Below are 60948 nucleotides of genomic sequence, written 5' to 3' on the forward strand. Positions count from 1 at the left end.
CACCGAGTCCATTGAAACTCAGTACTTCCTTTTGATGTCAACAGATGTGCTATCAGAAAATGTGATGTGTAACAGGTGTGCTAAGGAAAAGCTAGAGAAGTAAGTATCTGTGAGAAGCTAAAATGAGAGCCCCAAACTAACTGAAGTTTTAAGTAATAAGATTTTCTTTTGATCACTGAGTTTAGACCATACTTGAAGTGGTGTTTTGGAGGGACAGTGTTGCATCTCACTTCACCACCCTGAGTTATGCATGCTTTCAGTTTTGTAATGTCACCAGCAGATGAGCAGGTAGGCTGCTCATGATATGTATGTCCGCTTTGCTATCCGCTAATCATCTATGTTTTCTGAGATCTACTGCAGATGTAATGGAAATCAAAGTGATCAGTTTTTTCTTTTTCCCAATTTCATATATATATTTTAATACAAAGAAGGTGAGATAAGGCTTTGGGCTAGAACTGCTGATGAAGATCTGATCTTTCAGCAGCCATTTGTTAATTGTTTTGTTTTTCTGTAGAGTACAGTGTGACAGAAAAGTACAGCTGATGAACATTTTTTGCAGTGTTTTTACTTAGGTATTTCTTTTTAAGATGGCTAACTGCTCTATTACCCAAACCTATTCATGTCAGATAGTAAACAGAAGAGTTAAAAATACAACTGAGTGAATTGTATATTAGAAAACAGTTCTAGCTAAAAGTGCCTTTCCATTTTGTTCAGAGGATTTCTTTCCTGGATTCCTAAATTATATCTCAACTGATGAAATAAGGTTTCTTTAAATATTTATTCCTAAAACAATTGATAAAAATTGTATGCGATTTCTAGGAAGGAAAAATGTGTCTATCATGAGTATACCTGTAGCAAATGATGACTCTGGTAATGGTTCAATAATAGAATTTAAATCATGAATCACAGCCCCACTGAAAACAGTGAACAATGCCATGAACAAATCCAAGTACAGGAATGCGTCCTATTTTGCCAAAATAAGAAAAATGGGGAAAAAATGGGAAACTGGGTAGGTGTTCGTGTTTTGCCAACCATATAATCTTAAAGACAGAACAATGGTTTAGATAGAGCAGGAGTCCAACACAAAGCTTTGAGAGGTTTTAAGAGCTCTAGGAATCCTGTAATACTGTGAGAGCAACCTATAATTGAAAATAATAACCATATTTACAAAACTGGAACAGATAAAAGCTAAAGAAACTAATAAGCTGGAACAACAGATTCCCTTTGTTTCAGTTCTGTGTAGCTGAATTCTTTCACCTAACTACCTTAGATAAAGTCACTTAAGTATGTTTCTGCAAACAAAACCTTGAAACTCCTTACACCAATATTGTTTTCTTATTTATTCACATGGACAAGGTCAAACTTTACTAAATTATATTTACAGATTAGTTCTTGGCTATTTTTTCTGTTTTATAAGAATCCTATCAATATCCATATAGTATGTATAGTTCTTTGAAGAAGTAGCATGGCTTTTTAAATTCAAATTTGTTTTTAATAGGAATAATTTATTAGGCTAGTTGGATTATATCTGTGGTGCTTACAAGTTCTGTCCTTTTCTAGACGAAAATCCCATGTGTGGCTTAAAGTCCTTACTAAGGCAAAACCTCCACTGCCTGTAGCAAAGAATCTGTTCCTGTTAGATATGGATACCTGTTATGGATAGCTTTTCTTTAAACTACTGTGCAATTAAATGCAGAAATACTGAGTAAAAGCTCAGATTCTTACAAGGTGTATTGAAGAAAATAATTTCAATATATGTGTTTTACTTATTGATAGCAAATTTATAGTCCTTCTAATGGTATATAGGTTGAAGTTCAAAAAACAAATTTAATTATCTAATTACACTATTCCTTTTAGAAGATAAACTGAGTGTTGTGCAAGAAAACAATGAATAAGTGAGAACTTAAGAAAGGTTCTCCTATCACATGTATTCTTCGTATATGGTGTGAAGTTTATCAACAGAAGAGTTTGGCAGATACTTCCCCTGTAGTGTCATACTGAGAAAACAGGAAAATAGGAAAAGCAAAAAGAATGGAATGTAGGCTATAGATAAATAATTATGTATTTTATCATTAACTGCTAAAATGTTCAGGCCATTTTAAGATTAGGGTAGAAGATAATTTGGGTACAAGCTAGACTTGTTCTAACCTATACAGAATACTGTTTTTAAGCAGTTGTGAACTTGTTAGGTAATTTATGGCATTTTTATATGCGCTTTGAAATACGTGGAAAAATCAGAGATAAGCCTTAAACTAATAGACTTCCCATATAGATAGCCTGATTCAGTACAGTGTTATGACAGTTTTAGAAGTTATCAAGTTTACATTAGTGTAACTAGTATATTGATGAACCCTAAAAGCACACAAGACTTAAGTTTTTCAAAGGATTTAATTATTACAGCTTTTTCTTACAGTTAGTTTGGATTGTAGGTGCTGAAGTAATGCAGAATTTGGCTTAAAACTGTGCACTCTATAATTAGAAGAAAAATAGCATGATTTTTTATTTGCCACATGACCTGCTATGTAGATATACTGTGTTATATAATCTACCTGTTGATGTCATGTTTCCACCTAAGGGGCTGTTAATGCTAAATTATCAGGAGAAAATGAATATATTCTCCTACATATCCTATCATCTGTTTTACAGGCCAGTGAGATTCGAGAGAAGAGTGAGACCAGGTTTCTGGTTATTCTTAATTATCTTGCATTGACTTTTGATTAAATTCATTGTAAAAGATGGAACAGTTTTTTTTGCTGCAGAAAGCATGGCCTTCATTTGCATCTGAAATCCATATGAGCCATGTCATAGTGAATAGAAATTGTTTTTTCCCAGCCTTAGAACATGTCTCACAGAAGGAGCAACCACATCATAATCCTTAGTGACTAAAGTGATTTTTTTAATTTAGTTGGATTCAGTATTTTAAAGTTAACAGCTGGTGGGAGCCTCTGAGCTCAGCTTTCTTAGTAATGAAATAGAGGTTTCTTTGTTTTCTTCCTTTGAGTGAAATGATTACCTCAGCCTACACTTTCATGTTAGTGATTCAAATAAGAAACAAAGGAAATCTTCATGTACTCTCTTTGCAAAAGCTATTCATAGGAAATATCTTTGATTTAAATGTAGTAACTAAATAAATATGTATGCTTGAAAAGGTTAAGGTCTATCAGTGTTGTTAAACTAAAGACTCCTGTTTACCTACAGAACAGGTATTGTGCAAAGAGCTGAAATAAGAGCTTCTCTTCCCTGACTCATTATTGACCTTAACCTAAATCACTCATGTTCAGTGTTTGTAGAGCTGAGATGTTTTCTGTGATCTTTTCACAGAGCACCTTTGGTTCAGAAATTATTAATCTGTTAAAGAACTGATAGTGATCAGGAGCTGGACTGAGACTGTTCCAAAATGAAAAACATAATTAACAAAGCATCCAACCAATGGGACTGTTATGGATAATTAATTCTTGCAAGTAGAAATTTCAGGATTCATTTAAGAGTGTTAGAAAGTCTTTTAAAATGTGGTACTTTATCTGATAAATTTAGTTTACACTCTGTGAAGGGAATTTGGGGATCTGTGAAGATTCTATGAAGGGAATGTACAAAGGGTAGAGTTTGCAACAGTTGCTAGCTATATGTAAGCCTGGTCTTTTACCTAATTTGAATTCTTCAGACGTTTTCAGAAACTGACTTTGACATCTGCAGGCTTTTTTAAATAAAAATAATGCTCTGTAGGTTTTAAAATATTCTGGTTTTGCAGTTGAAAATAAAAACTGAATTTTGCAAAATAGTTGGCTATTTTTTAATCCACTGTCCTTTTGCTGTCTGGATATTTACCATATACTGATTAGTTGGTTTTTATGTTGATTTAGAAGTAACTCTTAATGAGGCACACAAGTCATAGTTTTTTGTGTTCCCCGACTAGATACATACAATTGTAAGAATTAGATTTCTGGGATAAATTCCCATGTTTAGAAAGTCAAATTAATTTTCGAGCTTTCTAGCAGATATTCAGAACTTTTTCCCATTACAGTAGTCAAAATAGCTAAACTGGCCCAAATGTTGTCTGTTCACATAATACCTGGTTAGAAATTTCTTCATCTCTTACGTAAGTAGGGCTGGTTTCTTTCTTCCTGTGTTCATTTGTAACTCAGAGAGGTTGGCTACAATGTAAAAAGGAAAGGTGTTTTTGAGAAATGATGGTTCAATACACTCTGTGCTTTCTGTTCATGAACTAACAAATAATACAGTCAGTAGATATCTGCTCCTTATCATCTGCCATCAGGAGTGACAGGATGAGATGTGTAAAGATTCTCAATCCTTTATGAACATTGCTCTTGGAGTAAAGCATTGCATGTCTTCTGTTACACTGGGTAAAAGCTAAATGCATTGTCTAACTCATACAGGTAAGAAAGCAGCCTTCAAATGGTATCACAGTTTTCTTGCTTTCATCTAGCTTTTCTTTAATTATTTTAAATTCAGTACAAAGGAAGAAAATCACCAAAGTCCTGAAAGCACTTGGTGTTAATAGCTTAATGCAGATCTGAAAAACAGCCAAAGGTTAAAACTCAATCTTACCTGAATGTTATACATATAGAAACTGTTGAACTCAAGTTAAATTCTCGTGTGAGTATTAAATTACAGTGCAGCCCTGAATTGACCCTTTAAGAAGGAAACAATACATATAATAGTGTGTTTGATGCAAAGAATGTGCTACCTGTAAGCATGCAAGCATTTGAACTTCATGAAGGAAAAGAAAGCATGAAAAATAAAGGTAGTTGAAAAGGGCATCTAAGCAAACTGAAAAAGAAGGATCCATATTGTATAAAATATGATCTGATTTTATCTAGCTGTTCTTTACTTTGAAAGCTGTCAATGCAAATTATAAAAAAGTAGCTGGTACAAACTTTAGTCTGAAATCTCTGTTTGATGGAAGACCATTTCAACACCTTCAGTTATCCTGAATGAAAATCTTAGCTAACCCTCAAGGTTTGATTCTTACCTTTTACTGTAATCAGCATTAAGAATATAAAATGAGATGGCTTTGCTAATTTTAGCTCTGATCATCAAACATGTAAAACACATTAAATGAATCTGAATAAACCACTTTCCTAACAGTTAACTAAATTTTTCTACCACCTCTCTCATAAATCATTTCTTGAATTTAATTTCAGTTAACTGCACTCACTTTCTTAGGGAGTACAGTGGGTCTCAAAATGCTTTCCTAAGACCACAGTTTATTGATACAAAGTGTTTGGCAGCAATACTCCAGCTACTATTGTTCTTGACTACTCAATCCTCAGCAGTGGTATATAATCCCTCTCAGTTCAAGGATTTGATCTGGCTTTAAAAGCCTGCAAAAATGCTGGATTTAGGCTGAACTTATTCTTTACATCATTTCACTGCAGAGTCCCACAAACAGTTGTGCCAGAAAAAAGGGATGGGATGACAGAGATGCAAAAGCAAATAACTAGATGTGGGAGGGTGAGAATGGGAATGGCTGGGAATTACTGAAACTGATTTCCTCACTGAGGAAAATGTCTGTGCAACCATGCATCTGTAACACTATGATGAGAATTTCATACTTACTCCACTGCATTTAGGAACATTCTGAAGTACAGAGATTTTTTTGGAGTCATGAAGTCTACAGATCTAATTCACTCAGGGAAGACCATCTACCAATTATAGGAATAGGCATTCAAGTTTATTATTCGTTGAACTCTGCTCTACAAGAGTACTGCTCTATTTAGACTTGACCCTTTGTTTCTGTGTTGACAGAGATTAGCATTTTTTTAGGCTGTGTGAGCATCTTAACTATTTTTTTCCAAGATGGCCTAATGTCCCTGGTGCCAGTGATTTGACAGCTGCAGTAAGGTGAGGGCCTACCTTCTTTGGCATGGGGACCTCACTGTTCCAAGACTGGAAAAGTACAGATAATTTTCATTATTTATACAGCATAGGAACATCCCACTGATGGAATTCAGCTCATACTGTTTGCCTGGAGAATGTTTTCCATAGAGCCCTGAAAAAAAAAACCCTGAAACAAAGGTCTGTGATAGTAATATCATTCAGGTTTGTAAGCAGTTTTTTTTTTTACCATCATCCTTCACTACTATTACCATTTATGCATCCTGTAGGGTCAGTTTTTCATACATTTTGATCTTGTATAATAATTGGATAACAGAGGTAGAGGGAACATTTGACAGAGTGCTAAAGTCAAAGAGAGAAAGCAGGAGAAAAAAAGGAGTTTGATATGAAAACTGTAAATTCAGCAGTACCTGAATTAGAATTTTTAGTTAGTGGACTTTTGTGCAGTTTCTTTTGCTGTTTTGGACAATCAACTAAACATAAACAGGTCTTTAAGTACCTAGGTAGAGCTAAGATTGAATTCATATTTTTTTGTCCTCTCAGAAAACTTACCCAGTGCTAACCTCTGAGATCACTTGCTGTTCACCAAAAAGCTGGATTGTTAAAGGTAAAATAGGTAAAGTAGAATTGTAGCAACAGGAAAGGAAGAGGAAACATATTTCATGATGCAAGACAAGGAAATTGTAAGAACAAACAGCCCATAAAATGTCTTAAAATAAATGGGAGAATGGATAGATGGGGAAAAAAATCAATAAAAACTGTCAAGTACAAGAGATGTCTGCAAAACTCAGTAAAAGCTTTTATATTAGCCGTTGATTTAAGAGTCTAAGGCAGAAAAAGGCTGGTACAAGGTATTGGCTTCAGTTAGTAAAGCACTTGCTATACTGCTAAGAAAGAAAAGTCTAGGAGAAAACTCTGGGCCTGTCTCACCTGCCAAAAACATCAGCCTTTGTCATACATGGATACTATACCGTGTCAGCAGCTGTTTACACCTTCTTGAATTCTTCATCATCATCAAGAGACAAAGGCTATCAAAAGAGCTGAAAATCAAACATATAAAAGTGCACTTCATGATCTGTATTTATACACTAATATTTTGAGAGATCATTACATGGCCACTGCAAAAAAACAGAACATGGAGAAAAATCACATTTTGAGCACCATGTACAATGCAGGCAGAATTCATGTGTTAGTCTTCATTCGTTTTGTCATTTCATTTCACAGTGATTTGAATGCTTTCAAATGGATTTCTCTTGAGTGCTGCATGCATTTTAGAGGAAAGAGGAGATTGTTTGTCATTAGAAATAGGCAAAAAAAAGGAGTTGTGATATACAAATATGAGAAACAGATATTAAAACATAAAATAAAGGAGGAAATGTTGTTCTTTCTCTGCTCTTCCAAAAGAGGGAAAGCAATAGTGAAAGATGGGCCAATCAAATGTTCATTTAGAGAGTTAAATAATGGCATCTCAAGTTCTCAATAAAACTTGTATTTTTTGTTTGGTTTTGACTGTTAAAAGAATACATGAGGTGTCAGCTTCCCTTTATTTCTTGCTAGTAGTGTTAGTCTGCACAGCCTATCAGATACCAATAAACTTGCATTCTTTTCAGTCTGTATTCATGCTGTCTTAGAGGAAGAAGATCTCAGGGTATGTTTAAAAGTACCTTTTTTCTAATAAATACATGTGAGAGTTGGGTCTGAGTGTGTAATGGGAAACACTTTACTAAAATCCTGAGCATAAACATACAAAATGAAGCTAGCTAGGATTTTATGGCTAGTAGAGGTGAGCTGGTCTTTTACAAGTACAGATTATTGCCTGGACAAAGGAATTCTATCCCAGCATTACAGAGATTGATTTTGGTCACATACATGGCATTAAATTGCCACTGAGGAAAAAAGGTGGTAATAATTAGAGCTAGAAAGCTACAATTTTGCATTAGCACATGCATGCATATGAACAACTAATTTATCAGCTGATGATTTATGTTGTATGTTTCCACAGTTTCAAGACAGAATGAGTGATAATTACTTGAGGGTAGAACCTCAGAAATATTTAGGAGATACAACAGCTAACCTGTCTAGAAAGGTCTAGAAAAATCCAGATAGCCAGATTTAGATAACCAGATACTGATGAGGAGGTGCAGAACTTGGAGGTAAAATTAGATGGAATAGGCAGAGCCTAATTCACAGCTTCATGTGTTGAAATAAAGGGAAGCTGACACCTTCTCATGTATTTTTTCAAACAATCAAAACCTAACAAAAATATGATTTTGGGAGGTACTTGAGATGCCCTTCTAAATTACTTTCCTGGCTATGAGGACCTACCTCCTTCTGTGCTGACTCTAGCATTTGTCAAACTTTTTTTTAAGACAATTCAGTTCAATACATTGAGGGAAAATCTTCATTTATTTTTTCTAGGTGAGTTTTCTGCTAGCTTGGTGATAGACTAAGGAGCAAAAATGCTTCTCCTGAATCCAGATCCCATCCCTGATTCTCCTGATCTCACTGTGGATCAAGTGTTTTTGTTAACATAAATGGGAGGAATATGCACTGCAATGAGAGTTATGTATCAGTTTGCAGCACCACGGTCAAACACACTCTCATTCCAGAATTTTAGAATTCTACTAACAAAAATTACTCTTCTGAAGACAATGAGTCAAGAAAGTTTGTAGGAAAGTACAGTAGGACAAAAGCTATAAGATGATGGAGGATCAGGCTGGGTGATTTTATATTTTGGAAGAAAGTATTTTGTTATTATATTAGTTGCCATTCATGTTGCATTGGAAAGCAAATTAAATAAGCACAACTGTCTAGCTAGTATCTAAGTTTTTCTTCTCACAACTGTGGGAAAGAAATTTGGACAGCCAGTAAGCTCGCTTGTGCATGTAGGTACAGAAGCACTTTCACAGATCTGGACAGTGTTGATGTTTAGGGTGAGAATGTTAGTCATGTCCTTATGAAGGGGCAACAGCCTCTTCCAGATTGAGATGGTGTGTACTTTAAGGCATGATTTCTACTCTTTCATGTCTTTGCTAAAACAATTCAACAAAAATATGGAAGGTAAGTTTTTATCTAAAACTTGCCATTATTACATTTTCAAGTTCTTGCCTTTTTTGCTGTCTCATATGTCAAGGTTGTCTGAATCTAGACTTCATCTGCAAGATTTCCTTATTCAATCAGGCCTCAATGAGGATTTGGACATTATTTTAGTAGTGATGCATTCCACCTTAAAGTTTGAGAGTTGTAGTTTAATGGGCAGGCATGCAAAGATAAGATTTTTGTTATCATCCTGTAGATCTCTTAAAGTTTATAAAGAAGCAGAGCTGTAACTTTAAAGATGACAATTTCAAAAAACTCCAAGTCATTTCAGGAACTATAAAAGGACTTCTGGAGGAAGTCAGTTACATTACTTCTGCTGTAACTCAAAGGTATTATGGAGTTTTGTAGTAAAAGTAGTTTCTATACAAATGATCTAATGAGAAGGTCAAAACATACAGTCTGTACCTGAAGACCAGACATTTGTAAGTCTGCTAGAATAAATTAGAAAAGGTGGGATAAATTAAAAAAAAAAAAAAGGATATGATTGAGAAAGGATTACGCTCTGTGGATCTGCAGTTTTGCAAGGAAAAAAAAAATCCAATCTAAGCGAAAAGCTTTAAGACATTTCAACACTTAACTCTGTGAGAATGTAAGAGCAGTAGGATACAGGTGCAAAAGCAATTGTATCCCAGTAAGTGCAAAGAAAAGTTACTACTAAAATTTCCTCTAGTCCAGGTGAAATTTAGAATTCAATATAAAATAACACTTTCTGTAAAAGTACTGATGGGAAACATAATATGCTTTTCTTGGCTGACAGAGCAGAAAAGAAACTTAGAGGACTTATTCCTGCTTTTTCTTGAAAGCTAGATTGTGAGAAGAAAGGGATGAATGTTGAATATATTGATTGAGATATCTGGTAACCTGTGAATACAGCTCGATGTATAGAACAATATGCCTTTTTTGCTTATCTTACACTAAAAGTTTAATATTTGCTCTCTTATTTCCTTAATAAGGGCGAGAGTTACAGCTTAAAAAGATTCCGAATGAAATAATGTATTGGGTCTCTGTGTCTTTTGGTCATCAGCTATAATCCACTACTCATGTTGGGGTCTGACTACATTGTACTGATGCAATTGGATTACAGCACCAGGTGGGAGGATCATTTTTCACTGAGAGAAGAAAGAATGAACTACTCTAATGCACCAGTACAGTGGAGTGCTGAGCACAACAAATAAGTAGTCATCCTTTGAAGCCTTTTTCTTATAATGATTACACTCCCTGTTTAAATGCATGTGCTATACTTATTAAGAAAGCCACTATTTTTAAACAATTTTCTAATTTACAATACTTATTCCTTCCCCCCATCAGACAGTCAATTTCCAATATACTGTTTTAGAAAGGAAAATTTTAGCAATAAGGAGTATTTTATAATGGAGATATCTTATGCTGTGTATTAAATCACAGCACAAACATATTCTGGAGCATTTTGTAATGCTGTGTTATTACAATCTGATGGTTTCTCATCAGTTTATTACTATCACAGAATCACAGAATCACTGAGGTTGGAAGGGACCTCTGGAGATCATCTAGTCTAACCCCCCTGCTCAAGCAGGGTCACCTAGAGCACGTTGCACAGGATTGCATCCAGGCAGGTTTTGAATATCTCCAGAGAAGGAGACTCCACAACCTCTCGGGGCAACCTGTTCCAGTGGTCTGTCACCCTCACAGTGAAAAAGTTTTTCCTCATGTTCAGATGGAAGTGTCTGTGTTTCAGTTTGTGCCCGTTGCCTCGCGTCCTGTTGCTGGGCACCACTGAAAAGAGTCTGGTCCCATCCTCTTGACACCCTCCCTTCAGATACTTGTACACGTTGATAAGATCCCACCTCAGCCTTCTCTTCTCTAGGCTAAACAGGCCCAGCTCTCTCAGTCTTTCCTCATAAGAGAGATGCTCCAGTCCCCTAATCATCTTTGTAGCCCTTCGCTGGACTTGCTCCAGTAGTGCCACATCCCTCTTGTACTGGGGAGCCCAGACCTGGACACAGTACTCCAGATGTGGCCTCAGCAGGGCTGAGTAGAGGGGGAGGATCACCTCCCTTGACCTGCTGGCAACACTCTTCCTGATGCACCCCAGGAGACCATTGGCCTTCTTGGCCACAAGGGCACATTGCTGCCTCATGCTTAACTTGGTGTCCACCAGCACTCCCAGGTCCTTCTCAGCAGAGCTGCTTTCCAGCAGGTCAACCCCCAACCTGTACTGGTGCATGGGGTTATTCCTCCCCAGGTGTAGGACCCTGCACTTGCCTTTGTTGAACTTCATGAGGTTCCTCTCCGCCCACCTCTCCAGCCTGTCCAGGTCTCTCTGAATGGCAGCACAACCCTCTGGGGTATCAGCCACTCCTCCCAGTTTTGTATTGTCAGCAAACTTGCTGGGGGTGCACTCTGTCCCTTCATCCAGGTCATTGATGAATAATGACACTGCTAGCTACAGGCCGCCAACTAGACTCTGTGCCATTGATCACAACTCTCTGAGCTCTGCCATTCAGCCAGTTCTCAATCCACCTCACTGTCCACTCATCTAGCCCACACTTCTTGAGCTTGTCTATGAGGATGTTATGGGAGACAGTGTCAAAAGCCTTTCCTGAAGTCAAGGTAGACAACATCCACTGCTCTCCCCTCATCTACCCAGCCAGTCATTCCATCATAGAAGGCTATCAGATTGGTTAGGCATGATTTCCCCTTGGTGAAGCCATGCTGACTACTCCTGATCACCTTCTTTTCCTCCACATGCTTGGAGATGGCCTCCAGGATGAGCTGCTCCATCACCTTTCCAGGGATGCAGGTGAGGCTGACTGGCCTGTAGTTCCCTGGGTCCTCCTTCTTGCCCTTTTTGAAGACTGCGGTGACATTGGCTTTCTTCCAGTCCTCAGGCACCTCTCCTGTTCTCCATGACCTTTCAAAGATGATGGAGAGTGGCTTAGCAATGACATCTGCCAGCTCCCTCAGCACTCGTGGGTGCATCCCATCAGGGCCCATGGATTTGTGGGTGTCAAGTTTGCTTAAATGATCTCTAACCCGATCCTCCTTGACCAAGGGAAAGTCTTCCTTTCTCCAGACTTTCTCTCTTGCCTCCAGGGTCTGGGGTTCCTGAGGGCTGGCCTGAGCAGTAAAGACTGAAGCAAAGGCAGCATTCAGTAACTCCGCCTTCTCTGCATCCTTTGTCACCAGGGCACCCACCCCATTCAGCAAAGGGCCCATGTTTTCCCTAGTCTTCCTCTTGCTACTGATATATTTGAAGAAGCCCTTCTTGCTGTCCTTGACATCTCTAGCCAGATTTAATTCCAAACGGGCCTTAGCCTTCCTCGTCACATCCCTGCATACTCTAACAGTGTTCCTATATTCCTCCCAAGTGGCCTGTCCCCCTTTCCACTTTCTGTATACTTCCTTCTTCTGGTTGAGTTTTGCCAGGAGCTCCTTGCTCATCCATGCAGGTCTCCTACCTCCTTTGCTTGACTTCCTATTCATAGGGATGCACCGCTCTTGAGCCTGGAGGAAGTGATGTTTGAATATTAACCAGCTCTCTTGAACGCCTCTTCCTTCTAGGGCCCTAACCCATGGGATTCCTCCAAACAGGTCCCTGAAGAGGCCAAAGTTTGCTCTCCTGAAGTCCAGGGTTGTGATCCTACTTAGTGCCACAGGATCCTGAACTCCACCATCTCATGGTCACTGCAGCCAAGGCTGCCCCTGACCTTCACATCTTCAACCAGTCCTTCTTTGTTTGTTAGTACGAGGTCCAGCAGCACACCTCTCCTTGTTGGCTCCTCCACCACCTGTGTCAAGAAGTTGTCACCAATGCTCTGCAGGAACCTCCAGGACTGTTTGTGCCTAGCTGTGTTGTCCTTCCAGCAGATATCGGGGTGGTTGAAGTCCCCCATGAGAACCAGGGCCTGGGATCGTGAGGCTACTTCCAGCTGTCTGTAGAAGGCCTCATCGACTTCCTCATCCTGATCAGGTGGCCTGTAGTAAACACCCACAACAGTGTCACCCATGCTAGCCTGCCCTTTAATCCTTACCCATAAGCTCTCGACTCGCTCTTCAGCCACCCCTAGGCACAGCTCAATACATTCCAGTTGCTCTCTCACATAAAGAGCAACTCCACCACCTCCCTTTCCTGGCCTGTCTTTCCTAAAAAGCACGTAGCCATCCATGACAGCACTCCAGTCATGCGAGCTATCCCACCATGTCTCTGTAATGGCAATGAGATCATGGCCCTGCGACCGCACACACATCTCTAGTTCTTCCTGTTTGTTCCCCATGCTGCGTGCATTGGTGTACAGGCATTTCAGGGAGGTGATCGAGCATGCAGGTTTCCCAGGAGGGGTAAAAGAGGATCCTCCATAGCCACATCCCATGAGCACTTCCCTGGCTGCATTCACCTGCTGGAGGCATCCTGACTTGAGCTGTCTTTTGCCAACTACCCTGGCACTATAACTCTCCCCTTCCCCCGTCCTTCCTAGTTTAAAGCCCTCCTTACCAGGCTGGCCAACCTGTTGGCAAAGACACGCATGCCCCGCTTAGTGAGGCGAATCCCATCTCTCCCAAGCAGTTGTCGATCTTCAAACAGAGTCCCATGGTTGTAGAAACCAAAACCCTGTTGCCAACACCAGCGGTGCAGCCAGTCGTTAACTTGGAAAGTTCATCTCCTCCTCCTCTCATCCATCCTCCTCACTGGCAGGATTGAGGAGAAGATGACCTGGGCTCCCAGACCCTTGACCACCATCCCCAGAGCTCTGAAATCCTGCTTGATGGTCTCCAGTTTGCCCTTGGTGTCATTGGCACCCACATGGAAGAGCAGCAGTGGGTAATAGTCCGAAGAATGGACGAGTCTAGGCAGTCTTTCCATGACGTCTCTCACACGAGCCCCTGGCAGGCCACAAACCTCTCTAGACATGAGGTCAGGTCGGCAGAGAGATGCCTCCATCCCCTGCAGCAGGGAGTCCCACACAACAATCACCCGCCGCTTCTTCCGGGCATTCCGGCAAGGCACAGGGTCTGTTGTCCCAGTTACTCCCCTTGCAGTCATGCCCATCTCCTCCTCATCCTGGAGGGCATTAAACCTGTTCTGCAGCTGCAAGTCTTCGGGAGGAGTAGGAGCCTTTCTCCTCCCACGAGCAGTGACCAGTTTCCAGCCTTCTTCTATGATGTTATGATGTACCGTTTCACATGGCACAGAGCCCTCTGGCAACTCCACTGCTGTGGGGGGTTGGGACTCCCAAAGCTGCACAGTCTCCAAGAATACCCTGTCTATCTCTTGCTCATCTTCTCGGATGCTGCGCAGCCTACTGACCTCCTCCCGTAACTCCCTTACTTGACGACACAGCTCGTCAACAGCAGCACACCTCCTGCAGGAGAGCTGGCTGCCAGCCCAGGCCTCCCGGAGAGGCCCCAAGCACTCCCTGCAGCCTGAGACCTGTGGAGCTGCATCTGCTGTCAAGAGGGTCGGTCTGGGTCCCAGCCTCTGACACAGCAACTCCAACAGCCACTGGGGAACGCGCTCTGTGGTGTGTCACGACCATACTTGAGGAAGCGTACACCACAGGGAACAGAAACAAAGGTACCTTCATGCGCCCTTCTGCGCAAACTGCTGCGCAAACTGCTGCGTCTGTTCGCTGACTCTGTTAGCTGCACTCATACATAATATACATAAAAATTATTATTGTTATTACTACAAAAAGGACAATGAAAGCTCAACATGTAATTTCTGGAAAAGAAAGTAAAAAAAATTCTCATGATCTTGTCAGTTTGTCATAAATGTTAAGTGAAGCTTTATACAAACATTCTCTTGCAATAACTTTTCAGTACTTTGGTCCATGTTACGTTAAAGAAATTTCCTGTAGTTACAGGACTAAGTGAATGCTAGAAAACTGTTAAGGAAAATTACTAAAATTAGTTTTAATTGTTTTTGCATTTCACCTTTTTTGAAACAGAACAAGTATAACTGAATATTTAATAGTTTTAAAACTTAAAGTATTTAAAACTTTTAATATTAAAGCACTTAAGTAAAAAATTTCCTGTTCTTGTCAGTATAATAACAATTTGCATTTTTATTTATTCTATACAAACTACATTAAAATAATAGCTTTAATGTTATAAATTCATGCGTTTAAATTAGAAAATGCCCAAAGCAGAACTGACAGTTATGTTCTTATGTACTTTTTTTAGTTACATGATTTTACAGTAGCTTTTCTGCTTCAGCAAAAGTTTGGAGGGGCTCCCTCTCTTTTCCTCAGAATCTAAAATGGCAGCTGCAAAATAATAAAGTGCCTTTCTGAATATTACTGTTGATTCCCAGAGAGAAAAACACAACAAAAGATGAGTGTCTTTCAGTCACGTGATTCTGTCACGTTGCCATGGCCTAATGCTATTCAGCAATACCCCTTTGTTCCGAAAGCATAAACATAGTATAATAAAATAGAAACTAATCATGAAAAAGGTGATGCTGCTCTAAAAATATCTGGTCTAAAGAACTTCAGGAGTTGCTGCAGGTCTTCAGCTTTTTGATTTGTTTGATGTTCAAACACTAACAAACACTTAGGTTTTAATTTAATGAACAGCATATTACTAATATTATCTGAACTCCACAGCAAGTTTGTGTACCAAGAGATAAGGTGTATTAGATCTGGGAAGATACCAGAGTAGAAAGCAATACAGGAATGTTATAAGAGAACTGAAAGCAAAGCTACCTCAAGAACATGGGAAGTTCTGCCACTGTGTGCAAATGATCAAATAGTATGAATTAAGATATCTTACACTGATAATCCTCCATAGATACCAGTTTTCTGTCTCGAAGTTTGCTAAAACATGCTTCATAATATCTGAGGTACAAGCGCTTACAATCACAGAACCAAACAGACCTCCCGACAAAAATCCTGTAATTGATTTAATAGGATGCAGTCATATCATCTTGTGCTAGATTTTGCTGGATCTCCCCAGGTACACAATTCAGCTGTATCATAACTCAGATGTGGTTTTGATGGTTTTATGACGAAATGCTACAGGAAATGAAGGTAATAGTTCTGGTGATAAAACCTTCCCATGGCAACACAAGCCCAGTACAATGTCATGCTATTGAAAGAAACTCTACTATCCTAGCTGTTTTGTCAGATAAAATGTTAAAATAAAGGTCTGCTTAGTTTTCAGTCATGGCAGTTCTTTTAAATGTTCTGTACTTTGCATGTATTTGAAGAGGAGCTCAGTAGTGTGCAGGACAGATACACTTGCATCTTTCCTGTACCAACTGACTTCACTGCTGAGAACCTAAATCATAGATGATGAACTTTCTGGTTCATTCTGCACCCATTGCCAAATTTCTTTAAAAGGTCAAATGTGGATGTTGTCAGCTAAATTTCCATGGGCATCAACCATAGCATCAACGGCAGTGGCCTGCTGTAGTTGATGTAGATGATGAAAGAAGGAAGAGCAAAAAGGAGGGATGGAGTCATGGCATCAGCATATGCAGAACACCTAGAACCATCTGTTACTATAAGTTAGATATTCCTTCTTCAACTACATGCATGTATGGATGTTAATCTTGTTATTTTTGAAGGTGATAGACCCAAAAGTCACTCAAAGGAGGATTTAAGAACTGCTCAGTCAAATTAATCATCTGACCTTGAAGCTGGGATCAGATAATAATGTTTAATGAACGTACTGATTGAAGTCCAAAAAGCTGCTGTACATATTTCCAAATTACCACTGTTGGTTGTGCCCTGCTGTGCTCATATACTAGCTGGAATAATCATATTAAACAATATGCTATTTGAATGCAATCAGAAATCCACACATAAATTGATACTGTTGGCCTCTTTGATTTGCGAAATCTTAAGGTTGTACTAAAAATGCTTAAAACAAAAGAGCATCCAAGGTACATAACTTCATTGCAACAGATCCATGGGATTTAAAAAAAATACTGGTAAATATTGGTATTGATTAATCATCTTTGAAATGAAAGTAGGTAGGGCTTACTGGCTTTTTGCCTTCATGAAAAATTCCAAATAATGGTCTGCAAGGGAGTATGCCTCCATCTGAAATGATTACCACTAAATTGGTAGTTTTAAAGAACATGGTAACCTCAATCTGACAGAGACATTATAGCAGTAAATTAAAGCTCCAGTCTTTTGGAAGTGGAAACTCCAATTTCTGTCCTCTGACAAATCTATTAATTCTCTAATTAAAAAAAAACACAGAGATCTTTTTCTACTGGAGAGCTGTATGTCAGTATTGTTACTATGCATGGACTTGTAGTGATTATAATTAGTGGCATAGACTCCTCTTGCTTATTACACTACTTCCAGGATCATTCAGAAAGAAAAATACACTAACTTACAAAGTATTGAAAAACGTTGATGCTTTCCATGAGCAGTAAATGCTGTCATTCTCCGAAGCTGTTAAGTAACTTGCAACAAACTCTGACACAAGAATTTGCTGTGAATCGTTTTCTTTTTAAATTCATAAACAATCCAGACTGCCTTTAGCAGTTTGAAAAAGAAAAAAGATGCAGCTGCGTTCATAAGCAGGTCAAGACCAACGGAGGTCTATATGAAAAAATGTGCAGATAATGCAGTGCAGGAGTTTCCAAACTGTAGTATGGCCAGCATTGCTAGTAAACAAATCACAGCAGAGAGATGGCTTCTGTGGGCCTGTTCAGAAGTTGACTTGAGCTGCAAGACACATGCTGGCACAAAGGCAGGCAGAGCCAGACAGCTGATGAGAGTGGAGGCAGACAGGCAAGACGACAGTCCCGGCTTGTGGGCGTGGGACTGGCATTCCAAAGTGCAGGATAGAGACTTCAGATCTTAGTTTGACAATTTGTGATAGGGAGAAGAGGTTGGAGGCGCGGCACAGAATTAGCACCCACAGTTGCAGCAGCAGAAATGGGTATAGGCAGCAGCTGCTGTCATGGCTAATGATAGTTTGGGTTCTTGTAAAGCAGAGCAAATGTAGTTTCTATATATTTGCATCAACCACACATTATGACAGTGAGAATGGAAGATGAAAAATACAAGGGACTGACATAACTTGGAATGAATGCTAATGAAAAAAATTAAACCCTATAATCATTACTGTAACAGCCATCTAAGACCTTAATGTAACATAGTTGTTGTAAAACAAATACAGTGAAAAAATCATCAGAACTATTCATTTTAATTTTACTGACAAGACCTTATTCTTTTATATGTTCCTTCCTAAATTGAAAAAAACCCTGATTTTTGAAATTTGTTAAAACAACTTTCAGAAGTTTCTCCATGAACATAAATACATTTTAATCACTTATCTTCAAAGGCCTTTTCATGAACTGACAACAACCACTTAGTGAGAAGATCTTAATTAGACATTTTTGATTGCAATTTTTATTATGAACAAAACAAAAATATATATGAAGAAAGAGACTGGACCCAGTGTATCAGATAGTTAAAGTTTTCACATTTATACTTTTAATATATTCAATATTTCTATAAATTCAGATATTTTAATCAGGGATTTTTATAAAAGTATACCGATGTAGTTTCTTGGAACCACTATGCAATTTTCCAGAACAGCATAGCATCTACTTGAAGAAATTTTCACTAGGTTTCAATCACTGTTCTTAAGAGATCACTTCATGGTATAAAACCTCCCTACCTTGGAAGGATTTTGAATTTGGTTAAAACCCTATAACTTCAAGTAACTTTCTCCACACAACTGTTTCTTACCTATTTGTAAGATTTTTTTTTTTAATTGTTTCTGTGACTGCAATATAATGCTCTCCTCCAATTTAGTACAATTTGTGAATTTAATGAATGGATAGTCTTTTATACAATCATGAAAACAACTGGCAAGATTTATGGTATTTAAGATGGTGTTTTAAAGCCATTTGTTTAGTCTGTCAGTTTTTAGTCCATGTGACATCACTTATATTGAATTCAACTGCATTACTAATTAAACATTAAAGTTGCTTTGCATATACAGTTAGCTCAGTCGCTAAGGAAATTTTCATTGAATGGGCAATATTACATATACAAGCTTGATAATACATTTTACAATACAAATTTAACAGGTTATAAAAGCCTGCATATACAAGCTATGGTGTATAAAGGGGATATCAGTGATGCCATCTCTAACTGTAACGTAGAACATTTATTTCATGGTGAGTTTTTGAACATGAAAATCATATTTGTCTTCTTACAATAGTTTCTGCAAAAATGCCAAACAACCCAGGTTTTGATAAACATTCTTACCTATAAATTATATCCATCAGTGGAAGAATTTTAATACAGTAGGTAGCAATTATTTTCATTGCCTCTTGAAAGTTGTATAAAAAATAGACATTTTCCATAAAATCAAAAAATAAAATATCTGAAAACAGATATGCAGCACTTCCCAAACATTCTGTGATAAGTTTAAAAAGGGGGGGGGGGGGGGGGAGGAATCCAGGAAAGTTAAATTCTGCTCTCACATACACAAACAATTTAAATTGAGACCAATGAACATAGTGTTTGCATACCTGACAGAAGAATTTGACTCAGTCTGCAAGTCTAAAATGAGAAGGTTACAAAAGGTTTGAAAATTCTTATTTCAGAAGTTTAACTTTGTCCTTTAAAACTCTAAATTTGGGATTATTACTGACTTTCTTATTAAATATGACTAGAATATCCTCTTCTGATTTGTGATGTTCGCCAGCTACTGCATAATACTGAGCTATAACCTGCACAAACAAAAAGGAACAGTTTTGAGTTAACAAGATGATTCATTCATATCACATTCATATCACTGAATTAAAAGTAGCAAGGAATCTATTATGCTATTAATCCTTGCGGAATTAGCACTGAATTTCCTCTGTATCCTAGTAAGCTCTAAAGAATATGTCCAGTTACCATACTATCAACTGGTGTTCTGTTAAATAACGTCAAACTTTTTCTGTTTATATGTGAAAGAATTTTACAAAGATAAGCATTGCAAAAAATTTTTACCAAAGTAGATTTAAAAAGTAATACTGTACTGTACCTTTTTTCTTAATTTTTTAATCGAAATTTCATTGTCTGGAGCCTGTTTCAGAACAGCTTTGATGATTCCTTTCCAGTTGAATTTGCCTACAACATAATTAGGCACATAACAGCATTATTAATATTTGGTATTTCTAGGCCTTCTTCCCTAGTAGGAACTAACTTTCAATCTACTAATTTTAGAACCAGCTCAGCTACCAGGACAGTTCATTGCTGTCTTTCTGACCCTACAACAGCAGAATGTCTTCAGCATAAAGGCAGGTAGGCTGTTTCTGAAAATTACTAGTAGGACAGCCATGAAGAACCAGTAACATACTACTTCAACAACTAGGCTCAGGACTGCCAAGGTAGCCAGAATAGCAGAAGCAACATATAAGGGAAGTAATTCAGCAACAAGTATACCTGTAACATAGAATGCTTTACCTGGAGCAGATATGTGTATGTTATGACTGAGGCATAATTTATTGCATGGCCTGCTGCAAAAACTGTGTATTTACATACTGCTTTAGCCTTTTGGCAAAATTATAAACCTATCAAATTATTTCATTATAACTGTCCAGAATCCCCCTTTAAGAATACCTTTTTCTGTTCCCACACTTTCTTCACTGGCATTGGTGTTTTCTTCCATTCCCATGTCTCCTGAAGTGTTTTCATTTTTCATTCTCTTTGTTGTGATATGAGGTTCCTCTATCAATGAAATAGAATAAAAATAAACATACGTGCAAAAAAAAACCTAGAAGAAAACTTCAAATGTGACTAAAAAAGTTTCTGTTCTTGTAACAGGAGGTTATATTTGCTAAGAGGTTCAGATTTTGTAAAAGGAAAGGACTGCGCAACCATAGTTTTTAAAAAAATTGTATATGTAATTTATGTATTACTTAAAATACTCTCCTAATGTAGGTTACTGAGCTTTAAAGGCATTGCAAAAAGTCTTCTCTTGAAAACAAACAATAATATAAGTGTAATGATTAAGATAAATACCTTCTGCATGTTTACGTTTGCGTTTCTTTACATTTGTTTCTTCTTCCATTTCACTTTGACAGCCATTTCCATTTATGTCGAATTCATTCTCCATACTTTCCTTTCCTTTTTTGGACTTTTTATTCTTTTTTGTTTCTGAGCTTGCTAGCTGGTTTTCTAATTTCAGTTCTTTTTTCTCCTTCTTTTTGTTCTTTTGTCTCTCTTCTTTTCTTTCTCTCTTACTTTTTTTCCTCTCAATTTTGTCATCTGTAATTCCATTTTCTTCTCCAATTGTTTTTTTCCCACTTTCTGCAGACTGGCCTTCTTCCTTCTGTTGTGGCTTATCTTGTTTTTTTTCACTTGAAATCTTTTGCTGAAAGACAGGTTATTACAATTTTTACATGCCTTTTTGACAGAGCAACTTTTCTCTACTATATCATTAATGAAGAACACTAATATCCTGAAATCAAGCAAGTTGGTTACACAAAGTGACACCAGCTATGTGGAAAACAGCAATACATAGTGTGGCTGATAAGTCTTCTAACTTAACAGCCTAAATGCTAATTACCTTAACATCACAAGAGAAATGTTATTTTACAACAGATATAATTTCTTGTTCTACTTAATTTTGTTTTTCAGTGTATCAAAATACATCTTACATTATATATCAATATATTAAATAAATTACTTAGACATTTAAATCTGCAATTCACAATGTATTTAAATGTAGCATCAGAATTTCCAGGAACAAAGATTTATGTGAATACCAAAAAACAAGAATAAGGTGACACAGAGCATTAGGTACTTCCTAAATGAAAATATTGTAGTTAGCAGGCAAAGACACCTCTCTGAATGACCACTGTTAATCACAACATCAGAACACAAGCGATAGGGAATGCACAGATCAAATAAATGTATATTTAATTTTTTTAATATGGATTTGCTATATTTAATTAAGGGTAGACAACTTTTTTGGATTTATGCAGACAAAATACAGCATATCACAGCAAAATACACCAGCCATTCCCAAATATACAGCACTTGAGTAACAATCTTAGTTTTGTCTTGCAATTTTCTGATTTGGGATATGTCTGAGACTACAAACTCTATTAATGCCTGATGTCAGCAAAGGCACTGCTGGTACTTTTAATCGTACTTTTCTCACCTTAACACGTGTGGATTTATTCCTAGGCTTATAATAATTTATTTGAAAAATTAATATATTAACAAACATTTTTATCTTTGAATTATTAAATCTGAATGTTAATGTGGCTGTTTGGAAAGAGAATATTTGTTTATATAAGCAACTTAATACTGACATTTTTCATGTCAGTATTCTCAATTCAATTTAAATTACATCTAAAATTTGTGCTTTTGAGTACATACAACATTTCAAACCATGTATTACAAAGCGTATATATACTCTTAAAAGTGGATTGAAAATGATCTGAGCCAGAAAGTTGATACATATTAAGTGAATACTGTATTCTATGGAAAATTTAAATTGTTTACCTGTATTTAAATAAAATAATTGTTCAGATTCAAGATTTATTAAAAGAAATCAGTTAAACTGAGAATGAGCTGTTATGGTTTTACTGAATTTGTAGCAACTCCATACTAATATTCTAGCAAGATAATATATGTGAAATTCAGTGCCCAGAGTTTATTATTCATTCCTTAAAAAGATGTATTTCTTCCATTCCTGTCCATGGTATATCGATTCTCCAAAAAAGCTACAAACAATAGACTTAATTAAAATCTTTGTCAGAATCATAAAATCAGGAACAGCATGATTAGCAAGAGATTTGTATCTAAGCTATGCCTGCACTCTTCCTCAAGGGATACTGGGGGAGGGGCAGTGTGTTTACATCAACAGAGAAGTCAGGTTTTGTAACAGCTTTCCAGTAGCAGTAATAAATCTAACAAAATAAAAATAAACCTATGAAAACTTACCAAGATAATTCTGAAATAGCAAGGAAGTAGATGTCAAGAAAGAGGTCAGCATGAATCCAGAATTTGGACACAGAAGTGGGAGGAATTCACACCACAAACTGGGGGACCTCATCTCTCTCCACTAACTCTATAAAAGGCTGGCTAAATTAGATGCTGTTAATTTCCTACTCTGATACATGTTAATTTGAGGCCAATAAAGGTCTGAAAATAGGTTGTTCTATTCCTTCTTAGTATATGGTAAAAGACTGGAACCAAAGATTAATAACAAAAACATTATTTTTTCCTTTCCTTATGTATTAGTAGCATAGCATAAAGTTAAATTAGCTTTCTGATTAGTACAATTTTGTCACTGTGTCCATGCTTGATCATAACCTGCCCAGTATGCACAGCTACTTCAGCAACAATATGCTCCACAATTTTGTAATTTAGTCTAGGTATATTACAGTGTAACACATAAAAAACAATCCATTGTAACAATACGAGACAATGTTTCTGCTAACAATTCCAAAAGGAGACTGTAAGGTTCTCCTAGCATTTTTGACTGCATTCTTTTTGTAAGATGTTGTACCTCTAACCAAACTTACATTTCTGGTTGCTCCAGAAAAAATATCCCACACTTGGTCTTGCAAAGTGCTGTCAGTGATTCTTAAGCTGTTCTTCATCCAATTCTGTGCAGGAAAAAAAACCCAACAGCTTAAAGGGTGTATCTCCTATTTTATCTTCATTACCATATATTTGATTCTTGGTGAAGTCTGGAAATCAATCATTCCTTCTGAAATGATTCATAGGGAGTTTACACTAATCTCCTACTAAACCTTTTGACTGTTTCTGTTAGTTAAAATACTAAGATTTATATTTATTATAATTTACTTATTTATTTATTGGACAAATGATCATGTTCCTAAATGGATAGTTTATTACAGAAAAGTAAAATTTAAACAAGTCTCTGAATGAAAACATTTGAAAGTTGTTGGGGCTATTGCAGGACTTCCTGCAATAATAAATGAATAATAAATGAAAACACAGCAGCAAATTTCTATTTATAGTATGCTCACACTATCATCGCTAGACCAACTTTCAGAAATGCAGAGTTCTAAGTAAAACCTAATGTGAAGATTTTTGCATTGGAACCAGAAGCCTGGGAAAGCTACACTAGTAAAGTGGAACAATGCTCTGCAAAAACTTTTAATCCTCCACTGCAACATGTCTTACCAAAAAGAAAAAGGCTTCTCAACATCATTTCCTTTGCTTAAAACATTAATTTTGTAAAAAACTATTCTAACCTTCAGCTCTCTAGCAGCGATTTCACCACAGCACTAATATGTTCTATTTGGATGATCTGGAAACAATCATGGTCCTCTCTCAGCCTCACAATCTGAGGCACAGAACAGAAAAAAAATAGGCTCACTTGTCAGTAATTCTTTACCCATACCACATAAAACATTTGGAATCTGCTGTGGCTGTGAAGCAAAAATTCAGTGAAGCATCTTGTGTGGGAGATTCAGTCAGAATGCTGAGCAACAGGAAAACTCCCAAAGAAACAGTGTCTTGCCTTTACAAGGCAAAAACAAAACCACAGTTATAAGAAAGCATGGCTAAGAATTTGGACACTCAATAAAAATAGCAAATAGAAAAAATGGTGTTAAAAAAAGAACAAGCTTACAAAGGGAGATTACGCTTGCAGGGCTCCAAGTCTGACAAACAACTCTATCAGTCTCTTGCTTATTTCCTAATGAAAATTACATACACTGAGGCCTTTTATGCAAGGAAAAATATTTTATAAACACTGCCTATTTGCAACATGGCTATTACACATCTGTTTACAGATGGTCAGATAAGCAATTTGTACAATTTGTTAACAAAGAGCATGGCACTTGCTAAAAAAGTCTATTTTTAAGTTCAATGCATGGATCACTACAAATCTCTCTTAAAACATACCTGAAATTTTACTTTTTTTCTTGGAATATTATCAAAAACACGCATTTGCTCCAAAATGTTCCGCACTTTAGGGCTGATGTTTGGCTTTTTCATTACTTCATGAATTTTCTGAATGAAGAAAACCAAAATTAATCAGGGAAGATGCAAAATGATCAAATGACATATGCAAGGTATGCAAGTCAGAAACACATGGGACAGAAATCACCTAGTACCCAAAGACTGTATAGCCTGCTGAAAGCGTACAATAAGCACAAGGAAAACACTAACCTTTAGTTTTATCATAAGAGCACATAAGTTTCAAAGTTATCTGTACAAATATTTACAAATATACTAAGTGAAGGCAAGAGGACTGCTCATCAATGCTTACAACTTGCAACCTGAATAAAAACATTTTTAATACTTAAAGTAACTATATCATATAGGGGAAATTTGTACTGTGAAAAGGACAGTACTATTAACAGGAAAAGACACTGTCAACTGACTGGCTCTTGCAGACTTCTGGAGTTAATTGTGAAAAGCAGGTTATCTTTGAGGTCACTGTTTGAAATACACTTCTTTACGCAGCCCTGCCAGCTTCAACAGCCATTAATGCCCCTACAGGCCACTCAGGCTTATTCCTATGCTGCTTGTGCCAGCACAACAGAACAACGGAGGAGGTTAGGCCAGGGCCTCGTGGCAGAGTTACTTAAACCAGCACTGCTGCTTGGGGGAATAAAAAAAGTTCATGCTATACTCTGAGCTTCCCCTGACTTAAAAATGTAGCCACCGGACACTGGAGAGCTTCCTGTAATTCTGATAATCTGCTACTGAAAGGTTTTGTCAAACTGCCAGACTACCTAGACAAGGATGCTTTGTAATAATCTCTCAGCTACCTGTGTAGAAAGCACTTACTGCAGAAGGCTAACAATATTCATTGCAATAGCATCCATATCGGGCTGCCTTGGAGAAAAGCACTCGGACAACATGCAGTCTCAACAACGACACTGATCTTGTTGACTTTAGTGGTATCATTCATATGCCCTGACTATGCATGTAGCTCAGTACTTTGGTGGATTGTGTTCTTAGTTTATAGCAGATAATTATGTTTGAGATACTAACTGCTGTCAACTGTACCACTAAACCACACAGATAATGACACAGGATCATGCAGTTCAAAACTTATATCTACTTATTAACATCACTGCACGTGTAACTAATATATTGTCCTCTCTGTAGTTGTGACCTGAAAAGATTGCCAAAATCTTCCCTTGACTTCCCAAGAATTACTTCTTACTAAATTTGGGGCGTTTGTTTTTACCTCCTTTTTACATCATGTGACAAACACTTTTTCCAGAAAAAGAATTAATTGTCACCTCCAGGCTCCTAAAAAGCAGAGCTAAAATGCATTGGCCTACTCCTCTCAGGTTTAGGGCCTGCTACATCTGCAATGCTGTCACCATAAAAACAAGGCCAGCACTTGAAGTGCTTTATCGTTGGGGCGCTAGGACTGCCCACTTTTATTTTCTGACTGTTATTTAGGACATGCATTATTTTTTAAGATAAAGCATGCTGGGCAAAACATATGGGTTTAAAGAAAGATATAGCCTTAAGATGCATCACGTGAGACCTTAACTGAATTCTGGAAGGTAGTAACTGTCATACCAATTTTTAAAAAAGGGTTCTGGGAGGCTGTGAAATTTCACCAGGTATAATAGTAGAAACTACAATAAATAACAGATTCATTGGATAAATACAATCTCCTTCAGAAGCATCAGTGTGGCTTTTGTAAAAGGATGCCCTGACAAACTCATTTTCTGAAAAGACAACAAATCTGTGGATAAAGGTGATCTAGCTAATTATATCTAATGGGGTTTTTAAAACATATTTGAGATTTCCTTCCCAAAAACTTTTAAGGAAACTAAGTAGCCATAAAAGGGTAGGTCTTTGTACAGGATAAATAACTACTTAAAAGGATAGGACAGAAGGGGTGGGAGAAAATAGTCCTTCCAATGGAGATTTTCCTGCAATCCATGTTGTTCAACATATTTACAAAAGATCTAAAAAGAGGGTGGGAAACTTTTCCTGATGATATGAAGCTGTTTAGGATAAGGACTGTGAGGAGTTTCAGAGAGACCTTATGAGAATGAATGACTGGGCAATAAAGAAGTGAATTAAATTCTACAAAAATCAATGTAAAGTGACATGCATAGGAAAAACAATCCTAACTTCACATCTAAAATGGCAGGCTTGAAGTTAACAAGTAGTGCTTAGAAGCAAGATCTTGGATGAGTTCCATGAAAACGTCAACACAATGATCAGCAGCAAAAAAGTGGGGATGAAATGCTAAAGATCGTTAAGAAAGGAAGAGAGAAGGAAAAAGAAAACACCATTATGACACAGTAAATCCATGATTCATCCATATCTTGAAAAGTATGTGTGCTTCTGGTAACCTCATCTCAAAAGGGAGACAGTAGAACTGGTAAAACTTCAGAGAGGGGCACAAATGACCAAAGATATAATTTACATCTGAAGAGTAAGTGAGCAGGATAGGACTTCTCAGCCTGGAACAGAGATGATGGGGTAGGGCAGGAGGGATGTGTGACAGGTCAACAAAAGCGTACATGGCATGAAGAGGGTGGACAATGATCAATGCCTCTTTGTATGCAAGACTCAGGGGACATTAAATGAAACTAGTAGGAGGCAGATTCAAAACAAACAAAAGGTATGTTTCTTACAAGGGTGAGTAATAGACCTGCTAAAGAATTGCCAAAAGAATGTTGTGAATATTGGGAAAAAGGGATCTTTGGTCTGATGTAGTATAGCCCCTCTTAAGTCTTTAATAATTAGAATTAATAGTTATTTATTATACCTGTATATACTACAAATGTTACCTGAATCCACTCCTGTTGTTTAGCATCTCCTTTGTTAGTTTTGGCTTCAAAATCTTTACCACCATATTTCTGGTCTTCACTTATGCACTTCACATGGTCCTTGTAATCATCACCCCTGAACATAAGAGATTTTTAACTGTAGTTCACTGAAGTATTTAATTCCCTCAAACTATGTAACATTTAGGTAATCAGTAAACTGAACTTATAGGTGACATCATGTACATTTAAGCGTCAATACTGTCAACACACTTATGTGAGTAAAGTTCAACATGCTTAAAGTACATGCTTACAAGACTGCTTACATTTCTGTCACATCAGAGCCTTCAGTGGAAATTTCTGATATGCAAAATGAGATCTGAGTCTTCAGTAAACTGATGCTTTTATTTGTGAGTCTGTAACTTTTGTACATTGGTACATGTAATATTTGCTTACCTCTAAAAAAGCTATTAGCAAATGTTGGTGTTTTGCTGCTCCCATTAATAGACACATTTTAAAATCAGAAAAATATATTAAAAAATGCTTGTAAAAGCCTAATTCCTAGACACAGATATAGTATTGTAGTAGTACAGTTAAGGATTTTTTTTTCTGATCAACATGTCAGCGCCTCCAAAAAAGGAATTCATAACACAGATCCTAATCTTTCGTTAATGAATTACTGAGTATAATAATTCTTTCACAGGACAATCTCATTTTCTTACATAAATTAATTCGTACATTCATATTTTGAAAGCAGATAGTAGCGCTGCTTTCTTCTGAGTTCGGAGAAGTTACAACCATGTTTAGAATGTTGGAAGCTACTGCCAACCTCACTCTGCAGCAGCAGAATAAATATCAGTTGTTGATGATCAGAAGCTGAAAGTTCTGTCACTTATGATTGTAAAAGAAGAAATTGCAACTCTGTTTACATTTTCTTAGTTTTTCTTTGGTCACATACCACAATGGGTAAAAACAGCAGCTACTAACTTCAAAGGGTCTGGAGTCACACAGCTGTTCAGGCTGCTTCCCAGTACAACGCTTTGGAAACTTCCAGTTTTCCAAACCACAAAAAGATTTAAATTTTAGTATGCACTTGTGTGACATAATACTTAAATTAATATTTAAGCAATGATTATGTAGCATCTAGCAATGCCCAGAAATAGGATCGAATCTGCAGAAAAGGTCTTAATGTGTATACTCAGGTGGTACCACTGACTGCTTTATCTATTGCTTATGGCTTTCCCAGCAGCAACATAAATTGTTATGATTCTTGTCAGCCTTCTACCAATGTCCAAATACCATCAGGAAAGATGGCAAAAGCTTCTTTACTCTTCTGTTCTGGAAAAGTAAATGTGAGTTTTGCTGCACATCTTTCTGCCAGTGGAGGAAAACACCAGAAGCCCTTGTTCATACTTAGATGATTAATTCTGAAACCATACAATTAAACATGAATACTTTTAAATTCAAATTTGAATTATTCAAAAATCGACAAATTTAATTCTAATATACCACTGGAAAAACTTATACTGTGACAACCACTGTTGAGTGGGCAAGGTTATTTCCCCTTGTTTACCTACCAGAAATCCTTGCCACAATCCATGCAAGAAAGGCAGTGACAACTTCTGCAAATGTTCACATGTTTTTCAACCTGTGCTTTCTTCACCGACTCTCCACATGCACTGCATGTGAAAACTACCATTTTAGTGAGTCGTCAGTAGCTTCTGTAAAGATGGATGCAATCTTCTTCCTCCCCACACAAGTACAGTCCTAGAAAAACAAAAAGGAGATACTTGTTTTAAAGCCTGAAAGAAACATTTGACAGCTCAAGAGAAATACAAAGAATAGTGCATCTGCTAACAGAAAGTCTAAGGAGTTTGATTTTGCACATATAAAAGTTAACAAGCTAACATTCATTTTGTCTGTTAATTTACCCTGAATGCAAGTGTAATCTATCCTGAAACTAATCAATCCAGGGTCAGTCAAGTCCCTGCCTGCCAAATCTTGCTGCCCACCTTAAAAAAAAAAAAAAAGAAAAAAAAAGAAACTTATTGCTATGGCTACCAAAACTCCCATCCTTCATAAAACCTGGGTAAACTTAACTCTCCATTTTCACATGCCCCAGCTGTGCTTCCCCCAACTCTCTTTCCCCCGCCCGCCTCGCGCCGCCCCAACCCCCCCGCTCGCAGCCGGGCCCCAGTCCCGCTCCCCGCCGCCGGGCCTGCCCGCGCCGCCGCCCCGGGGCTCCCCGCCGGCCCGCTCGCCCCTCGCCTCCGCTCCTCGCCACAGCCACAGCCCCCCCGTCGCGCTCCCCGCGCCGCGGGTCCCGTCCCGTCCCCTCACCCGCGCCGCGCCACCGCCTCCAACCGCCGCCTCCAACCGCCGCTCCAGCGACACGCGCACCCACCGCCCCGCCCTGCCCCCTCCCCGGCGCCGCCCGCTCCGCTCCGCGCCTGCGCCGCCCCCCGCCCCCGGAAGCGGAAGGAGAAGCAGCGGAAGCGCCGCGCAGAGGGGACGGCGGGGCTGGCGCCGGCGCCGGGTGGGGATGGAGTAGGGAGGCGGCCGGAGCCGGTAAGCGCCGAGCCGGGCCGGAGCCGGTAAGCGCCGGGCCGAGCCGGCTCCTTCCCCTCGGGCGGGGGCAGCGCCCGCGGGGCCCTGCGGCCGCTGTCCCGCCGTGGCGGCCGCGCTCGGCCCCCGGCGCGGCGGCGCTAGGAGCCCGTTACCGGCTCTGCGGGGTCTCGTGGCCCCCCGCGGCGCCGCCTGGCCGGCTGCTCTCTGGGCTGAGCCCCTTCCCCCGCGCCCCGCTTACCGCCCGGCGCCGAGACAAAGCCGCCCTCGGTTCCGCTGCTGGGCGCAGCGCGCCTGAGTCCGAGCTTTACCCAGGCAGGAGCGAGGGCAGCTCGAGGGGGCAGTTTAAGCGTAACTAGCGGCTCTGCTGGGGTTGCTCGTGCCTGGGAATGGCTCAAGGAGAATGCCTTTTCCCTGGGGGAGAAAAGCACCTGATTGCTGGGAAAAGAAAGTCTGAACTCACAGGCTATTAAAGTACTTGTGGGATCCTTTGTAATGAGAAACTTGCACGAATAAAGGAATTTTCCAGCAAACAGGTGTGACTTACTTATTTTAAACCTGGTAAAAGGTACAACAGAAATAAACATACAATAGGAAAAAAGTACAGTGTAATAGTGTGTCCCAATAGAATAGAAGAAAGTGAATTGCAGTTGTGCAGACTGATTTAAAATCTGGAGCCTTTAGTGTTTGTCAGAACTGAGAATGGGATAACCACTTTCTTCCCATGTTTAGCCCAAGGTGGTTTTCCTGCTTCACTGATTAGCTAAAAAATATAACTGCTAATTGTTCAAACAGTTGGGAGTCTTCCTTTCACATTTACAAGCATGGAGGAGAGGAAAGGAGAGTTGTCTTCTACTTTCTTTAAAATATGGAAGTGTAGAATGTAAATATGTGTTTTGTTGGAATAAGGTGTTAATTGTTTCCTTTTTAACCTGTTCGAAAAGTGGCTTTTAAAAAAAAAAATTATGTCTTATTAAATCAAAAATTACCATACTAATCTTTCTAATGAATAAGATCCATGTGGGAAATCTGCGTAGCTGCAAAAGCAATGAGTTTGATATAAATAATAGTTTTCCCATTTTTGTTTAGATGAAGAAGCTGAGGTTTTTCTCTGCAAATGTTTCTGTACTGTTGATCTTGTAGGTCTGGTATGTTTTTGCCTGAGAATCTAAATCTTGTCAGTGTTGTCTAAATTGCTTTTTTGTGGTTACAGAGTTCAGTTTATTGGCAGCACTATTAACAAGTATTTTTTGCAGAAGCTCACTGTAATAGGCAAAATTTCATTAAAAACAATATTTCCTATATTACTTTACTTCCTGCTTTGTTTCCAGTGGTGAGCAGTACTGTGATTCATCTTTAAAACAGATAAATGTCATTACAGCTCATGTTGCAGCTCTAAACTGAAGTCTGTTTCCTTCAGGAGCAAAAGGAAATTGTAAAAATGTTCTTCATATTCTAAATTTATTTTGCAAATAAATATTAAAAATTCATCTGAGCATTTTATTTCATTGTAGGTAATTTACGTGATTATCTAGCATGGACACTGTTGCTAGCCATAGCTGTCATCTTCTCCAGCAGCTACATGAACAACGTATTCAGGGTCTTCTCTGTGACTGCATGTTGGTGGTAAAAGGTGTCTGCTTTAAAGCACACAAAAATGTGTTAGCTGCTTTCAGTCAATATTTCAGGTATGTAGTAGAAAAGTTTTCTACTAATGAACCGAATGCTATCAGTTGAGTTTATCTCCAAGAAAGTTATTTTTCTGCTATTTACAGACTACAATAACTATTAGAGTTTAAACGGAAAAAATAAATTGCTTGGCCAGAGATAAATCTGTATCTTTTATTTTGACTAATTTAAAACTGAGGTCATCCTAATTTATTTTCTGGACATGTCTAGTTAACTGCTCAACTGTTAGGCTTTGGAATTGTCTTTTTCATTACTTGTTTACAGTGCCTTGTATAACGGATTCTGGTGTGGACCTGCAGCCAGTATTTCAGTATAAAAAGATAACAGTTTAAAAGGAGCATAGTCCTGCGTGAACAGAGCCACATGAGGGATATAATGGATGAAACAATTCACATTATCCACTTCTGTTTGATAGTGTCCAAAAATAAAATTTGAATATAGGTATAAATATTGAATCTCTATTTAGAACTAATTCTCACAGAGACTGTGCCTGTGTTTTAAAGTATACAGCTGGCTCAGGAAGCAGTGTCACTGATTTCTTTCCCTGTGCTATGGCCCCACAGTCTACGCCCAACTATTTTGGGATGTTGGGTTACCTAATTTAGTGTTTACCTTAGTTGGGAGTAAACTGGTAGATATTGAAGTTTTTTAGACCTTGCTTCTTGAAGCATCTCTAAAGCTTGACTGCCAGTTCTAATGGAAGAAAGATTTTTGTATTACTACCAAGGAAAAAAGGAAACAGGTTGATTTTATTTTTTTCTCTTATAGTGTTGTAATCCTGATGATGAAGTGGATTTATGCTTAAAGACCTTGAGCTGAATTTTCAAAATAGTGGAAGAGAATTAGGCACTCAACTAGTATTAAAATTCTGTGGGACATAGGTGACTAATTCATTTAGACTCTCAACCCAGGTATGCTTACTGTAGTTCTGGTTTTAATATAGATAGTATGGGCTGAATTTATGGAAGAATTTGAATATGTGCACTGGCTTCAGAGTGGCATGTAAGGATGAGGATGATACAAGTTAAGTACAGGGATACCTCTGAAACCCTATATTTTTAAAGCTTAAGCCTAGACTCCCATTTGCTTAAGATTCAGAGCTCATTGCAGTTCTGTTCACCATTAAAGAAAACCTAATTGGAGAATTACCCAAGAAGAGTAATAATCAAGTTGAGGGCATTTTTTTGTGTAGGAAAATTGCCACATAGGAGTGACCTGACCCCATTTATATATCCTTTTTGTGGGAATACCAGGTTAGAGACTGGGGGTTTTGATGAAAGAGTTTCTGACTGAGGCAGGGTACCAAGCCACTCAGTCTAGGACTAGTTATGCATATGAAGAAGTACACCTCTGACACTAGGAATACTTTATGTCAAATAATAAGTTTTCTGAATTCAGATACTTTAAGGACTTGATTCTGCGGAGATTGGTTGGACTTTTACTGGTTCTTATTCAGTACTAGTAGAATAATACTTTTTTGAATATGCCAGAAAAGGATGAAAATATTGCCATCCTCTAGTTCACTATTATCATCCTCTTGCCTACTTGCAGAGGCAGAGCTAATGGACAATCTTTAATAAGGTTTACTGGTAATGCTTGATGGAAAAGCTCAGTTGCCAGAGGGGAACACTTTAATTTTGCTGACTTTGAGGTCTGTCTTTCTCCTTACTAGGAAATTTCTCATGTTCTCATTTGTTTGCCATGATGGAGGTGGAAACACCATTCCAAGTCGATCAACTTTTGCAAATGGTCTGTAAATATACTGTTGCATGCAATACTTAAAAAACTTTGGATGGGAAACCACAAGTCTAGGATATGATTTCACAACAGTAAAAAACAGGCAATTAGAGTTTTAGAAAAGATTTTTACTTTGGGCCAGTGTAATAGTATAGGGCTGTTAGTATAGGGCAAATATTTGAGCAGTTTTGAGTTCTGCTGCAACAGCAATTTAGAGAAGACCATACAGTGTATGTTGTTGGTTCGTACTGGGCAGTCTGTGTATGTTTTTTTCTAATATAAGTCTATGTGAATTATTAGTGTATGTACTTGACTATTGTAAAGAACTCTGCCTTATTTCATCAGGACCCTTTTTCAGAATTCTTCAGGCCAGAAGAATGATGTCTTTCACTTGGACATTAAAAATGTAGGTGGGATAGGCCAAATCTTGGACTTCATGTACACTTCTCACCTGGATCTTAGCCAGGACAATGTACAAGCTATGTTGGATATCGCGCAGTGTCTTCAAGTGCAAAATGTGCTGAACATTTGCCACACCTTTCTAAAATCTTCTACAGCCATTGAACAGCCAGCCAGCATGCCTTGTAATAGTGTATTCTCTCTGCAAAATACTTTGACTACAGATTCCAGCTGTGCCAATGACAGTTATGGAACAAACCTATTGCATGAATGCTCACCTGACACGCAAGCTAATAAAGCCTTGATTGACCACCATTCTCATGGATCACAATCTGTTAATCTTCACGCATCCTCAGGTGATGTACAGAAACAGCCACATAACTCCTTAGATGGCAGCTGCACAGAGCTTCCTTTTAAACAGCCAAATTACTATTATAAACTACGCAACTTTTATAGTAAACAGTTCTACAAGCAAAATGCTTGCTCTAATCATGAGAGAATAACAGAACAATCCTTTTCTTACAACACATCTACAGAAATAAACACAGCAGAGAATAATTCTTGTACGGTCAATCACTCTGAATGTATTCTGGAAACCTCTGATCATTTACCATCAAACTTTCTGGTTCAGTCCTTGAATGAAGGTGCTCCAGACCAAGGTTCAGACAGCACGCTTTTACAGCCCACCAAGCAGATGCGGCTGAAAAAAGCAATACATCTCAAAAAGTTAAATTTTCTAAGGTCTCAGAAGTCTGCAGAGCAGCCACCTGAGCCTGAAAGAGATGACAGTAGAATAACAAGAGTAATTGAATCTGTAAATGAAAATACCATGGAGATGACAAATGTCAGAGTTACTGAAGAAAAAGAAACTGAAGATCTAGGTAATTCTGAGAATTTTGAACAAACTGTTGAAATGGAAAGATCTCAGGGCCCTTTGGAACAAGAAGGGCAGTCACAGACTCTTCAGTCGCAGAGGCAATATGCTTGTGAATTATGTGGGAAGGCTTTCAAACATCCAAGCAATTTGGAGCTCCATAAACGGTCTCATACAGGTACAGTTATTTGTCTGCAGGCCAAATATTTGAATTAAAGAGAATATCTTGGGTGCCTCTTGATTGAGAACTGCTGATTACAGATCAGCTTGCAAAAATGTTTCTTTATGAATAACCATATAGGAAAAAAGACTGTAAGATTGAGTGCAGTTTAGCTTACAGCTTTAGCTGTATGAAAGATTTTCCCTTTTTTTCAGAGTTCTTTTTCAAAGAATGTTATGTGATATTTCAATGAAAATTTAGTATTTTTATCTTGCATTTAGAAGAGGCAGTGCTAGCCAGTTTGTCCAGGACTCCAAGATGTATAACCATGAGAAGAGTAAATGGCCAGAAAAAGACACTACAAATCTTTGAGATGAATATATCATCAGAGAGAACTGAGCTCACTGTAGGATAGAAGTGGTTAGGTATGGCTCATGGTCTCTTTTTAAACAGTAGAAATTTACTGTATAATTAATTTACACTTTTTTTTCCTAGTGCGAACAGCTTTCATGTTTTTTTTTTTTCCTAGAAAGTAGTGCTCTTGCAGACAAGTACGCTATACAGAGGATGGGGATTTTGAAATTATTTTGTTTTAAAAACTTACAGGCAATTTTGTTTTTAAACCTAACATAGATTTATTTCTAAAAACAGCAAATATTGTTAAATATCTTTCTATTCTAGTGAAAAAATAAAACCTAATCTAACTCTGAGTTAACTAATTTGTTTGATCAGTTTAACCAGCATGTTTTATTATAGTTCTACAGCTTTAGGTATGACTTTTACTAAAGGCATTTTAAAAGGTATCTTAGCTATTCAAGTAACACAATTGATTTCAAGTCCTTGAGATGGCATAATTCATGAATAACTGGTTGAATAGTTTGCCTTTTTCTTTCCCTTTTGTGTGAATATACAAATGTATAACTCTTGATATTTTTAAGTAAACATCATTTTGCATATGAGCATACATGTGTCAGTATTTTGAAAGTATCTTAATTGATCTTAATTGATCCTTAGTGTTAAGAATTTATTTTTCTATACTACTTGTGGGGAGAAAAAAAACCCTGAAAATATGAACATTTTGCATTAGTTTCCAGAAGTTTTCACTCAGTATCTTTGAGTGCATCTGTATGTTTGCATTACTAATACTTTTTTTTAGTTTGGCCTTCTATGCAGGAGAGGCATATATGTTTGCACTTTTTGTGCATATATATCTCTTTCCTCCACCCCCTCCTCCCTCTAATATTTTTTTGTGTCTGTTACCTGATTTTAACCAACATCAACAGGTATATTTTAATTTCTTACAAGTTTCAGGAGAATAGGCGGTCAGAGCATCTAGAGGAGCCCCAACTGAGGGAGAGACTGAAATCAGTAAAACATGACTCTGTGCTAGAGAACCTACATGAGAGGGGGACCTTATCAGTACCCCAGCTATGAGTAACTTGTTAGAATTTGCACTTCTTTAGACATCTTTATTATTGGAAGGAATCTGTATTTCCTGAGTTTTGGTGCCCATTAAACTACTTGCTTTTTTACAAGTATGTTGCCTGGATAATAGACTTAATTATTGTATGTTTCGGAGTCCGATAAACCATTTAAAATAATTTTAGAAGAGGTAAGCTAAACTTTGAACCTCATGTAATATAATATAACTTAGCAAGGGTGAGAGGAGAGGCCTGGGTAATAAACATTATAGAGAAAACAGACTATGGCCCCGATGGAAGGGTTTTACGGTTTTTATTTTTTTAGACGCAGCGTGACCAGCAAACACTTACCAGTGTAGGAAATGGAAAAAGAGGAAAAGGGTTGCAATAACTTTGCATGGTTATTTAGGTTTGTTACAATTAATTTCTCTATTCTTATTTGAGGTGTGTGTATTTACACATGGTTTCACTCCAGTTGAGCTCTAGTAGATGTTTTATGTTCCTTAGCACTGCCTGATATGAACAGATAATTAGCTTATGTATACGCAGTGTAAGAAAACTGATCTTAGAATTGGATTTTTTGTTGTTGTTGCTGTATTTCTCCCTACTAATTTGAGTTTAGATTGGATCCAGGAAATCCATGTCTGTTTTGATAAGCTATGTTCTTCCAGTAGTTTTCAAAAAAATTCCACATTGAATGCCACATGTGCTGAACTGACAAAGTTTAAGAACATAGGTTTAACAAATAAGGAGCACGTCAAAGAAAAAAGGGAAAATTGAGGCAAAAATATGACTGGACATACTTGTTTGCTTGCCTGTTATTTTTGGATCTTGTTTATTTGTTTTTAAGTATCTAACTGGTGCAAAAATACTTGAAAAATCAAAGTGAGCTGGATAGTGAGTAGAGTGTTAATGAAGGAAGGATCTGTAGCTGAAGATACAGGGCACATCTGTATCATCAGTATTAGGTATACTGCTAGTTAAGTAATAATTTAGTATATCATCAGAACCATTTCCATCATCCCAACCATCACTTCAGAAAGCATCGTTAAATATCACAAATTACTATCTAATCACTTTTCTTTAAAAACATTCATTTTCTACAACTGAGTAAAAGAGTAAGCAAGCATACAAGTGTTACAGTGCATATGGAAAGTCCTCCAAGTCTGGGTTTGGTGAACAGATGAAGGAAGTCAGGTACTCAAAAGGACTTTTCACATCAGGAAGCCAGTTTTTAGCCCATAAATGACCACCCTTTCAACATAAGTGCCTAGGTTGCCTGTGACGAGCAAATCAAACCTTCATAGCGTGACAGCCTGGTTGCAAGGAAAACACATGAAATTTTCTGTCCCTGAACACTAGGATTACTAAAGAATTCACAAGTTAACATAGTTGGATTGATTAAGTTGCCTGTGTGAAGCACAGACATGCTGGATGGGTTAGCTGGTTTAATTAAGTTTCTAGTGGGTATTTAAAAGAATCTCTAAATAGAACTTATTTGATGGATTGTAAGATTGATTTCAGGCTTGACTGGAAGTTAGAATTTGTTTTCATTAGATCAACTACTGTGGCAGAATCTGTGTGAAAAAAGGGAAGCAAATATGTCGCTCTTCCCCAGTAACATCTAGTCAGTGTCCTCCCCAATAACATACCCTTTTAAAAAAATTATTTTCAGTGAACACTTAGTAAAGAAGAAGTGGAAAGAACACTGTTGATAGGATGGAAAAAGCCAGGAGCTAAGCTACACTGTGATGTAATATACCAGGGATCCTCAACCTTTTCACTGTGAGCTTTGCTTGAGCAAGTTGCAAGTATTCCATGCCTCGCTGGGTCCCTCTCCTGATCTCCCCAGGAACACCACTACTACCTTCAGGCCTTTCTCCACTGAAACTAGAGCACCTCAGGTTAAATACATTAGCTTTGACCCCATTACCATGCACCTTCATCTCTCTTCATTTCTTCTTGCAGACTGTACTGAACAAGAAGGGTGCAACAGAAGTTAGAAGACGTAAGGCAGAGCAAGGGTTCAGAAGTAAAGTTCCCCCGATGTTTGTTTAAGCATGCTCTTCAATGTAGTTCAGTTACTTCCCCCCCCCCCCCCAATTTCTCAATTGCTGTTGATCCACCAGTGGTGTTTGAGAAGATTTGTGAGACTGTTGGTCTCAGATAGGGTTTTGGTTAGAAATTTAACATCAGTCTTAGAGTCATAGAGTAATTTAGGTTGGAAGTGACCCCTGGAGGTTATCTTGTCCAACTCTCTGCTCAAAGCAGGTCCAGTTAGATCATGTCACTTATGACCCTGTCCAGTCAAGTTCTGAATATCTCCAATGACAGAGTATCCACAGCCTCTCCGGGCAACCTGTTCCAGTGTTTGACCATACTAGTGATGAAAAATTTTTCCCTATATCTACTCGGAATTTCCTATGTTCCAACTTGTCTGTTGCCTCTTGTCCTATCACTGTGCACCTTCAAGAAGAATCTGGTTCCATCTGTTTTCTCATTAGATAGTTTTAGACAGCAGTAAGATTTCCCCTTAGCCTTCTCATGGGTCAAAAAAAACAATTTTTTCTCAGCCTCTTTTCATACATCATATGTGCTCCAGACCACTAACCATCCTGGTGGCCCTCCGCTGGTCTTGCTCCAGTATGTCAATCTCTCTCCTGTACTGGGGAGGCCAGAACTGGACACAGTACTCCAGACATGGTCTTGCAAGTGATGAACAGAGAAGAATCATCTCCTTGGCCTACTGGCTGCCTCGCTGTACATGAAGGAAGCTAGAACCCTTGAATAATTTGGTGTTTCTGCTAAAATTCATTCCTGGAACAGGATACTTGATGTGCCAGGTGGTTTGGAATTTTATACAGATACAGATTTGTTCTCCTGGAATTATTTTGATGTTTCTTTTACAAACAAAACTTAATTTTATCTTTGTCAAGTGAAAAAAAATCCAGCTGTCTTAAATAAAGACAATGTATGCCAGTACTGTTATAATGAGACTGCATGTAGCCTGTGATAATAGTTTTGAGAAATTAGAGCATCCAATTCCCTCTTTCTCTCCCCCGGCAGTTATGTCAGGGTGGATTTTGTTCAGATGATAGTCTTTGTCAACAGTAACTTTTTGGTGCAGATCATTTTTGCAGCAATTGCCAATAATGATTTTCATCCTCCATTCCAAATTACCCCAATGCTTTTATGGTTGTCAAAAGCCTTCCCAGTTGCCAAAAGACATGGCTCCCTGTTTGTTCCCTTTATGGTTGTGCTGTCAGTACCAAAATTTAGTGTTTTGTGCCTTTAAAGCCATAATGAAACCAAGCCTGTGTATTCTTTGTAGTTGAGTTATTGTTTTCTTAATTTTTATTTTTAATCAAATAAAAGCTTTATTGAAACAGCTGTAGGATTTCCATTCTTTAATGAGTAGAAAAAGTAGATTTAGGCTTAAGCTGCTAGAATAGCTGGGGGATTGCTATCTGTCAGTGAAGCCGTATAACTGTTAATGTTTACTCTGGGGTTCAAAATCTAAGAGAATTACCCAAGAAATTAGAAAGAGATTAGAAATTAGAGAAAATCTAAGAGTCCGTGATCCTGAAATGTGCTTAAACAATATTGTCTGTATTTGGCAGTAGGAATGGAATATGGAACTTAAACACTTGGCTATTGTAAATGGTGCTCTTAACACAAGGATAGAGGAGGAGTACTGATTTAGAGATGATACTTGCTGGAAAATAAAGCTAGAAATGGCCAAGAGAGGTTCTATAAAATCAGGAAAATGATTTTAAAAAAGAAGTAAATAAAACTCTTTAGACAGGTTTTAAATTATCACCAACCTGAAACACAGTCCAAGATTTCTTTTCCTCCTAGAAATAACTGCGTTTAAATTGCAGTGCCTTACACTAGTTCTTTAGCTTCTCTGTGCCTTTGGGCCAGATTAAGTATGTATGTGCTTTTAAAATATAGACAGACTCATGAGAATATCTGTAGAAATCTGATTGTCACTGAATTCAGTAGTAATTGAGCATTTTTGGAATATTCTAGCAGATGCACAGAGATTTTATCAACAGTGTAAAAATCAGGAAACCAAGAAGAATGTAGTGAAGAAATGATCTTTATGAAATACTCTGGAAGGAAAAAGTGATTCAAAAAAGTATTTATTTCAAACTGACAGAGAATTGAAGTACTGTGCAGTCAAATTCTAGACTGAGAGTAAAGTAATTTTCAAAAACTGAAGTGGATTGCCACTAGCTTTTTTGTAAAGCTTCTCAAAGAAGCAAATGTTTTTGGAGATTCAAGAATAGCAGCTTTATACAAATTCAGAGTTCTTGGAGCAAAATACTTGGGTTAATTATCAAGTACTGTTATATAGGATAACTGAGAATTTTAAAGCAAGCATGTATTTGTTGGAAGTGAATAGTTACATGCTGATTGGAGATGTATGGTACACAATGAGCAGGGATACAGAATCCTTTCAAATCAGCTTGACTGCATTCCAGATTGTTTTTGAGAGAGGGCTTTTGTGTATACAAGGGGAAAAAACGATGCACTTCCCATAGTTTTTGTTGTTACTGCAGTATAGCCCTGTCATCTACTCTATTCTTCCTGGAGGTATGCTTCTTCCCTTTGGAAAAAAATATTCTAAAAAATTACAGAACATTCCCATTCATATTGGAACTCTTCCACTGACTTTCTTGAAACATAAATTCTGTTTCTAAGCAACTCTGCCTTAAAAGTTTAATGCTAAATGCAGAACTTCCCTCTTAAATCCCCTTAAATACATGGGTAAGTGTCCTTTTGAGGATATCTTTACTTTTACATAATATGTTTTAAAAGGAAGCATACCAAATTGAAACATTTGTATTCTTTTGCAACTATTAGAAGTTCTATGTTCTGTTTCTTCTCCTTTTAGGTGAGAAACCTTTTGAATGTAACATTTGTGGGAAACACTTCTCACAGGTGGGAATATTTTATTTTATGGTACTTACACTTGAAAATGAAATGCATCTATGTATTGATTCTAAAAATAAATTTGGATGGTTTCAGGTCTATAGATTAGATGTTTTTGCTCAGACAGACCTGACTTTACAGATAAAATATTTAAATGTATCACTTGAAAATATCAAATTTAATGTTTTAGATTTCTTTGACATGTTTTGTACCTTTGATTCTGTCCACCCTCAGATGTCTGTTATGTATTTTTTTCTTCCAGTGAATATTTAGCTATATAGAGTCACAACTGTCTTTAAAATATAGAGAGCGTGCCTTCTCAGACTGTGCTTTTGCCTTATGCTTAGGGGTATGTTGTGAATAGCATTTTTACATAAATGTCTGAAACAAATACAGGTTAGAATTTTATATAATTTGATGTATTCATAATACAGTTTATCTTCCTAAATAGCAAAAATGAAGCATATTTTTTGAAAGTCAGCTAAAAATTTTCATTTGTAGAAGAAATTTTCAGCAGAATCTATCTTAAAAAAAAAAAAAAAAAAGCTCTTGAAATTCCCTTTTCATATGCAGGCCCTAAGCCTTAGCTGTCTTATTTATCTTCCAATGCTTACTTAGTGTTCAAGATACAACAATTCACGGATAGTTCTACAAATTTGGTGCCTAATTATCTCACTTATGTTTCCAAAATTTCTACTTTTGTTTCAATTTTTTTGGTTGGAATATTTGCACCTAAGTATGGCAAGACAGTAGGCAGGTGCATATTTTAATACTAAGTTTGTTTAATAATTGTAGTTGAATAACTTTGGTCTTTTTTATTGGTCTTGGCTTACGGAATAGGTTCATGGGGTCTTTGTCCAAACCCACACCAGTGCCCATGCTTGCTTTTTCCCCAGTTTTGCAGGCCACCAGTGGGACTTTTTTGACCCATGGATCTGGTGCAGTTGCACGCTCCACTCTGTCACGGAGTGTGGATATAACACTACAGGCAGTGAGCAATGCTGTTGCATCATGCTTATCAAGCTGTTTTGAACAAAGCTGGGTCTGCTTCTTAGCCATTTCATATAGCATTTTCATTCATTTTGATGACTGAACTTCCACTTCTCTCTTTTTAATAACTAGATATTTCCCACAACTGAATTGCATTAGAAGTACTTTTGGCAAATGGCATGGTATTTTGAAGATTTGATTATTCCTGTGGGGGAGAGGGAATAAAAGAGCTGCACATAGCATCTATGACAGATTCTTCCTAAAACATGCATTGCTTCTCTTTAGTTTAAAAAAAAAAAAAAGAAGAAGAAAAAAAATTCATGCCTTTTAAACATCCTTAAACAGCTTCCCTTCCCTCAGTTGTCTGAAGGTATAGGTAGATAAATAGCAATGGACAGTACTGACACTTGCAAAATACGAGCCATAATGTTCAGCTTGCATGTTACAATTTTTCTCTGGTTGTAAAAGGGAACTTGCGTACCTCTGAGATGCTTTCTCTCTTTATTATGCAGATAAAGTAAGGCTCCTCCTACTAGAAAGTACTTTCTGCTTAAAAGACCATTTCTGATCATGTTCCATGTTTATCTTCTCAGTCTGCAAACACAGAAATAGTAACACTTGTCTTATTTAAGCTTTCGTGTCGTGTGTTTTTGAGACAATCCTGCTGCTGTGCCGAGTAGGTCAGCTGCTGTTGAGTTTAACTGATGTTCCGTGTGATGCAATGTGAAACAGAAAATGAAGAAAGCAGGGAAAATTAAAACAGGAGCTCGTAGTCTGGAACAAATAACCATAAATGTCTTTGATTTTTGGAGAAAAAGGGGCCTTTTGTACATCCAAGCTTCACCTTGCCTTACGCCTAGGATGCATAGTTGCTATGTGATACTTCCCTTGCTAGTGCCAGTATATCAAGCCTCACCTCCTGACTACCTTCCTCTGTAGAGCTCCTTTTTGGGGATGATACACATTAGTTTCTTCTCTTTAAAACGTGCCAGGTGCAAATTGTAATAGAATTGGTCTAGCAGGTCTCGCTCTAGTCTCTAAATTTATGGGAAGCGTTATGCAACCAAGTTCAGTAAGAGGATTCTTCTGCGCATATTTGTTTTTCTTTTCACTGAAATGCCAGCAAAAATCCTCTTCTACTTTTTCATTTAGACAGCATGTTATGCCTTAACCAAGTTTGCATTAACACCTTACAAGCATAGTGAGAATACAGGTTGCTGATATTTCTATCTTTTTTTTTTTCTTTCTCTGAACAGCTAATAACAAGCTTGTGGCCTCATGAGGGGGAAGTTGTGTACATTTGTAGTCAGAAAGTGGATCTACTCTCTACTCTGTGTAAAATGCTTTTATTATAGACTAAAAATGCCTGGGCAGGAGCTACTTCAGAATAACTGTTGCACTTCAAATTTACACCCTGTCTTAATCCAAAATAGCTTTCAAATGCAGATGATATGGTTTGTTTTCTGGCACGGGTGGAGGTAAAGGTTCTGGGGTTTGTATGTCTGTCTCAGATGGACGTCTGCCTAAAAATCCTCTGCCTAAAAATCCCCTGCCTTTGCAAAGCACAAATTACTCCATGGAGAAGTTAGTTTAGTCCATCTCCTTCTCAAAATAGGGCTGTAGGTTCTGTGCATTCCTCTGAGCCCTGTGCCGATGCCCCTCGCTAAGTGGATTTCAGCATTACGAACTCTGGCCCGAGAGCACAATGGTTCAGGCTAATTTCTGCCTGCAAAGGTTCTGCACGTTGGTTACGGAAAGCTCTTCCGGGTGCAGATGGTGACTCGTTCAATACTGTCTTCTGTGTGTGTGTGTGTCTGCAATGCTTTAGCTTCGGTATTTCATAAACTATGATTACAATGAGTGATCATTAAGTGTAATTTATATGTGAGGCAGTCAGAAGAAGTTCCTGACGGATACATTTTTGTTGCCTTACTGTGATTAGGGAGGTCATGATCATCTTTGAAGCCCCAGTTTTCTCTCATCATAGAAAGGACTTAATGTTCCATTTGAGCTGTGCTTAGACTAGGCAGCTACCCAGCAAGGAGCACCAAAGGGTTAAAAACCGACTCCAGAAGTATACACTATTTTTCGGGAACATTTGCAGCTCTTCAGTCCAGATTAGCTGTATCTTGTGCTTTGAGAACTGGAGTCGTAGTGGATTAGTTACTCAGAAAAACTAGTGGTTTAAAGAAAATGTTGGCATTAGCAAGATGTATTTGTATAGTTGTCATTAGCTGCTTTCCCTGCTAGACTAGCATGATCTTTACAAGACTGGGAGAGGGGAGATGTGTAAGGAAAAGTAGCTGCCAGTAAGTTCATTTGTTCGCTTCTGTACTTCCTGTGCCGTTTTCTTTTGATGTGAGTAAATAGTTACAGCTTTGAAACACTTAGTTCTGAGTTCTGTATGGACAGAAAAAATGTTTACCTTTTTTTGGTTCTTTTTAACCCCCTGATAGGTGAATTCAGACATCCTGATGTAACACTGTTTTATTTGTAGGACAGGGAAAAGGAGACTAAGATAAATGAAATTACTAGTAAGCTTTCTTTTTGAATGCAATCTAGATAATGTCCATTTTTTTCAGTTTTAATTGCATCTGTTTTCAAATGTAGGTCTTTCGTTTTCCTCATTGTTTGGTTCTAGGCTTCTTTCTTTCTTTGTTTTTTTTCTGTTTTTATTGTCAATGTATAACTTCACAATTAGGAATCTACATAGTAGTCTTTCTCACTAGTTGTGAATGCTTCAGTATCTACATGCTTTGTAGTCTTCACTGCTTTAAACCTAGGAATAAAAAGCCAGTCTGGTAGCTCCCCTTGTTCTTTTTATCTCTATACCACAACAGGCTGGTTGAATTTAAATGTTTAAATTATTGTCCCTTCAGGCAGGTAATCTGCAGACACACTTACGTCGACATTCTGGTGAAAAGCCGTACATTTGTGAAATCTGCGGGAAAAGGTAAGTATAACTGTTGATCCTGGTAAAATTAACCTAATAAAATTTAAATATTATGTTCAGGTTTTCTTTTATCTTCATGATAAACTAATGGTCAAGAGTTAAGGCTGCTGATGTTTTTTTTGGATAAAAGCTGATAGGGTTACATGTGTAATGATGGGTTTAAAATACATAAAAGCATGCAAATGTATTGTTGCAAGTCTCAATAAGAGAAACATGTCAGCACATTCATATAGTCTGTGGTCTTAGTTTTTTGTATATTGGTATCTTTAGTTAAGGACGTACTATTGTTCGTATGTGGGCAGTTTGATTCGCAATAAATTATGTATTTCTGTACCTTTCTGTAACAGCTTTTTTTCCCATTATTTGTCATGTAATTTAAATTTTTGTTAAATTTTCTGAAAATTATGCAGTAAGGAAAAGCTTGACAGAATTAAGCGAAGTGTTAAATATTGCTGCCTTCTGCTAACAGGCGGCAAAATAATTAATTTAGGAGTGACATTACTATTTAAACTGAGTGAAATGAAGAATAAAGTAGTAACATTAATGGTGAACAATTTTTGCTTGTGTAGTATCAATTTAAATGGACATTGCCAACTTCAGAATATTTTTCTTAAATGTATCCATTTGGGTGTCTGTATTTTAGATTTTAATCTTTGCTGAGATCATCAGGCATTTATTATAGTTGATTTCCATGTGATATTCAGTTTAGGAAAATAAAGGGCTTATAAAGACAGTAATTTGGTTTCCATATTCTGTTACAGATTTGCTGCTTCTGGTGATGTTCAGCGTCATATTATTATTCATTCTGGAGAAAAACCTCATCTGTGTGATATCTGTGGCAGAGGTATGTAAAAGCCAAAGTTTCTGCCTCTAAGGTGTTTTTTTTGTTTTTTGATTGAAATGTAAGGAGTCATGTTAATCTCAATGTTTGACATTTTTCTAGGATTTAGTAACTTCAGTAATTTAAAGGAGCACAAAAAGACCCATACAGCAGATAAAGTATTCACCTGTGATGAGTGTGGAAAGTCATTTAACATGCAACGAAAATTAGTGAAGCACAGAATTAGGCATACAGGAGAGAGACCATACAGCTGTTCAGCATGTGGTAAGATTTGCTGTGCATATTTTTGATGTGTGTTTGTTTTTTAAATGGTAAGTAGGCTATACTGTACCAGCAAATAACAAATAATCACAATGATTTTAAATTGGAATGAATACTTTGCTGTCAAAGTTTTTCACAAAGCTTTTCACAAAGCCTTCTGTCTTGCATGCCTCACAGTTTATCATTTGGCTTACTAAACTGTTTTAACTATTGCAAATAAATTCAAAAGTGAATTTCAAATGAAGAATATGCAAAAGAAATAAGAGGAATCAACATGCAATGTATACATGCAATGTTGATACATACAATTTTGCTATGGAAATACTGATTTGTATTGCTGCTTCAAAATATCATTTATTTTCAATATTGCCATTTCTGGTGGAAAATTAAGTTCAGTATGTCTTGGCTATCAACAGAAATCATCTTTTTTTTTTCTTCCTTCCTTTCTTTCCTTTTTTTTTTTTTGTTTGAATTAAATATTGTTTGGCTGTAACTGCATTCAACAAAAGAGTTGATAGTAACCTTTTGTTCCTTTGCTTCAACTTCTGGAATAAAATCAAAACTTCATACCAAAGAATACTGGTTTTCAAAATCTGCTGGATAGATCATACTTCCAGTTTGTCTCAAAATTGCTCTTTGATCAATGATTCATCCTTACAGAACGTAGACCATAGTTCCCAGAAATTGCATTGTCTATCTTTATCTCTGATGTTACTTAGCATCCTGCATAATACTTACTTTTCTGCTCTTAAGTGCTATTTCAATATAAGTTCATTCAAGTTCTCAAGAATCAGCTTTGGAGGAAGATAGTTATTATATGACAATGTCAAACTGCAGTATGTCTTTTTTTAAATGTCTTGAGGCAACAAGAAAAATTTTAATTATCAGGAGATCTTGTATCAGAGGGAGGAAATACAGACACACAGGCTATGAAAGAATAAACACACAGTTGCTTTGCTGCCATTAAAATAGGCTTATTTTCCTCCTGTCTTGTAATGGCCTTTTGATTACTTTTCCTATTAGCCAGGTCATCTTGTACTGAGAAAGCAAAAATCTTATATGAAGAGACCAAAAGAACTAATTCACATTATGCAAAAACTCCCCATATATTATTCTGGAAATTTTACTTATCCCATTTAATGGCTTTTCCAAAGAATAATCTTGGCAATAGCATGAAAAGAATAATGCTGATAATTATGCTGCTCAGTAGCCTGTAGATCAAAATAAAATAGTCCTTAGACTTGGTCCAGAGTTCTGCTGCACTCCTATACTTTGTCTTGGTTCAACTTCAGTCACTTTTTTCATTGCAATGTGGTATTAAATTGAGATTATATGAGTGTGTGGCTCTGAGAATAGACGAACAGTTGAATGTTTTATTATATTTTAATATTTACAGCAATGACAAATTACAGTGTTAGCACTAGTTCTCTGGCTAGAATCTATCAAAGTTAGACTGCTGCATTATGTTAGCTCACAGTTAACCAGGAAGCTAACTCTGTCCATCAGCTGTTTGAGAAAAGTTCCTCTGTAATGAACAAATCATTGGTTTTGATGATGCAGTTCTCATTGGGAGAATCTATTTGGAAACTTGACACAAGACTGACAGAAGACTGACACAAACTGAAAGCAGTCACAACTTTCAAATACTAATGGATATTCCTGTCTCTGGAGACAAAAACTAAAGTGTTGAGAAACACAAGACATCAAATCAGGTCAAGAAGAAGAAACAAGTAATTGAATTGTAAAAATAGAAGGAACTTGCCTGAACCTGTTTTAGATAAGTAAAATATCACAATTAGAACAAACCATTGCTTATCACTTGATATTTTCTCAAATTAAAACTTGTTTATGCACTTGTAATAAGAACAAGGTCTAAATATATCACTTCTATCTTGTAGGGAAATGTTTTGCAGGCTCTGGTGACCTGCGTAGACATGTGAGGACTCATACAGGAGAAAAGCCCTATACCTGTGAAACTTGTAACAAATGCTTCACTCGCTCAGCTGTTCTACGGCGGCACAAGAAAATGCATTGCAAAGCCACTGATGAAGGTCCAAACACACTAGATGAATTTACTCAAGGGATTGAAACTTCTGATCTTGACAAATCTCAGAGTTCTGACTCATTTGCCCAAGAAATGTCTGTTACTTTGTTACCAGTGTCAGTTAAATTTCCCATTCGTCCAAGTGGAAATTCAACTGAATTTGATAATTCTGCAGATTCTTACTGTAAGTTGCGATCAATGATTCAACACCATGACTCAGCAAACCAACAGAAACTGAATATGGATTCTGCAAAACTCCCAAAAGCTCAGACACAGCAAACTCCTCCACCGTCTTACACTTACACAGATGTAGATGTGTCTTCTGCAGAAGAACCCCTACAATCTGATAGTATTTCCATGATTCGTTCCTCTATGGTTAGCTTGGACAGTCATTGTAATGATCCACTAGGCAGTCGGACATCATCTGCTGCATATAAGAGTAATGAAGGACCGTTCTTCTCCAGCATGACCCTCTGGGGCTTAGCTATGAAGACTTTGCAGAATGAAAGTGAATTGGAACAATGAGGACTCAGGCTACTGAATCAAAACTTCTTTGAGGAGGCATTTCATGTGAAAGATAAGTCTGTGCTGTGATTACAGTGCTATAGAGAGAGATCTGAGTTAGTTTTTAAGTCAGCTTGTTTGCATACTGGTAGAAATCAAGATACGTAGGCCCAGAACCCAGTGCAAGGCTGCCTTTACACTGCTGCTCGGCAAGGTTCAAATCCAGTTTGGGGGACCTTTGTTCTTCTGTGATTGCCCTGTGTAGCTGGTGTGTTGCCAGGATTTGTTACCTTCCATTCAGCTGTGTATTTTTGATCTGCTAATGGAAGAAAGAATGGCACAATGTCTAATTTCATGGTATGGCTGCAATTCAAGTATGGGTCATCAGAGTTGTGTGAGGATGTAGATATGAAAAGAGGAGAATAATGAACAAATCATTAGTGAACCTGAGTTTGAATAGTGGCTTTCTTACCCAGTAGGACCATTGGTTTACATGACTTGAGTATTGTGATATTAAAATTAAATGTTAAATACTGGACAATATTTGTTATAGTGCAAAGTAACTGTATATCTAGAAACTTTATTTTTTTTACAATAAAAGCCCTTTTTTTTAGTATTTTATAAACTATTTTGCACAGAAGATTATTTGTACAATGAAGACCAAAATCAGGAAATGGCTAACTTAATTTGAATAAAGGGAGTTTGTTTTACATTCTGTCTTAATTGCTCCATGTGTTTCATCTTTTTATGAAAGCTTTTCAATAACATAATTCCATCTATTCCAGATATCTCTGTACAAGTGCTAAGGGGTATATCATCACAAGAAGAGATGCATTGTAAAATAAATGCAATCAATACACCAGTAGATGGTCTTGCATATCAGAGTATTAGTATAAAGCATTGACTAATTAATGCTATGAATAGACTGTTCCTGGAAAGAAGCTTTGCTACAGGCCTTTTTCTGCTTTGGTCCTTGAAATGGTAGTATTCTTTTCAGTATATATCTGTTCCTGCCTTTCAGGCCAGTTACTACAATCATTTGAGTTTTGCCAGCCTAAATTTTTTTACAACCAATCAAAAAGTTTTAACAATGTGTTCTCAAGCTTTATGCCAAAATATTCTGTAAATACTGTAGTTTCTGAAATGAAAATGCCCCTGTACTAACAGCCCTTTCTCTGAAGTTCATCCATAGGCTGGAAAGTCTGAGTTTGAAGTACATATTTCACATATGCTATAAGGAGTCTCTGTGTTCACCATTAGGAAGACAGCTGTGAGTACTGATATCTGTAGTAATATCTGATAACACTGCAAAACTGGAATTGAACTTGCGTGGAAAATAGTCCAATATTTATTTGGGTCTACAAAATCACATAAACCTCCCAAACAGCTGTTTGTATGAAAATGTTGGTTGTAAAAAGAAGCAGTTTGTAGGCTAAGAAGTAGATTTCAGTGCTTTTAACAGCAAGCAAGATCTGGTGTCATCAATACGATGATGCCTTTAGCTCTGTGGAGAAGGACCTGGGAGTGCTGGTGAACACCAAGTTAAGCATGAGGCAGCAATGTGCCCTTGTGGCCAAGAAGGCCAATGGTCTCCTGGGGTGCATCAGGAAGAGTGTTGCCAGCAGGTCGAGGGAGGTGATCCTCCCCCTCTACTCAGCCCTGGTGAGGCCACATCTGGAGTACTGCGTCCAGTTCTGGGTTCCCCAGTACAAGAGGGATGTGGCACTACTGGAGCAAGTCCAGCGAAGGGCTACAAAGATGATTAGGGGACTGGAGCATCTCTCTTGTGAGGAAAGACTGAGAGAGCTGGGCCTGTTTAGCCTAGAGAAGAGAAGACTGAGAGGGGATCTCACCAATATATACAAATATCTAGAGGGAGGGTGTCAAGAGGATGGGACCAGACACTTTGCAGTGGTGCCCAGCAACAGGACGCGAGGCAACAGGCACAAACTGAAACACAGATGCTTCCATCTGAATACGAGGAAAAACTTCTTCACTGTGAGGGTGACAGACCACTGGAGCGGGTTGCCCAGAGAGGTTGTGGAGTCTCCTTCTCTGGAGATATTCAAAACCCACCTGGACGTGACCCTATACAACATGCTCTAGGTGACCCTGCTTGAGCAGAGGTATTGGACTAGATAATCTCCAGAGGTCCCTTCCAACCTCAACCATTCTGTGATTCTGTAATATGATAGCACTATGATTCCTGTGCTTAAAAAATGGGGATGTGTGTACAATAGCTAATATTGTCTAGTAATTAATACATAATGTCATGTTTTCCTGGTATTAGAAAAGACAGTTGTCTACCACTAAAGTACAAAGCTTCAAAGCTATTATAAATGGCTAGTTCATGGTAGAAAAATTAGTTTGGCTAGCACAAGAGCTAGCCACCTCATATGGGGCATGGATGACTTATATTTCACTGCTTACATTCAGTGGAAGCTCAGAGGCTGGGAAATACAGTATTTTCCAAACTTTTAAATGGCTCACCCCTTTTTTATCAGGAATACAAAGTTAACTGTTCAGTTTCTTATTGTGTTAACACAATACATTACAACGTATGACTTCCACTTCCCTTGATGCTCTCTGTGCCTCCCTTTTCTTAAATGCTTTCAACCTGTAATGAATAGGAAGGATAATATCACTGGCCAGAGTTTGCGCTCCTTAAAACAATCTTCATTTTGAGTTACGAAAAACTTTTTTCACTACCTTAACAGACCATTATTAAAAAACACTCAGAAACATTGGAAACAAAATAAGGAATTTTGCTTACCTTTCTCTTCTGGGAGTGCACATGTACTGGGAAACTCTAAAACACATACCTTTTTCCAGACAATGAAGTTGAAACAAAAAAGCTTTTGTGATACCTGATTTTAACAATGACACCTTGGTTAGCAGAACACAGTCCCACTTAGGATTAAGCAGTGGTCTATTTTGTATATTTTGAACATTTAGCTCTTTTCTCATTCATTTTCTTTTACATTATTTGATAGTTAACACTCCAGGTCTTCTCTGGAAATACTTAATTTGCTGTTGAACAATCCTTGTTATTACGATTCCATCTCAGACCATGTGCATGCTTGCTCTCACTCACTCTGTCTCACATGCGGGATTCCCTTCCCGCATGGGTTTTGTTGTTTGGAAAGGACAAATCTGGAATCCTCTCAACCTTTTAGTTGGCTCCAGTTCTGCAGTGATTTTGCTTTCCCTGTTGTATTTTGGTGGGGACAGTACAGAAGGATAGATACAAAGTCATTGTTGCAACCTCTGTGCTCTTTTAAGGTGCAGTGGCGGGGCTGTACACTTTGTTCTGGAGTGTCTTGTTGCTGAATATCTCTAGATTCTTAAAGTGGAAACAGCATCTTAAGCGCTGTTGTAAGCATGTAGATTGGATTGCTAGATGTCACGTGCTTTCTGAAAGGACTGTCCTGTTGCACAAAGCATAATTTCTCTTGCTCTGCAGGGTTCACTCTCTAAGAGTGTTACAGGCCAAAAACATGGAGGTTCTCAAACTTGTTACCAGATTGTGAATCCTGTTTGCAATTTGGGGAGTTTGATAATCCACCGTGTTGCAATGTGGCATCATTTGAGAAATAAGCAGAGAAAATACTGGTAGGAGAAAGCAGCTAGTCTGAATCTGCACAGGTGGGACTCCTGGCAGCAAGAGGTGCAGTGGCAGGCAGGAGGTATTGCAGGAGCACTAAGAACTGGTATTTCTGGTTGACTTGAAGGGAAAGCTGAGCAAGAGATAAAATTCAAAGAAGGTGAGTAGACAGATGGATTCAGATGGAAGAGGAGAAATTTTTATGTATGGAGTCAGAAGTTTTGGATTAAGAAGCCCTGTCCCTGCAGCCACTTTTCAGTGAAAATATCACTGCCTGATTGCAATAAGATGCATTGTGTTTTTGCATTTCAAAAATCAAATAGAGTATGCCATGCCAAATTAGTATTGTCTGGTGCTTTTCTCATTAAGGCCTCTGTAGAAGAGTACCTTGAAAGAGTTTTTTTATATATCCTAAGAATTTCCTATTCCAAACTGTAGGTCCATAATGAAGAGGATATTTGAGTGGGAATAGTAAATGTGTTCTGATAGTCCTAATGCTGAGGAGAATAAAGCTGACACAGTTGGAAAACAGCAGCTACCCCGTGACTTTGAAGAGCAGGTGGATATCACGGCACAGTTATTGAGCCAATAGTATTTCACAAGAGACTCCCAACCATATCTGTTGCTCATAAATATCCATAGCCAGCATGCTGAGGGGTATGAATAAGCATCAGTCAACTGGCTAGTAGCAGGCACTGCTGAAGTGCTATTATAATCAATGTAAATGGCATGCTATTTAAAAAAAAATCATTTTTTGGACAGAGGATGTTAACCAACATGATGTGGTATAATCGAAGGACTGCTAATTGTTATTTATTAGAAGAGCTATCCTGCAGTTCAGAGCTGCCATTCAGTTCATCTTGTGAACTTGAATCACTTTTGTTTCCAGAATATGCAGGTAATTGTCCAGGGCTTGGTTTGGATTTGTTCAGTGCAGAGTTCTGTCATTTGACATTTGCACAAAATAAAAAAGGTAAATAATAGTAGTGTTTAGACTTTGAAAGGTGTTTTGATGTTCTTTGGACAATTTAAGTGCATCAAACCCATATAAAATTTAGCCTGTCATTTGTGTGTATGCTTTCTATGTGTGCATTATACATTATATAATTAAGTGTAGGTTCAAATAACTCCCCCACCCCAAATGACTTCTACTGCTTATCTCAAAATTTATGATCCAGTTTAGTTAGAACTGAAAGTAAAAAATTGTATGAAGGAAGGAGAACTTCACCAAGAAGGAGTCATCATTTGTTTATTATCTGTTGCCATTGACCAAGCATACTGTGTTTATAATCTGAGACTTCATCTGCATTCCCTTTTAAACCTAGCATTAATAGAGCTTTTTTAGAGATGCAAGACTCAGTTTCTTCAATTCAGAGACTGGGCTTTAGAACAGCGCTCTCGTGCTTTGTTTCCATGTCTTCTTCACCACGTCCAAGCAGGCTTAAACTCCTGTTGATAATTTTATAGGGAAGTAATTGCTACACATGAAGACTTCCCAAAACATCTAAGTGACATATACAAGAGCAAGCCAAATTTAAGACAAAATCAGTGTGAAGCAAGTGGAACTGGCCCCATAGGCCATTTGCTTCTGGAATCCACTTTTTTCTTCCCTTTCATTGTCTTCCCCACTGTGGGTAACTCCATTCATATGTGGACAGCTGCATTCAATTCTTGCTGCTCACTTCATGCCACTTACCCACTCCTCGTAATCCAGAGCAGAGATTAACATATTCAAGCTCAGAGAGGAAAAATGTAGAGGCATATAGGTAAACTGAGTCTCCTGTAGTTATAAAATACCATGAATATCTCCATTCTCCATTTTTTGGAGTGTGTGCTTGGGTTTTGGATATTTAGCTTTCTTGCTAAAGGACCTTCAAGACCATGTTTGAGAAGTGATACCTAGCACAAAGGGCATGCATGACAAGAGATGTAGATGGCCAGCTTGTACAGAAGATTAGTAATGGAAAGCACACAAAAGTGAGCTTTATAAGCAGATTTGAGGAAGAAAATGTGATAGCTTGGGAAATGTATTCTAATGATGTCTGAAGGGCCTTCGATACAGCAATTTTGTAATTCGGTATGCTAATGACTTCAAAGTGACCTGTGTTCCACTGTGCTGCAAATAGATCTCTTTGTATTGGTACACATGGACTTGTGCTTTCTGGTCCATAGCCTTATTCATTAATCCTTACTGACATCTATTATTGAATTTGCCTTCTCTAAACAGTTGGTTTCCATCTCTGTTATTAAACCTCCATCTTAGCAAATAGATAAAAATTACCTTTAAAACATAGCCTAGTGAAGACAAACTATTGACTCAGATACTCTTTTTCCTAAAGATAGTACCCCTACTATATAGATTTTTTTTGTGTGTGTGTATTTGATAGTCACATGTGTGTTCAGATCTGACAACAGTTTTGTTCTCTTGGTGAGGGAATTTATCCTGGAAGGTTACAAAAGCCCATTAATACAACCACACAATGCAGTGCTGAGGAGCGTGCATGCATGAACTACAAGTCTGCCAGCTTTTTGTTAAGCTCTGCAGGGGGCAGTATAGTGAAATAATGCCTTTCAGACCCTTTTAATGTAGTTCTGACCTTCCACTCTATATTAAACAGATGACTGGAACCAGAAAGATAGGTCATTGTGATTGCAGTTAATATTTGTAAGGACCAAAGCAGCTCTCAGCCTTTGAGGTAGAAGGGAATCATCTTAAGTGTGAAAATGTATCATCACAAGAATGGAGAGGATCAAAGGAAGGCCAGCTGGTGCTCGGACATCTTTTCATAACCTTTATTACAATGCTAGAATACACTAACCTCAATGGGAAGTCCATTCAATTCATGTATTTCAAATAGATAATCTGTATTCTGGTGAAACAAAGAAAGCTTAAAAGAAAAGCTTGCCTTCTTAAAAAGGGGGTGGTCCACACAAATTTGCCTATGATTTAATCATATTGGCCTTCTAAAATCAGCTTAGCTGTTTCAGTGCAAATATATGAATGGATGACATGCTTATTTTAGAAGTGGCTGAGAATTTGTAAATTTAGGTACAGAGAGTTTTAGCTGATTTTACTGCATTTTACTTCCACTTCAGAATAAAGGTCCTCTGCATTCCCACTTGCCATGCTTAAAATCAATGTGCAATATTTCAAGGAAAAACTGTATACTGAACAACCATAAGGATTGAATCAACCAGGAGGCATGTGTATATGGAGTCATGAAAAGGCGAAGTTTAAGGCTGACAAGTTTCAACAAAAACTGGAATTTAAGCTTGGGCTTTTAGGCAACATCTTACCATTCTAAACATATTTGAAATTAGTAGTATCAAAGTGGAAAATCCATAAAGATTGCTGTTTAGGCTTTTAGAGTAAATCCATAAAGATTGCTGTTAGGCTGTTACAGTAGAGTTCTGTGCCCACACAGTCTGAACACTGTGCTACCAGATCCATACTAAATGGATAGGAAAAAGCAGTAGGATTGTAGGTATAGACCAGGGACTAGCATTTCTGCTGCAATATTTTTTAGGTGGGGAGTGACAGTAGTAGGATGGACATCACTGGAGCCTCAAAATTCAAGCTCATAAATGTTAATGGTTTAGCTATTTGAGATTTAGATTGCAATCACTTACTGAACTTGTTCTATTGATCCAGGACAGGGAAAGTATCCGTTTTGCTTTTTGAGCAGGGACTTATTTCCACCCAACTTTATTAAATGTCTTGACTGAAGATTGACACCTATGTAAGAGTTTCATTATTTGTGAAGTTAGATCATGACAAGGAGCTGAGCATTCAATCTATTAATACTGCAAAGCAGCAAATGGACAAAAGAATATTCCCTTTTCCTACCCAAAAAGCGAGTGTAGACAGTCATCACATCTGCTAAGTTACAAAAGAAGCCTGTGAAACAGGTCTGAGGGGTGTTGAAGTTCTGACAGCTTCATGAGATGCAACAACTTATTTTCAATTCAAAAGTCATTAAAATCATTCCTAAATTCTGGAGCCCAGGAGAAAAGGCATTTTGTTGCTTTTTCTCCAAGTAATTTGCATTTCAAATCTCTCTCTCACTCTCGTTTTTCTCTCTCTCTCTTTCTCCCCCTTTCCCCCTTTCCCCCCTCTCCCTCTCTCCTGTCAGTGATGTCTCTCTCAGCAGCTGTCTAGTCATGAATCACTCCTGTCATCTGAAGCATATTTTTAACACTTCTGAACGTGCTCTAAAAGCAAATGCTGTTAAGCAAACAATCTGCACTGCTTTTTCATGCACTCTCTTTAGCTTCTGAAACCCCTTTTAATCATAATTTTAGAAGCTGGGGCACAGAGGAATCAAGTATTAGAAAATACAACCTTTTGTATTTTTGAGAGTATCATAATGTTACATCAAGTTCACATGTAATGCAGATGATCTGTCCAACTTGCAGAAGACTCGAAGTTGCCTGAAGTTTGAGAATTTCCCTTCATTAAGATTCATATGAATATTGCCTTTGGTTTCACTCATTGTAGTCTGCACACTCTCAAGCTCAACCTTCACTTTGAGTTTAGGAATTGAACATACAAAAAGAAAATCACCATCAAAGCTTAGTTCAGCTGTTGTTACAGTAAAATAGATTAAATTATGCCATGTTTGCTTCAGAGCAGTTATTTTACAGCCTCAAATGGAGAACCTAATCATGGAGCCTGACAAAATATTTCTGTGTAATCATAAATTTTTGAGTTCTCAAAAAAAGGACATTGATGAAAACTCTCATCTTAAAAAGCTTCTTTTCTCTTTTCCCGATTTCTTTTCTGGAAGAAGGATTACCACTGAGGCCTTAGGGCACCAAGGATATTCACTACATCCCTGGAAGGTCTTAGGAATGATCCAATAAGCCAAAAGCAAAGAAAAGTGTATTTTTTCTTCCCTCACAGGCAAGTAGGTGATTGATGTCAATAATTCTGATACGTCTGAGGAGCATAAGGTGTTCAGCTCTGATTCCGAAGGATTACACGGCCCATATTTCTAGTTCCAACATAAGGAAAACAGGAGTCCTGAGAACTCCCACCTAGAAAGAACTTTCTTTTTCCAAATAAAGTATGACTTTTAAAAACCTAAGACAAAGTTAATTTTGATTTTACCAAACACCACAGTCAGTAACCATAAAAGATGCTTTTGACTCGATTCCTAATGCAAGTCCTAATACAGACTGTATTTATGAGCCCCACACTTCCACTTTGTGCTGTCATCTGGAACTTCTAATTTTTCTTTCTTGTTGCTTTGATGTCACAACTTTTTTTTTTTTTTTTTTAGTGCTTAAAACCCTACTGTGACACAATATTAAGTGTCCAAGTGTAGGATGTAAAATGATACTCTTTAATGTATTTCTTGTAAGGAGTGCTATAATGTGGACTGCAATATGGATGAGTGTGTTCAGGGTATGACTGTCATGCCTATATTATGTTGTCTTTCGTAATAACCTGTTGTTGTGGAATCATCAAAGAGTTATCGCTTCTGAAAGTTTTGTCTTAAATAAAGAAGTCTTGTCAACCAGTGTTAATATTGCCACTGTCTCAGCAGCTTAATGATAAGACTCGTCTGTTTGCTTTTCCCCCAGAGTTCTGCTCTGTGGAGATGTGATTAGGTACGCTGTGATGGAGGGGGTTAACCATTGGTATTGCAAGAAAAGCCTGACATATTGTAAGAGCCTAGAAATCAGAAGACAGAAAGCATTTCAAAATATTTGTAGCATTATTTATAAGTCAAATTCATGCTGCGTTAGCATATACTCAAGTGATTTGGGGGTATGTGGTTTGTTGATATGGTATAAGGTAATAGCTTCCTTTATCTCTCCCACTTTCCTCCAAGAATTTAGATTAGGGAATTTATGTTCTCCTGTAATTCCCCGGGCCAGATTTCCCCGTGGTGCAGTACCGAGGCAGGCAGGCAGGCAGGCAGGCAGGCAGGCTTAGCTCCGCGGTGTCAGTGCGTTTGTCCACGGGGTGGCAGCGGAAGCCTTCGCCACCGCCGGCCGCCGCAGCAGGTTGCCTTCTCCTGCCTACATCTTGGGTAGCCATGCTGCTGCTTCATCAGCAGCCGGGAAGCCCATTTCTTTATTTTAGGAAGTGGTTATGCAGTTAACTGGTTTGCTATCTACAACTTTAACGGACTGTATGAAAGAATTCCTTAGCCAGGGCATACCTTCGGAGCGGAGCTGGAGGTGGCGTTTCCAGCAGCAGCCACAATATGTCTATGCTTCAGTCTTGTGGCTATTGCGAAGTGGGATATAAATATCATTAGACTCATAATGTGCTCTATCACCTTTTTTTTTTGGTGGATGTATGTTCTTAACATATCCCCGAAGCTTTACAACTCTTCCTCTTGCTGCAGATTGTGTCACACAAAATAAGCCAAGTCGCTGGCACCCGTGTAGTGATCCCGCAGGAGTTGCTCTGGCCACATGGCAGAGCTCTGTGGCCAAGGACCTCTTACTGTTGCCAGACACCCTTTTCTAAAGAAACCTTTAATTACTTTTTTCTCTTAACCTGAAAGAAGGATGTCTGGCATACCAAATAGTTTTAACACTATGCTATTATGACCCTGCTGGTCACTGCCTGCTGCCATCCTTCCCTTGGATGATGCCCACTTGCAAATCTGCTAACTTAGCAAGTTATCCCCACTAATTCTCCCTGCAGAACAAATATCCTGGCTCCTAAATTTGCAAGGATTTCAAAGTGCTGCACAGCTGCACCTACCCAAAATGTATTCAAACTTAAAGGGCAGGAATCACAGGAACAACTCAAGTGAGAAGTTGCCTCTGTTCAAAATAATTAGAGTATGAGCATTTGGAATATGCAAAACTGAAGTTACCTAGCTGTACTTCCCCCAAAATTGGAGGGAGGAAATTAGGTCAAAAAGCAAGAAATAGGAACTGAAAGTGGTTCCTTTAAGAGTTAGCAAATATTCTCTTGAAATAAATCACAAAACCTAGAATTTGAAGACTAAAATCTAATATTAAAGTGCAAAGTAAGAATTTTGACCCTTAAATGTAATTTTCGGTGCTGTCTTGATACAGAGTTACAATATTTGGTTTAAAATTTTGGCTGTACGGGTTAGTAAGGGGTGCAGATCATACCACTGTGATTGGTTTTAAAGCTATTTACAGCACCAGTAGCAATAAAGATATCTGTAAAGTGTTATGAATCAAATAGTACAACTTTATTAGTACTTTAGCTTTACAAGCCATTGATTACCATTAGTGCTAAGTGCTGTTGTCACTATAATTGGTATCACCTTGTTGTTACTACCTGTGTCACTGCCAGAAAAACAACAGTTTTCCGAAGCTGAAATAGGATGTACACCTCTCTCTTGCTTCAACAGGGATTTTACTGCTATAGCATTTTCAACTCTAAAAATTCAGTAGCATTTTTCCAAGTGAATCTTAAATAAATGTAAATGTGTTTGTTTATATCTGTTAGTTCCTCTTCGAAAGCATATTGCTTTCTATATGCCCCCAGCGCACAATGGCCGATAACAAGTACTACACTTGTTTATCATAAGTATTTTAAGTACTCAGCTCTACTACAACTAGCTGTCAGTTGCTTTAGTAAAAGACATTTGTATGATAGAGGTTGGTTAACAATACTCTTCCCCAAAACATTCTAAAACACAGTTGAATCAAATATTTTGTAGCAAACAATTCCTTTCCATATATTTTAAATATTTTTGTACTGGTAGTGCTGTGGTAACTGGGTTTTCTTTAAATAACCTAAATGAGTTATATACATTGGTCAAGACTATTAAAGATATTCAGGCTCTTTGTTAGATTTCTAAAAGCACTTAGGTGCCTCAAAAAACACACCCTCCTGTAGGTACCTATACTGTATACATTTTTAGGTATGTAAAAAGTTGGACTTCAGTTTTCAGCAAAGCTGGACATTTAAGCTCTTTAGACTTTATGTGTATACAATATATGCTGGGTTGGTTAAACTCTTGTTGGAACAGACAAATCATAGTAGCTGTGCATTTATAGTCCTCACTGTTGATATTATATCCATATAGCAATGCTTGACATAAGTGTAATCATTCTCAAATGAGAGGGAGAATAAACTTAATCAGGATGAGATGTCTTTATACAAATGGAACTGCCATTGCAGTGTGGGTTTCTGTGGGTGCGATGATATTGGTTTTAAAAAAAATACATGTCCTGAACTGATATAATTATAGCCTAAATAAAAATTTTGTTTAGAACAGGCCTAAATTTTCTCTGAAATTCCAGCAGTTAATATGCTGATCCTTTAGAAAAATGTCTTGAGTAAGAAAATAATTAAGAGCCTCTACAGATTAACATCATGATATTTCCCCCAAA

At 37.7% G+C, this 60948-nt stretch overlaps 2 protein-coding genes across 7 annotated transcripts; one reads left to right on the top strand and one right to left on the bottom strand.

Moving 5' to 3' along the window:
- Positions 1–18279: 18279 nt before the first annotated feature.
- Positions 18280–30037, bottom strand: LYAR (Ly1 antibody reactive). 2 transcript variants are annotated; one of them, XM_067298231.1, is made up of 9 exons: positions 29972–30037; positions 29209–29398; positions 27656–27770; positions 24786–24893; positions 23432–23515; positions 20916–21267; positions 20514–20621; positions 19936–20021; positions 18280–19636 (listed from the first exon to the last, which is right to left on the bottom strand). In XM_067298231.1, the coding sequence occupies exons 2-9, from the start codon at positions 29328–29330 to the stop codon at positions 19502–19504; spliced, it is 1110 nt and encodes a 369-aa protein (XP_067154332.1). In that variant the 5' UTR covers positions 29331–29398; positions 29972–30037; the 3' UTR covers positions 18280–19501. The 2 variants fall into 2 exon arrangements, with proteins under 2 accessions (XP_067154332.1, XP_013815397.1); XM_013959943.2 differs by lacking the exon at positions 29972–30037 and adding an exon at positions 29563–29635.
- A 112-nt stretch (positions 30038–30149) lies between these two features.
- Positions 30150–49702, top strand: ZBTB49 (zinc finger and BTB domain containing 49). Of its 5 annotated transcripts, none has more exons than XM_067298233.1 (8): positions 30150–30199; positions 31711–31884; positions 33968–35073; positions 41377–41423; positions 45284–45357; positions 46119–46201; positions 46301–46462; positions 48358–49702. In XM_067298233.1, exons 2-8 carry the CDS (start codon positions 31733–31735, stop codon positions 49026–49028), a joined length of 2295 nt encoding a protein of 764 aa, XP_067154334.1. In that variant the 5' UTR covers positions 30150–30199; positions 31711–31732; the 3' UTR covers positions 49029–49702. The 5 variants fall into 5 exon arrangements, with proteins under 5 accessions (XP_067154334.1, XP_067154333.1, XP_013815542.1 ...); XM_067298232.1 differs by having other exon boundaries at positions 30191–30225; XM_013960088.2 differs by lacking the exon at positions 30150–30199 and adding an exon at positions 30314–30732.
- Positions 49703–60948: the final 11246 nt, after the last annotated feature.

The sequence above is a fragment of the Apteryx mantelli genome, chromosome 5 (assembly GCF_036417845.1).
Source record: "Apteryx mantelli isolate bAptMan1 chromosome 5, bAptMan1.hap1, whole genome shotgun sequence".
NCBI classification, from domain to species: Eukaryota; Metazoa; Chordata; class Aves; order Apterygiformes; family Apterygidae; genus Apteryx; species Apteryx mantelli.

Coding starts and splice junctions, on each gene's coding strand:
- LYAR (XM_067298231.1), bottom strand. CDS start 29,330: ATGGTAGTTTTCACATGCAGTGCATGTGGAGAGTCGGTGAAGAAAGCA. Junction 27,771..29,208: donor GATTGTGGCAAGGATTTCTG/GTAGGTAAACAA, acceptor TCTTATGTTCAG/GGGTGATGATTACAAGGACC. Junction 20,022..20,513: donor AAGTGTGGGAACAGAAAAAG/GTATTCTTAAAG, acceptor ATTATGTTGTAG/GCAAATTCAACTGGAAAGGA.
- ZBTB49 (XM_067298233.1), top strand. CDS start 31,733: ATGGACACTGTTGCTAGCCATAGCTGTCATCTTCTCCAGCAGCTACAT. Junction 45,358..46,118: donor TGTGAAATCTGCGGGAAAAG/GTAAGTATAACT, acceptor ATTCTGTTACAG/ATTTGCTGCTTCTGGTGATG. Junction 46,463..48,357: donor ATACAGCTGTTCAGCATGTG/GTAAGATTTGCT, acceptor TCTATCTTGTAG/GGAAATGTTTTGCAGGCTCT.